Here is a 72089-nt window from a genome sequence, read left to right on the forward strand (position 1 = left end):
CATTACAATTTTAGTTCTTATATGCTGTTACTAGTAAGTATTTYTTAAAAAGATCTGTGTAATTGTCTGAACTTAATTTATTCTGTATTGATATCTCAATGCCTGAGGGCTGATGAAAGCTGAACAATCCTCTGCCTGCCCATTAGTAAATCTCTACAAGCATACACTAAAGAATTACTGCCTCATACAAGGCYACCAATGCCAGGGTAAGAAGTCTCCAGTCTACCTCCTAATAACCTACTGAGATGCATGGTAAATGGTAACTTAAAACTAGAACGGCTCACATAATCCAAAATGGTAAGAAAAAGTGTAGCTATATGAAACGATTTTACAGGTTATAAAAATGCGGCTTATAATAAATTACAGTTTATTAGCTCAAGGAGATAACAAAATGTGGACATGGTTTTTGCTGACTACAAGAGAAGTATAATTGAGCTTGCATGTCAAATCCTGATTTAACTGACTGCTTGGGCTCCTCACCTTTACTCCTAGATCCCTTTCATCTCAGACTGGAGGACAGGGAAAGRTTCCAGACTTTTGGAGGCCTATGTGGAACTTCTTGCCCTTTGGAGAGAGCAGAGTTGCCAAAGTGTACTTGAATTTAATGATAAACAAAATTTGTTCTTGGTCCAGATGAGTCTGTAGGATTAGAACTTAGCTCCRAGAAATATTTTTGCTCTGTCCCAGCAGTGCAAGCAGAAGCTGGTACAAAGAAACATCCATCTGTTAACTCTAAGATGATTCAGTGAGCTAGTTTTAAAAAAAGCAATAAGCATCTATGCAGACAGAATATATATAATTTTTCACTATGCACAGAACACAGCTTATAGATGATTTTTGTCTGTAACATACCAAATGCTTTCTTTCTCCTACTTGTTCTAAATTCAGACTTACAACTGGTGTTGAATTCTAGGCCCATTGGAGGCAGTGATAGAATTAATGCTGGTTTCAACAAGTTCAAAATTTTTCTATTTTAGAAAATCAAATAAACTGAAGCAGCAAAAAGGAATGTTATAACAAATGGCCTGTTACTGCATTTTCATGAATTTAAAAGTTTAAACAMGTTACAAAACTAATCTGAATTTATTTTCTGTTACTAAAGATAACATCTTTAAGTAGCTGTGAAAAGCTGCCAAGCTTCCTGTTATCAATACACAAATGAAATACCAGCAACCTACATCAGCTGGCAATGCTGAATAACACTGTTCATGATCTCTGCTCATTGTCTGAACACAAGCCTTACAAACTTAAGGGGCTGAGCAATTCTCAGGGGCTTTATCAGTCTACTGGGGAAAAAGGTGCAGGGCTGTTTAAGGCTCCTTCATGCTCTTGGCCAAGAAGAGAAAGAACATCAGAAGCRGATGATTCAGTTCAGACATCGACCTCTGCAGACTCCAGTAGGATTATATGAATCATGCCTACCAAGCCTGAGCTTTCCCTTCATGCTCAGATTACTCACACCGCCAACCCTAAGATTAGCATATAGCTAATTTCTTATGCATCAGACTTCATACTAATGACCTTGTAGAGAAGAAACCTTCACAACTTCTCAGTATCAGACTAAGCAGCTGCAGAATTTTCCCTGAAGTTCACCTCAGTAAACCAGCGACCCATTTGGATAAACTAGGAAGTTCAGCAGGAGCAAAAAAAATCAAGGCTGTTGTTTATATGACAGKAGCCATCAAATTTCTCAATAAAATAGTTAACACAATGAACATCCCCTAAGAAAACTYGGAAAACATGTTTGAAATCCTGGAGCTGCTCATAAGCTTTCACTTGCTCCAAAAGAAAGGTTGATGAAAGCCCAGTAATGGTTTAGGCACAGCAATCACAAAATGCCAGTAGTCATCTAGAATATAAGAAGGAATAAAGATGGAACCACGATGTGCCTTATTCTACAAAGGTGTTTGGCCAAGCTACACAGTAGTTCTTATACAAAGAAAAAGGCAGAGCCAATTTTTTTCGCAAGAATAGAACTAAGTCTGCTTTTATTTTATACATTGCTAACTACCTCAATCATTTCATGTCAGACTTCTAAATTATACAAATCTTTTTGCTATGGAGTTTAGCTATGCCATCTTCAGGTATTGTATATGGCTCCGGTATCAGAGCTAGGAAGAAGGTAGTGCTGGTGATCTAGCAGTTCTGAGCAGTGCTTACACAATGAAATTGCTGCACACCCTAGTGCAGCATTTCTGGGCACCTCCAYCTGTGCTACCTTAGCCACCCTGTTTTCCAATGAAGGTGTAGAATTCCTCTATTACTGAGGAATGTTTGCTTTGCACTCTAGGACCACACTGTCCACATAAGTGTGGCAAACCTGTTTGATGAGATACCTTCCATGCATTTTCAAGGATTTTGCAGAAGAAAGCTTAGACTCTTGTACATATAAGAAAAATCGAGAGCTGCAGCAATTACTTTTCTGTCTTCCTTATATGTTGATTTTCTCATCTTCTGCTCTAAATTATTGTTCTTATGGGTGCCAAGCCAAACCAACCCCAGGGCAGATGGTCTTACRTGCTTTGACAGTGTGCTTTGTCCTCCATAAAGTGCCATCTGCCTGCTCATCTTTTGTCAACYCAACTAAGCCTGTTATTCTGAAAGACAAAAGAGGACAACTTTGCACATCACTGATTCTGCCTCCAGCCTGACCAATCATAGTTTTTAGTAAGAAATTTACCATATTTCATTTATTAGTGACTGAGGAACTTCTTAAAGCTAATGACTGTCTTACCTTTCATTTATATGTAGATACAATCTACTAGCATAGACACAAGTACACAAGTGACACATTAAARCAGCTGTTTTCACAAATGATAAAGGTAAAGGAATAATGTAACAGAACTTAGTATACCTTTTAACTGCTAGGTAACTAACAGTTTATTTAAGTAGCTTGCTRTTTGCAGGGGGCATCTACACTAGTGGTATTCCTGCTTCTTCGAGCGTGGTCATGGCTTTGGGCAAAACAGTTCTAAGAGGCTTGGTACTCACACTTGGAAGCCTTACCTCTGGATTCAGCCTTCTGTCTGGAGACAGGAACAGATTATTCTCTCCAAGTGACTTGGAGGTTGCAAATAACGGGTTTATCCGATTAGTGTTAGCAGCACTGACACTGTGACTTTAAGCCCTCATKACAGCATAGAGTCATGGAAGCTGGAATTAGTTTTTGAAGGGACAAAAGCACCAGCTCATACCCGCAATGCCCATATAGAGGGCAGAGAGAGAATGGATGGAATGCTGAGAAGGAATTCTTGCACTTCCTTCTGTCAATCTCCTATTTCCAAAGCAAGAGATCCWGATCTTGCATTAACCCAGAGAGAAAGCGTATCTGAGTGACAGCAACGTGGAGAGTCCTGGATGTGAACTGCAGTATTTTATTGCAGGGCAAATAGCTATTAATAATATATAAATTACAAAYGAAGGCAGGTCACTTTTGATGTGAATGTGAAACCAGACATTCTAACAGCACCACTTTACATTACAACCCATCTTTCATCCCAAATCCCTGTCCTAGCCAAGTCCTCAAATCTCCCACTTGAGCATGCCTCCAGGCCAGGACAGCCCTGAATATTTCAAGGATTGATACCCCAATTTGAGTATTTGTTATACACACTCTTTGTGCTATTGAATGAAATAATACCATTMCAGCAATGGCAGAATTTGAGGATTGTCTCAAAGGCACCCTTTCCACCCAATGTTTCTGTAATCCACATTATGTTTTGGTATTGATTCCATAAAACAATGTTTTATTAGTCCAATTCTTAATTTTCCATAGCTGTATATAGTCAACAAGAATATATGGTTTTTACATTCTGGTTTCTACTTCAGACAATTAGTTGAACATTAATAATACCTTGCATTAATTAGAAAATCTTTCAAACTAGGGCCAGTTGTTTTAGATCATTTCCTACTGGGAAGAACCAGAATTATGAAGGAAACATGCTTGCACACTCAGACAAATGTTATGTTAGCAGAAAATACATTAAACACATCTGGGCCTTAAAAGACATGCAAGTACATAAAATTTACTGCTGAAATTATAGTGTTCATGGAAGCCTTTTTTATGATTACAATAATGTGACACACCCCTTAGACAGTATCACTATTACAGAGATCTTTTTGTCACAGCCCAGATTCTGTGCAGGTGTGTCACAGTAAAGCAAAGTAAATTATATTTTAATACCATATATACACAACAGATGAAACTGTGATAAAATGAACAATTACATTCCACTGTGTAGCACACTAGATTACATATTATAAACAAGCAATGAAAAAAAATATTGTAACACTTTAGGTATTAATGAACAAGTTTTTAATACAAAACATTTTAGAGAAGATCTTTATCTTCTCTTAACATTCAAGATACTAACTAGAACAAAACTGTGCCATTTGAAGTAGTTTGAAGTTCTATATAAAATACTGCTTTCATTCAAGATACTCTTCRAAAGATGCCATAATATCTCTCTGCAGATTCACATCAATTATCCAAGCTGTCTACAAGAAAGCAAACAAGTGTCTTTTCAGAGCAGTCAAACATTAATGAATACTATGAAGGTCAAATACTTAATGATTTAAGAAAAAAAACATATAAAGCATCTTCCCAMAAATGTATGTCTTCTCTGTCATGGCAAGCTTATGCATGTTGTTGAAACCCTCAGAAAAGAGCTGGAGGATGAAAGCTTCRGTCAAATTTATCTGAATCCAGCATGGTCTCACACTGCAGTACTTACATTCCATTGTACAACACCATGGATTTAAAAAAAATGTTTAATCTAAAAAAGGCAGCAATTAAAAACATTAATTACTTTAACCAATAAAACCAATTAGTTTTAAAAGGCTCAGGCTTGGTGTTTCACATCAGAACAGTACGACTAGCACTTTTGTTGAAATGAAACACATTAAATAGGATGGACAGCTTGCAAGACTTAAGGTTTGAAATTACTTGGAGGGCAGGGACTCCTCTTCAAAATTTTATTTTACCATACAATTATATTAAGCTTATGGGAGTAATAAGACCAAACAGATAGGTTTTCATATTWCATCACTTGAAGACATACTTTAAGTTTCCTATTTCATTTTCTGGATTAACTCTTCTGTTGTTTTCAATCATGCAGATCCTTCAAAATAAGGACATGACCTAATACTTGTTTAGTCTCTAGTAAAATGGAAAAAAAAAACAGGTAGCAAGAGTCAATAACTTACTGCTTCTTTCCTCCTGCGTTCTTGTTCCATTTTTCTAGCCAAGTTACGGTCCTGATCAAGAATATGTTGTTGAGCTTGGGGCAGTTTGCTCTCAGGTGTTTCTTTTTCAAGCTCACAGTCTGTCACTGCCATGGCATCCAATCCTGTGCTGTCATGGCCCCTTTAAAGACAGGACAAGATCAGTATAGGATAAAAGTCCTTTTTTTTTCCATAACAACCTGATAGAACTCTGCAAATCATTTAAATTACTGTCTAGCACTTAAACTGTGGCTCCCTTTCACATCCTTTCATAGTAATTTCCCTTCCGGASAGGGATGCTCCTCACCTTCACCTGACATGTGGCCATCACCTAATTCAAAACACTTGCTCCTGGATAAGCCACCCAGTACCATACAAGAAAAAAACAGAATAATACTTAAACATATCTGGTTACCAACCTTTGGTTTTCTTGTGGAAGATTTTGCAGCTCCCTCTCRGCTTGTACCAGAGGCCTTTTTAACTCCTGCTCTTGCCCACTYCTCTTTAATACTGCATCCCTGAACTGTTTGAAGCTCTCAGCAGATGCTTTTATTGGAGCTGGAAGCTTCATTGTTTTACACAGACTTGCCCAGGAATCTATAGTCCTAAATTCTGCATCCTGAAGTTATTAGAAAAAGGAAAACACAGAAGAGGAAAAAATGCTCTGCAACTACTGAYATCCCTTACCTGCTTAATTCTTACATTAACACAAGGTTGTTCGACTGTGTCTATTTGGAAATACCTACAACAAAAATCTCCTTCCTTTGGCAGGATATTAGTGCAAATGCAGCAATCTGAGCAGACTTTGATAKGCTTTCTTATCAATTTTGAGAGTCTTTGGCAATATGCCAACAATCATTAGCTTTTATAGCTATTCTTACTATTTAAGTCTACCTCTCCACTTTTTATTTCAGAAAACATGAATTCACAAGGCTGAGTTTATGTAGAGTGCATTGACAAGGTTTTAATACAGAGAACATCCATCCAATCTCTACAAAATCCTTACATAACAATACTTTCATGTTAGGCTTGTGGGTTTTGTTTGTTCCCCCGTGGCATTTCCTTCACAGCATAAAACAGAATAAAACCAGCATTCTTGAGAAATCCTGCTTCTAGTAGAAGCATGTACTTATGAAGGAAATAGGTACTTTTGGAATTGAATTCAATATGTTAGTTAATAGCTTTCTGAAAGCTAAGTGCCTAAAGAAAAATCCTAGAAACATTTTAGTTCAACAGCTGATACACAGAAAACTTCTTAGGTCCAGAGGTTGACATGATCTGTTAATAGTAATTTTTATTTAAAGTTTTCAAATAGCTGATTACAAGAATTTAGTAGATAAGAAAATGTCTCAATCCTTTMATTTTAGACAACTTACTGTATGCTAGGAAATATTTTGCTTAACTGCCAGAAATACCTTTAATCCTTAAAACACTTTGTCTTATTTCAGAACAGGTTTTCCAACAGCACTAATACTATATTCCTCACTACTCCTAATTTTATTACTGGATCAGCAGGGGAAAGCTCACTAATAACTTGGATATTAGAACTAGATAAAGGAATACGAGTTCCTTGTTTAAATATTAAAACCAGATGAAACAAGCCATGTTTTAGTATGACAATATGGGCAGGTATCTATATATAAACTTATCTTGTACACTTTACCTTCTGAAATGAAGAGAGTCCATAGAKATCTCATTTTATCTCAAAAATGAGATAAAGCTGTACAGATTATAACAATGCCCAAGGTCYATTGTACACTAAAGATTCTAATTAAAAAATAATAGATTTCAAAAGAAGATCCCAGGTCAGGGAGTTATTCATCCTAGTAAGTAGACTCAGCCTCTTCTCAAATAGAACTTGAGCAACACTTACTTTCCTTGGAAGAAGTTCAGACAATGGCTCTAGTATGTTTTTATCATTACATTTATCATCGGGTGTACTAAGACCTGATGGAAGAATAAAAAAAAAAAACAACCCTTTCGAATCATGTTGATTTTATGGACTAGTTTTTCTCTAATTTAAATGATAAAACTTTAGTCATTCAAGGAATTGACTTTAAAACTTACACTGCAGTTTATTATTTGGTTCAGAATGACAGAAATTCTCCCAAACATTTCCTAAGCTTAAGTTGAACTGGACCACTTCTCTCCACTTTTGGGCAGGGAAAACCAGTGTTAGCTCAACTATAGATGAGAAAATAACTCCTGGTTAATTCTAGGAGAGGTCCCCATAAATGCTCAAAATGTTTGGTCAGAAAGCCCCAACACAGCATTTTGCCTCTTACTTCCTCCTCTTCCCACCTAGCCCTCTTTCCTTTTGATTCCATCTCTAAGGGTACCTGAYTGATCATGCAAACTCATTCTCAGCTAAAGCACCCCTATTCACTTTTTTTTTTTTAAAAGAGCTAGTCCTCATATTTCCAAGAGTCTACAGCTGTACAAATACTCTATATTGTTACTTCTTTATTATTTGATGAGGAAAAAACCCCAAATAGTTTCAAACCAGAGACAAACAACACATTTTATCTCATTCAGCAGCAATCTTCTACTGTAGTTTGAGATGTTCCAGTATTTAAGTAAATGCTTAATAAGAAACTTCATGTAACATGTGGACTTCATTTTATTATGCAAAGGGTAAGTTTTTCAATGTCTGAATCCAGAATTTTGAAGCATCAAACCCTCATCCAGTTGGTCATAAAAGGGATTTTCAGAAAGTCCTCAGAACTTTATAAGTGAAAATGAATAAGTGAAGTATTAGCTGAAGCCATGAACCAGTTGGAGCTGCTGTCAGTCTAAGCAAAGGAGGGTAAGGCTTGGTGTGTTAAGACCCTAAACTGAAGAGAACATCATGGAGAATTAAATCTCCCATTTTARAATTGCTCTAATACACTGCAACTTATTAGCATTATCCTTTGGYAAAAATAAAAGAGTTCAGCAGTGAACAGGCTCTGCCTTCATCAAGTTTTCAGAAGCTTTTTCCCTCCCTATCAAARTGGTTTAGAGGGCAAGGAGCAAAGGAGACCAAAACAATTGTGACTGGTAACACTGGACACAGAGAGCATGGATGCTTAGTCAGTTCTTTACTTTGGAATATATAAGGTATAAAATGCAACTCTGGAAGCACCAGTGTTCTTGTAATAATTGCAAGTTTATTCCATAGTGAAAGTATCTTTGACATTGATTTACTGTCAGATCCTTGTCACCAAGAGCCAAAGATAATAACTCAAAACACACACACAAAGTGCCCTGGGAAAAGAGCTCCATGAAGCTTCAGCAGACGACATTTTAAAGGCCAGAAAAGCTCAACAGATTGAAGCACCAATTCTCAGACTTCATGGAAGACTGGGTTACTTATCCCTAGTACTAAATTCACAAAGTTAAATTCTTAAATCAAACAGTAATTTGCTTTACTTATTTTAACACAGAACAAGAACCAGCTATTTAATTTCACTTTTTTTTTAAAGCAGCAAATCAAAAAGAAAAAACAAGGGAAAACTGCACACCCACCATTATTCTGCAAACTGATTAACRTACAAGTATTTCACTATTATATTTCTTTAAACCAGGTTCATATACTTTTTTAACTTTGCACCCCTGATAATGGTTACAGTTTTTATTATGACATTACATACTTTGTTCTTGACTTATGGTTATTGAATCAGCAGTTCTCATGCTGGTCTTGTTTTGAAGTTTATTTGATTTGTCTAGATGTCTTGTTTGCTCAGCTTGTTTACTCCAGTTAGCACTGKGAACCTGGAAAATGGTATGAAGTATGGAGAGACACTAGACTTAAAAATATTCTCATAATATTTGTGCYTGGCACATGAGGATTCTTATTATAGAGCATCAGGATTAAAGGTTTAGAAGCTTAGAGCAGCAAATTCTTGCAGCTCTAGCTTCTGTTGACACCAGGGAAGAAATAGATTTCTTTCATATTATGGTAACTAAAGCAAGTTTRTACATCAAGACTTCAGATTTAGAATATGCACTGCTCAGCAATCCCAAGTGATGGAGTGGGTAGAGCTTGAGAAACTGATACGAGATCTTTAACCCTTTACATTGTACAGCAGAAGAAAGCTGTCTTAAAGCCAGTTGCTGCTTGATCCGCTCTAGGTTGTGGATCAGGGTACAGGGTAGCTGTGATCTTCAGTTCAGTGGTGTTTTTTCTCTGTGCAAGATTACSCTGTCTGGTAATCTGTATGAACTGAGGATAGTGCTGCACAAACTTGAGTCATAATTTGCACTACCTGCTACCTTGGACAATGGACACCAGTAGGAACAAGTGAGCTRCTCTTCATCCTTACTTGCAGGACACATTCTTGTGCTCATAGATTCAAGAGGTAGTTTCTATCCATTGCCAAAAAGAAAGTTATTACAGCCTGATTAAAGCAACTAAATTTTCAAGAACATTCAGAAAGATTATTAAACATTATAGGATGGAAGTGATTTTGCTGCAGTAACATCATTAACTTCCTTTGTTCCACAGAGGCCCTTCTAACAAGGATGCTCTCCAAAAACATATTAAGAGAGAAATCAACAGTGGCTAAATATTTTACCACCTCATCTAGACCCTGAAACCCCCAGTTCCCATAGCTTTAGGAAAAGKTATGAAAAGCAACACACTTTCCAGTATAGCCTCTAGAGCCTCAGTGTTGCTGAGTTTGTGAAACTAGTATTTGCAGAAAACCAAAACACATACTATAATCTGCCTCTTTTGTATAGCTGTTGGTTTATAGGGTGGACTTTTAACCTGTAAGTGTGCAAGGGTTACTTAAGTTCAAGCTGTATCCCTGAAAAGAAATAAAACAAGCTTTATAGCATGCTATAAACTTGATCAGCCAAACCTTCCTTTTGTGYTGCTGCCAATAGGCAATACCCTGTTAAAGAATCACTTTGTTAATGGTATTTAAGAAAACTTTTGTTGTAAATCTTAAATGGCCTTCATCATACCAAATTCAAGCCTGAAGTATTATATTACATCTTATTTAAAGGGTAAGAAGATGCTTTAAGGATGGTGTTAGAAATTAATTCATTGATGAAGAACAGCACATATTCACCTCTGGAGCAGCATTTCTGGAGTGGGAGACAGAAGACTGATTTGTCTTTGGAGTACTCTGAGGAGTTTGCTGGTCTGGAGCATTGTGCAGAGCAGGCACAGCTGAGATTATACCTGAGAAAGAAGTAGGGTATGAYTTTTCTCCTATCATGCAATATGCAGTCCTACATCTCAAAATTAGGTCACTGTTTAGATCGGTGGACTAACTCAGTATGAAGATATGCATTCTAGCCACATGATTTAAGAGACCTATTTTTAATTAGTTTTTAATTGATTTCTCAGTTAATGAGCTACCAGTTCRTGCTGTCTTCTACCAAAATCTCAGCAATGTCTGACATTATTAGACTTTTTGAAAGAAGGAAGGGAAAAGAATAGCTCCTTCAATCAAATGCCTAAGCAACTTCATGTATTTGAGGTGTCTAGACAACAACAAATTCAGAGGACCTATGGCACCAAGCCTTACATTCAGTTAATAAGCATTTCAGATATTAACTTGGGTAATGAGGATAGGTTTAAGCATCTAATTCCTGCCTTAAGGCATTCAACAATTCCTCTAACTCCAAGTTCATTAAAGTATCCTTTTCCATCTCATTGCAAGGAAGCATGAGCACCTCCTGTTYTAATACTACTCTACCCCAACACAAGTGCCCCAGGAATCTGAAATCCTTAGCCAATTCTCAGTGCTGCCATGCTTYAATTTGCATCATGCTCTTTGTAATCCATACTCTGCAAGAGCTTTTTCAGTTATTTACTTGATCACCTCCAAAACTCAAGATAAGCTTGTTGGGCAATACAAGGATCCTGACACCCCTTCGTTCCTCAGCAGTCAAATACATCCATAAAAGTATTACCTGAGAGAGCCGGGGCATTTTGTTCAGATRGATTAAGTGATCTACACTGAAGCATTTGAAGTACATTGGGAGGTTGCTGCTGCAGTTCAGATGATCCATGATTTTGCAAGCTACTAGTAAGAGAGGAGGGCTGTGCTTGCAGAACAGCATTGCAGGATGTCCTCTGTAAAAAAATGTGGCATTCTCTATAGAGAGCTTGGAATAGTTAATAAAGCCAATTTTTTTTAATAGCAATTTGATCCTCTTTTCCCACCACTACCCAATTCCACTGTTTTTCAGCTTCAGTACTCCTTGTATTGTTACACTAATCCATCATTTTCTAAGAGTGTAGATCACAAAAAGCCATGAGATAAAGTACACTCACTGTCTTTGTCTGACAAGTACAGAAAACCCCTGAGAACAAAATGTAATGTGTGGATTTCGAGTATGATGTTTGTTGTTACTCAGAAGATCAGTAAGGGGCTCTTATAACTGACCAAGCTGAAGCTCATTTCCTGGATCCTGTTTTCTCAAGTTTATTACTGTCATTCTGTCACTGCAGAGGTTGCAGTTCTCAAGAAAAAAAAAAAAAAAGGTGTTGCATAATTCCTTCCCTGAGTCTTTGCTCATGAAGATGCAGAAGGAACAGCTGAATAATAAATTTGCAGCCTAGTTTCCTGTACTTTAAGGGAAAACAAGTCTATTGCAAGAGGAATGAAGGTTTTGCTGTGATTTTGCTTTGAAATTCAAGGTCTCTGTCTCTGGTAGCTTCAAGGGAAATTGTTAAAGGCAGCTAAACTTGACAAGAAATGACACCCACTGTATAATACAGGAATAGAAAAATTAGATCTAAGAGGCATTAACAATTATTTCCAGATAAAACTGCTGTTGGTTCTAATAATGCCATACCAATATGTGATATTAAAGTATCCTGAAAATAAGTGGCATATTGTACAATTTATTTATTTTCAGGTGTAGAAGTGAGGTTAATTCTAGACTAAAAAAAAAAAAAAATAAGTGGGGCTTGCACTGTTTGTTATGTCAATTCTGTATTCCTAGATCGATTTGGAGAGTATTTGCCTTTTTGGGGGGTGGGTGGGGTTTGTGGAATATTCTGCCCTTCTTCATCAAACCCATAATCATCTCAATAATTATAGAAGTTAAAAGCCTCAGAAGTTCTCCCAGTACAYCTATTCTATACAGATGCATAAACTACTTTTAACAAACAGCTCATATGACATCTTCATATCAATCAGTCCTACAGAACAAATAGCATTCAAGGCATATTCATTATTTCCTGATAAAGTTGCATCATTTCTAGCACCATTGTATGYTAAAAAAATAACTATATTTCACAAGTTAATTGTGTAATAATGTTATCATTTGTTTAGGGCAAAAATATTACATCCGTTCCAGCCAGGTTTACCTTAGACTTTTCCACAGAAGCTGGACAGTTCTGCCTGGCTCCAGTCTGTTTTGAACAGGTTTCTGTAACCGTAAATACCGTGAGGTGGGCAGAAAGAGGGGGATGGAAAAAAACCAAATCAGTCATTCACATATGTTTCATTATTCACACATACAAGGTGTGAGTTGCAGTTGTACCTAGAGTCAAACCTCACAGTGAAAGGAACATTCTTTTCTTGAATACTTGGACTTGAGCTTGATGTGTTTAGAGCTCTTCACCCAGATATAAAAAGAGACCACAAAGACTCCTGCAGGATCAAGGTTTTCATTGCCATTGATTTACTGTGTTTGCTTCCCCACATTGCAGACGGTTGAGCATTCATCTCACCTTATACCTCATATGGAGATCTACACTGTAGACCTCCAGTTTGGCAGTTCTGTTCTRTCCTAGAAAACTAAAGAGAGTTCTGTGCACAGAGAAACATCATTCAATGTTCTGATGCTGTGGCTCTATAATATCCTTCAAACAAGCTTGAAACCACTTAAGTACCAGGGTGTATTTTGGCTCTACAGTTAATGCTGTAGGCATTTTGTTGCTCAGCTCATCCTACATGCTGCAGACCAGAAGATGAAAACAAAGTGAATCACATTTTCAGAAAGGAATCAAAGCTACAAGAGTAAGCGAAAGCCCAATAGTCAAGTGCCCAGGCTGSATACACAAACCTTTTACTAGCTTATTTTGGTCCCTAAAGATTTTCACTGATAAGTTGAATGAATATAGTGGGGTTTGGTTGTTTAATTCTTGGGCTTTGTTTTATTTTACCTTGAATCTCAGTATTAAGGCATTAATTTCATAGCATTGGGATTGAKCCTTCACAATGGAGCAAACCAAACCAAAGATAACTAAAATCCTTGCTAAGCAAGTARAACAGTAGATGCTAACAGAGATAAGGTATTTTACCTAAACAAATGCTAAAATAATCTCTAACCTGATTCAGAGTCACTGCTATCTGAGGAGCTAGAATCACTGCTAGTGCTGCTGCCAGAATCTGAAGAGGTGGTGCTGTCGCTCAGTCTGCTTGGCCCAGTACTTGACTCAGCATTGTTTTCAACTGCAGGAGAAAAAGAAAATTCAGAACAACCTGCAATATAGCATTCTTTATATACAAGACTAGGATCAACCTTGTTAGGCCTATTCTCCCATATAAGAATTCATCTTACTTCTTTGTCCACTGTCCATTTAGCATCTTTCCTCAAGAAAGGAGATGAGTGGGATTTGCCAGCAGCAAGCCAGTTGAATAAAATGTTCAAGGATAAGCTATGTCACACAATTTACTATTCTGATAGATATAATTTATAGATTAAAACTGAACTGTCTTAAAACACAATTCAAGCAGTTTTCTCCCRTAAGTTTTCCTGCTGTTAAGAGCCTTTTTCTGTACTTATTGCTGCTGCCAAACTTGTGTGCAGAACTCTTTATCTACAGCCAGCTCTTCTTTCCTTAGCCATGTGTACTCGCAAATTGCCAYTTTTTGCCACCTCCCCACCATCTGACTATTTTGCATCTGCAGGGTTGATTTAACTCAGCTTATAATGGTTTTGCAGTCAAACCTTTTTCAAAGTTTTTGCTCTGATGGAAGCTTTGAAAATGAGAAGTTACATGGATACCTGCTTCCCTGGACACAAGTCTGTTAAGTGCCAGATTTAGCTCTTGTAAACAAGCCAGATGCCAGTTGTAAAGAATTCCTAGTCAGCTTCTTYCCTCTCCTCACAACATGTACTTCATAATTGATTTCAGCTGCTTCTTTAAGCTTTTCTTTGTTGGGAATTTTCAAGTCTTGGGCTCTTTTTCCAGACAAGAAGACTTGACTGAGCTAATGCTGATAGAACTGCTTCTGTCATTTCAACTAACTGGTTTTACATATGAGCTAAGTAGATATCCAGTGGAGGGCAATAATAGCACTCACTATTGTAATGAGGAACAGYTTGACCTCTAATAGTAGCATTTAACTGCATTGATCCATTCTCAGCCCCTGATGAGAACCATCAGTAAGTGTGCAGCTCAAGTATGCACTGAATTTCTGGCTTTGATCTTGAAATGCATTATTGCCTGAAAAACCTGAATTGATTCCCCTAGGAGGCATCCTTAAGTCTAAGATAACACCTGCCACTGATACACAAGTTTTGTTAGCATGACAGCATTAGTGACATTGCCAGCTAACAAGGGTGACCAGAATTGGTTATTCTTGCATCTCCAAGCCACAGAAAGTGAACTGCAAATAGACTGTGTGACCCTCCACACTCCCCACCACGTTTTCATATGTTAGCATGAGGGAGTTGTTCAGTGTCCCTCAATTTCGGAAGCTGTTACCATCTTTAGCTGTAATAAAGTATTAGGTACAGGAACAAGGAAGCTGCTTTAGACAGGACAGGTAACTGGACAAATTTGCTGCTGTGACTCCAACTCACTCAGCATAGAAAGAATCTTAAGACTAGCAGTGGGAAGCTTAAGACCCCAGCTATTCTGAGGAGAAAGTCCCCAACTGCCTAACAGCACTGAAGCCCAAGGGAAGCCCACTTTCYATTACAAATGAGTAAAAGCCACATTACTCTTGAAGCTCTCCTTCTTTGTGTTTAGTTGACCATTGACATCCTGCAGTCTCTTCTCTAGCTCTTGTTTCCTCTCAGAATTAAGTTCTTCTTTTGACTTCGTTGGTTTTTTAGCTGCATATGAAACAAGTTAACATGAAAGCAAACCAGAAAGCAAATCTAGTGAGCTTTAAAAAAATAATTTATGATACATACCCTGCTTTCTTTGTTTCTTCCTCAAGCAGGTTGCTACATATTTCTCTAGTTCTCTGAGTGTTGAAGCATTTAAAGTTTCAAAGTCTATTTCTATCTCATCAGGGTTGGAGTTCCTCAGTGCAGGTTCTCTTGACTGTATTATATGGACTACTTTCCCAAGCTTATCTCCAGGGAGTTTATTTATGTCCAAACTCAACTGTCGTTTTTCATCATAATTCATAGGTTTGGCACCATCTTCATCTTCTGACTTATGTGCCAACAAGACCTGCTGCATGGTTTTCTTTGATTGACTGCAGAAAAAAGTATACTGCAGTAACAGCAGTTTAAAATAATTTGACACCCACACAAGTTCCCCACACTTACATGTTTAAAGACAGCTTTTTCTTGGATTTCTTCATGTATTTCAGATTTTTTTTCTTTTGAATCAAGCTTTTTATTTCAGCTTTTTCCTTGTTCTTTCTTTTCTCGCTTTTAGCCTTCCCTTTTTTCTTTTCTGGTCTTGATAAGCATGCTTTGGTCAAAGCCCACAACTGCTGGTGAAGAGCTTTAAGCTATCGAAAACAAAAACAAACCAAAAAAAAMCCCCTCAAAATGTTGATAACTGTGGGCATTATAGAAGGAACAATAAACTGGTCCTAAAAACCACAGGAAATTTGTGGCAGCTGAGTGGRTATTAATAGGATGTTTGCTTTTCAAATTAGATTTATTTTCCAAAGGTTTTACTGTATTGTAGCTTAGTCACAGATTCTCCTATTCATTTTATGCAGACATTTCTAACAGCATGTGGCTTCTAGCATTCTCTCAAGAAAACCACGCCCCACCCCCCCCAAAAAAATTCAAGGTTAAAATAATTCTAATTTTGCAAGGCAATAGTCACAATGGTTCAGTTAAATAATTACCCTTGGGGACATGAACTCTTGGATTTGCACAAAAAAAAAAAAAAAAAAATCACTCTAGGGGTTTCCAGTAACTTTTCTTTAATTTTAAGCATTTAAGATACACATATATGCTTATTAGGTTACATTTCTACAGCATTGCTGAATTAGGCAAGTGGGACTACAGTCATGCATCTTATTTTGCARTATAAAATGGCTAGTCAGGACACACTAAGAATTCAGGAGAAGTGCTTAACTTTGTTTAAACCTCAGGAAGCATAAGACAGTCAGATGATGACATTAGAAATCAGATACACTGCCATACCTCACTGCTGCAAAGGCTGACTTGAACACTTGGATTTGTCCTTCTGCCTACATTTATACATTGGTGATGCTAATCTAACAAGGCTGAAAACTGTCCCTCATTTGATTAGCAGAACAAATGCTAATTTGCCCCAGAGTTTATAAAAACAACAGCAATGGGTTAAAAAAGTTACATTCATGCAGAAGCAATGCCCAACCCACTGTTATTATGAAGCATRATTTTGCTTCACTGGCTTGCATGAGGTCCCTTCTCTCTCATACTGAGCTTTCTGAAGTAGAACTTAATGACTTGCTATTGTGTGGTTCAAAAGAGACTGAGGGTAGGAACAATGCTTTTCAACCATATGAAAGAAATGCCCCTGGCAGAAGACTATGCCACTAAGCTACATGTGAATATTTGGAGACTCATACCACAAGAAAACAGTTTTATTTTTTAAAAAGTTTGAGACTCCTCTAAAGAAGGGGTAGGCAAGAGTAGTAGAATACTAAAACCATGTAGTGTTTGTTGAGGCACTATTTGGCCGTGCTTCCAGATGGGAAAATAATTCTGTATTAGAAATACAAGTGACTAAGATATTTTAAAAACTGATCTTTTTTACTAAGCTGTGGAATAGACATTTGAAAGTGGCATTGTCAGAGAGATCTTTAGTCACACACATAAAGTACTAATGCTTACTTGCTCCTGAAGCTTTTCAAGGTGCACTTTTCTCTCCTCTTCAGAGTCTTCAGATGATTTTTCTTCAGATGTGTTATCATTACTGCTTTCACTAGAATAAGCTTCTGTCATTTCTCTCACAGGCTGTGGCAGATGATCACTTGCAACAGGTTCATCAGGAATTTTAGCRAAGTGCATTTCAAAAACATCCTGAAGAGTTAGGTTTGGGAACAGCATATTTTTCAGATTTCTAAAAGCATTATGAAGCTACTACTTGTAGAACTACACAGCATCACAATAGTTGCATTAGTAGATTCTACATCAGTGCGTGAGATGATCTATTCTTTTTCAAGTCTGACTTAAAAGGTAACTCACCTGAAGTTTCCTTGCCATAGCAACTATTTCATGATCTGGAGAATTATGTTTGTAGCAGCTCATGAACATTAATCTAACATCTGTAGCAAATTCTTGTATGTCACTATATTCAAAGTTATCCATTTTCTTCTRGAGAAAAAGAAAATTACAGCACATTTAGTAGAGAGCATCACCATGAACTATCAGAAAAAAAAAGGAACAAGAATTTAAACATATATATTCAGGTTCAGCTTCTATCAAGACAGTAAATATTATAAAAACCATTATGGAAATACCTGTYTCTCATTTCAACATTGTCTCTTTAACAAAGTAAAAGATTTTTTACCCTCTTTTAAATAGATGTAATTGCTGGAAGGACTTTGTACTACTAGTTTCAGCATTTGGTGAAGATGACAATGTTTGGGTGGTTTTATTTTGTTCTGAACTCAGCACATGTTTTTGATTCTAAGCATGGTATTTACACAAAGTTCATTCCATAATAGCTGGAGTCAAAGTARTGAACTAGAAATTGGGAAATAACCTTTATATTGTGCAAGTCAGCTTTCAAGATAATTCAGTAAACTATTAAAATTGAACATTCCCCAAAAAGCGGAGCTTAACTGRGCTAAATACCTGAACTTCATACAAATGCATTCAGTGTTCACAGAGCACTGTCCACATACCTCCATCTAGAATGGCTGCTTTCCACTAAAACATTGAAATGTATCCTATTAACAGCCAGTGAGAAGTTCTAGGGCATTTGACCAAGAATACTGAGATTGAGGGAAAAGCAGAAGTTGACAGAATTGCATGTTGTTTTATAGGACATTAACAACAGCRCTGTGTGTACAGACAGCTTGGAAGGGCTTCATGGAGAATATAATTCCCTTGCCACTTGTATTAGTTTGGTCAGCAGTTAGGTAGATTGGCCACTATGTGTTTAGTCACRATGAGACTTAGACTTACTTCAGTGACCTTGGCTAAGTTTTAGAGATATAAATGTATCTGCTTTCTAGGCCTGTTGTGTCTTTCAAAGGAGAAGCAGCTTTCATGACACCTTTCAGGTAACACATTTAAAACCTTGTAATTATACAAATAGTCTAAATTCCCCTGAAACATACTTACTTTAATGGTTCCTAGGTTGGTAGGACATTTGGCAATGGCTTGGTTCTCCCCAGTGTAGAAAGATGCCGTATCTACAGGTTTTARGAAAGGCCACGCATACGCTGCGTGTTTCTTTGAAAACATTTCTTTGAGTATTGCATTACAGTGTTTTAGTTTTTCTGACAACTGAATCTTTTTACTAATTCCASGTGGCTGTTGAGAATCTGAAAAGGATCTCTTCGAAAGCTTATTTGTTACCACACATTCATTTTCACCCCCACATGCTTTAATGGCTTTYCTTTCATTAAATATTGCTGAAGATTCACCACTTGCTGTGCCTATTGAAGTAGTAGGAGTTGTAGTGTCAGCCTTCCTTTTCACCCCTTTTTTTGCCTAAGAAAAGAAAAAAATATGCAGGCATCCAGAACAGTAAGAGAATGGTCAGTTTTGGATTATTCTTTTATGTGTGTATAGYCCAAAAAAGTCTCCAAACTTTTACAGCTATTGAAGTCAGAGCAGAATGCAGCAATCCCACAAACTTAGACTAAAAACCTACAAGGTATTACAAGATCAGCACTCCGAGCTCAGTCTTAGATGTAAAGGAAAGAAGGAGATGTACTGCAAGTCAGGCTGTGGTCAGATTTTAGCCATTTGTGAAGATTACAGAAAATTGGTAGGTTATGAAATCACCTTCAAGCTGACAGCCACAGGAAGGGGAAAAAACTACTGCAATTCATTTTAGACTTGGTTGAGGGCCTTATGTACAAGGCTTATCTCTGTTTTTCTTTAACTTGGGTAGTATTTGGTTTGGAAGCCATATAATGTGTGCTTTGTCATCAGTGTTCAGACTACATGAATAAAATGTAAATATACACTATAGGAGAGCCTGGCAAAAGTACCTATTCCTTATTGGAAGAGCAAAACCAAAACTTAGTTTATAAAGGAATTTTTTTTCAGATGTTTACATAAGATTCAGATTGAAGTAAACAAGAATTTGCTTTTGTGGGCCACAAACACCTTCCCGGCTACACACAAGGTTTAAGCAAACATGCTAATTTTTAGAGAGTCAAGTATTTGATTTACATAAAAAACATGAGAAGTTATTAAATATAACCTAGAAAAAGCTCTATTTTGGTATTAAAACCATTCTGCTCAAGGTGAAGCCTGCAGAAGCGTATTCAGTAATGCACTTCAAGAATTATTATCTTGAAATTAATTACGTTTCTTTGAGAGCAACATTTTTAAAACCACATTTATAAGAAAGGATGTGCCAAGCAATCATCCCAATTTCTGTTTGGTTTCTAGAATTAGTACTGGCCCAGTTATTCAGCAGAGAYGTAGAAGATTTAATAGAGATATTTTGCTAACTTCTATTACAATAGAAGTTTCAAAAAGATATGGCAATAAGCATGGCTCCTAAGGTTTTGTCATCAGTGCCTGAAGGAGCAATTTCAGCATCTTTCTTTCTGAAAGTTATTTGAGGAAACTTACTTTTTTAATAGAGACTGCAGCTGGCATTAAAGCAGCCAGCTGAGCTGCAGACAAAGGAGCCAACGTAACCTGCTGTCGCTCTTGAGTCATCACTGGAGGCTGCTCACTGCTTTCAGCTTGTAGCTCATTTGTTCTTTGTTCATTTGAAGTCCCAGGGTTGGGCTGGGGTGTTTCTGGTTATTTTAATACAGGACATTTTAAAAGTTAGGTCTTAAATGTTGCAGTTAATTTCTTTCATGGTCAAATTGACCAGTTCTTAACGTAACCATATACACGAATGGCATCAACAAGTGCAAACAAGAGCGTTTGTTACTTACAGCAGYATTGGTATCCTCTACTCAGCACCATTAGTGCTTCAGCTAGAACATCGTGCCAAGTTACACATTATTTGGCTTCAAGAAGGTGTGGATTAGCTTCAGACCAAAGATTAAAGAGGCATCATACTAAAGCCTGTACATTATAAAAATGTTCTTGCCAAGGAAAGAAAYAAGTTGTTTTCTACAAACACATAAAGACCAAGCAGCGAAGGGTGCACACTGCATCATGAAGGCTTATGTTTCCTAAGCATAGTTAATACCAGTATATATTGCTTGGCAATACTACAGGTCTCTACCACGGAGATCTGTGAACAGTTTAGACCAATGCTTTTCTATATTTGGTTTGGCTGGTCAGATTACTCATGTCTTTTTCAGCTGTTACTCTGTTTAGCTCCCACAGATATTCACCCCTATTAGTTGATATAACGCAATGCTGAGCAGTGTGACTCTGAATTGGAAGTCAGTTCCCTTTTCTAAAAAAAACAAACAAAAAATCTTTAAATAATAATTAAAAAATCTTCTAAAGACTTATAGCAGTATTGTTATTTGTCTGATTGTTCTGGAAAGAGTAGAGAACACTCAAACTATTCCAAGGTTGAGTTGTGACAGAGAGGATTCCCCGTTTCCGGTTTTGYTTGCATAATATATAACAAATTCAGCATATAATACAGGCCTTACCTTCTGTCTTCTTTCCTTTTCTCTTCCCTTTATTGAGATTCACTAGTCTTTCTTCTGGTGGCATATGGGCTATTTTCTGCATAAACACTTTTTCTARTTCTTCAGCCATAAACACAATGTCATCACCTGGCTGCAAAATATGATCAGTAACATGCATAAAGCAGAGGCTGCAGTAATGGGAGCTATCTCATACAACAACCAGACTAAAGAATCCTCCCCCAACAAAGTGAAAAAAAAACACCAGTAACAGAAGTGTCTAGAAATCATTGCCATCCTCACCCCTGCAACTCACTTTAAAGCAAATTACTTTGCCATTGAAACATCCTCCTTTACATCTGCTTACTTCTACAGCAAAGGCCARTGGGGGCAGATCTGCAACTCCTTCATTTACTCCTGTATTCTGAAGARGCTGTTGTAGCTCAAAGATACTAGGACACAGCCAACAAATAGCCAAGCATAGGGAGATGCTAACACTTCATTAGGTTCAACTTGTTGAAGAAACAGAGCATGGCTCAGGTTTGCTAGCCTTAAGCTTGTGCAGCAGTTACATGGTGCTTCTTATTCATGAGCTCTGTGGCTGAACCCCAGAGATTTTGGATGTGGTGTCCTTGTGCAGAAAAGACTCTGCACTCAGTTGTTGGAGCAGCAAGCTAGACTTCACTTACATGTCCTCAGTCAATCCTAGCAAAAAAGCTTCCCCACATTTCAGAGAAAATAATTTCAAAAAAATTATGAAAATGTTGACTAACRTACTGCATGTTCTAATAACCATGCGCTTGTTTTAGACTTGTTTGTATCATTCAACAGAATCAGTTACTGGTAAGAGTGGATGGTTCACATACCTTGTTATACATGTAGCAGTTCCAAAACATAGTTTTAAAGTCTTCAATGCATTCTGCAGCTTTTGTGTAGTAATTGTGTTCCAGACGCTTTTTTATGGTACCTAAGTCCATAGGTTTCTTTATGATAGTATAATAATCCTGTGATATTGAAAGAATAAATCACCAAACAGGTATCTTAAAATTAGGACACAAAAATTCTGACTCAGTTATGAAAACTAAATTTCAAAAGAGGAGAATTGCTTTGTGTTAGAAGCACTGTTTTATTTAAAGGAAAACATTCCCCTACAGTCATACRTACCAAAAAAGTAAGTGTTCAAGAACTCTTCACCTTATATTTCCTCCTTCTTCCATGTAACAATACCATTTAAAGTCCCAAAGAATATTTATTTTAATAGGCTCCAGAGCTGCATTGGCAGTTGTACTTATGACAAGTGTATGCACTTCTCATTTGTTATCTCAAAGCCATTTGCACCAAGTAGCACTCCAGTTTGCAGAACAGAGGAAAAAGAAGCCAAAGGCAAACTTCAACAAAGTCTCAGTCRCTAACAAAAAGAAGCTGCCAAATTTTCACAATTACTGTCCAAATACTTTATCTTTGGCTACATTGGCTCTCCTCTTAGTGTTGGTCTAGTGAACATTGCAGCTGGAATGAGAACTATTATCATTATTTTAATAGCGTGGCTAAAACCTTGTGAGTGAGATCATGAGGCTGTTTCCCTGATGATTTAAGAAATTGGAATGGAAACATCCCCAYTAAGTTCACATATGCATTTTGCACAAAGTTACTACTACTTCTAGAGTGTTCTAAAGCTATCCTAACAATCTGTGTTGGTGAAATAGAAAAGCTGAATACATCAGAGTGTAGGCTATTTAATGTACCGAAACAAAAAAAGCAATTAATAATTAAGTATTGTCCATTCTGCACCTTCTAACATTTGGAGGAGAAATGCAAGAGAGGCAAATACTTTCATTGTCCTTGCCATGGAGCCAGACATTTGCTTGTTACTCTGCAATGGCTGAACACATACTCTTAGAAGTCAAGTGGCTGCCTTAGAAATCCAGAGAGGCAGAACGGGCCTAAGGCCAGCTGCAAATGTTGCCACAACTSTGATGGAATACCCCTTAATATTAACCTTAACTGACAGCTCTGTGCAAGAAGGAAAAAGGGTAAGAAAAGACACAAAAAGATAGTCACTTTGACTGTGCTTTTGTACAAACTGACCAAATGAGTTTGTCACAAGAAACAGCCATGGATAAAAGCTTTTGTCTGCTATGAAACAGAAATAGTGAKTTTGTAGAATTAGTCTTGAAAATTTGAAAGAAATATCAATACTTAAGCTGGTGGAGGTGGAAAAAAGAAAATAATCAAAAGAAATGTATCACAGTTTTATTTAACACCTTTCTATTTATCTACCAAGAGCAGTATCTTCCAAGTAATTTAAAATACCATTGTGCCAATAACCTATGTTTTCATTTGATTGAAAAAACATCTAAAACTGGAGTCTAAAAAACCGGAATTAAAATTATGTGTCACAAGACATTATAGTCATGTACTTTGTTACAATTGAGTTGTAACATAAAAAAACCACACACACAGCAGTACAGAACAAGAATTTAAGCATTATATCTTCTATTTWGTGGAAAAATGTTCCATGGTATGATGAGAACCATATCTTTTTTTATTTCCCTATTTTAGCAGGGACATTTATTTCCTCTAGAAACTTCAGAGCAAAATGATTTGAAATTAGCAAGTGCTACAGGTGTAATGATTTCTCTGCAACAAGATGGATCAAAATTTGCCTGCTTACTGCAGGGTCAATCAGATCTGCTTTTCCATCAAAGTATATGACATTAAGGCTGTTTAATATTAAAAATCAAAAACTCAAAGGCAAAAGAAAATACTTACCATATGCAAAACGTAAATATGTTTAAACCAGAAGACAAGACAGAACACCAACATACAGAAACTCTAAAAGGCATGTTTAAGCATTATTTTTATCATCCCTTAAAAATACGGATTTACTAGTCTCAGATCAGAAAACAAATGGGCAGAAATGGARCATTTCTCTAGAAAGAAAATAATTTTCTTGGAGACTTGGATTAATAACAGCAGTTCAATAACAAAAATAGTCTTCCATAATCTGTTGCATCAGAAAAAAACCTGTTTAGCATTAATTCATAAGTCCTGTAAATAATTTATATATTAATACTCCAATTCCAAAATAGTTCTTACAGGAAGATTCAGTGCTGCTGCATCTACAGGTTGGTGAAACGGCCAGGAAAAGTTGTGTCTCCACATGGCTCTCATGACCACCCTCTGTAAGTACTGAAGCTGGTTTGTTTGACATCCACTTCTTTTGTTATTTATGTATTCTGGTGGAGGAGGGTTAATAATATTGGCACTGTGTTGGCTTTGAACAGACATCTTTAGCGAGTTTGTATATCCACTTGTTCAAAGATCATTACACATTTAACCTGAAGGGAACAAAACAGAAGCATTCAGAGAGGATATCYAGATTTGATGCTGTTTCCATGTTCACTTCTGTTTGCAGAATGTCAATACTGTAACTACAGGCATACCTTGGTGTTTTAAGCAAGATACTTTTTTAAAGTGCATATTTGGATATACTGTATCTGTAGAGTCTAGGAATACATCCTACCTTTCTCCTAAAAAGGTCCAATAGCCTCCTTTCCTGAACAGAAGCACCATAAGTCATTATACTTCCCCTTAAAATACTGAAGTCCCAGCTACTTCCTTACACAGAAGCTAACAGTGATAAACTGTTTGGTCTCAGGTGCTGAGGCACTAAAAATAGAGCACAAAATGTGTTGCATTTTTGTGTTTATCAATCTTGCTGCAATTTATTTCCTCTCAGGGAAAGTATGATAGCAGCCTATCTGCTCTCTTTGACCACTCATTTGGTACTTTCTGTTAGAGATAACCATAACAAGCTCCAAAAGAGCCACCTGGAGTACTGGCATTGTCCTTCTGGTCAGTGCAGAGCCCCCCCTGGACCCTGGCACAAACCAGGGGCAAGCTCACCAGACACCTGCTGTTGATGCAGTAGCACAGTTCAGCACCTGTATTGTTCTCCCTCTGTGCAAGCAACATCTTTTGTTTTCTAGCGTTTTCTGCACGCATTTAGAGTTCATGTGCATTGGAAAATAACATCTGCCTGACATGAAGAATAGATGCAAATGTACTTTTTATTGCTAGGTGYACCTTTTCAGATTCTGCCTTTCTTTTATTCAGATGGAGACACACGAGCAGGTGGTAGCATCTGGMACAAGAAAGGACTAGAACTTGAAAAACAAAAAAAGTTTTATACTGAACTTAGAATAGGGAGGCCAAGTAAATTCCAACTATCGTGTTGTCTTGTGGGRGAGGAAAGGATGGACAAGAGCATGAGAATGAAGGGAATAACAGCTGCAGAAGCTGGAATTTCTTCATTCTTTCCAACACTACAGATATCCAAACATTTTATAACAACACTCACAAAAAACCAAGTAGCATCCTCCATTCTCTCCACCCCAATATGTTTCATGCTTCAAAGAGCWTGCACTCCCATCCCCAAACAGCACATAGCTTCATCCAGCCCCAAGAGCAGCTGCTTTGAAAACATTTCTCCTGCCGAATGACATTTCTTRCACCAGCAAAAGCTCAGAAAGGAAATTAAAACAAACCAAAAAAGATGAAAGGCTTAAGTTAAACTCTATACATCTTACACCTTAACTACTAAGAGTCAATATTATTTACATCACCACCCACATTAGCTAAATGCTAATCTTTTCACAGTGCATCTATCTTAAAAGGCAAAAAAATCCAGACACATACAGGATCTGCCTTTTCTATAACTGGCCAGCATTAGAAGAAAAGTTCTGAGGYAGTTTTAAGTGCCTCGCAACACAGCCAAGTCCATCATACTCTATTTTCAACTATTAGGACATACTATCATTTTTTCCTGCTTCTTTCTGCCAAAAACCCCACACTAGATGATATCAAGTGCAAGCTGTTCACCTTCCCCATCTGAAACTCTGAGACTAGAAATTGAAGACAGGAAGCAAAAGAGTATGGTTTGAACTTAACAAAAAAGTCTTATAGCAACAAGCAGATGAATAACAACATTTGAAACTTCAACAAGAGCATAATATAATGTCTAATTTCTTGAACATTAGTAGAGCCTAGAAAAAAAAGCTCAGACTTGGCATCAAGAGTGCCAAGGAAACCAAGAGACAGCAGTTTTGTGTACAAAACACTATCTTGGGCCTAGATGCTAGAACCTTAATTTATTCTGTGGAAACTAACTTCCATGCTAACAAGAGAGCTAACACYGCACCTTCTAAAGACAGACAAAAGTCTGTGTTTTTGTCAATCCCTCTCTCACTACCTCCCCCTCCATCTCCCCTTCTCCCTAGTCACATGAGACTCTTCCCTATCTTAAAATAAGACTTCTGTTTACATACTGAAGCAAAAGCATGATCAGATTCCAACCAGTTAAGTTGTTTGATATTTTTCAAAYCACTCCTTCCCAGCCCCATGTGTCCTTGAGCTGCTGAATCAGGTCCCAAAGGTCAAGTAGTCTTAAAAAGAGAAGCCTTGAGTGTTTCCTTAAGACCCAGTTTGAAGTTTTCAGCTAACCTGATAGAGATGTCTTTTTAGTTTAAGAGGAAAAGGCAAATAGCTTACATGAATTGCATTGCTAGAGAAGTCAAGGCTTTTGGCAAGATATCACATCTTGTGAAAATCAAATTTCTTTCYCTTTTTTTGTAAGAAGAGATTACTTGCTATAAATGATCACTCTCTAAAAGCATGCATTAAAATGCCTGCTGAAAAGATAACTATTTCCTCTTATTTTAGCTCCTTATTACAGSTACCAACATAAAACCTGTATATATCATATACTGGTCAAGAATAGCACTTTGAGAAAATATTGACATACAACACACAGAACAAAGCCTGACAGTCTACCAGACTCTATGCACTAAGAACATTTCATTCTTCAAACCTTTTTAAACAAATTTTGTTTAGGTGACTACCAATAATCACACCGAAGATTCATAAATAATAKTCGAACCTCCCTTGGGTCAATATATTAAGATTACACAGAGCAGAACACACCCTTCCTACTGCAGGTAGCACAATCTCTTCTTTCAAAAGGATAACTATTCCCTTAAGGACCCCAGTAAATAGCATTTTTGTATTTTTAGGACCTGTCCTGGGATACAAAAAGCAAACCTTACTTTTAAATTCAATCCACATAAACATTAGGTGTTGAGAAACCACTGACTGACACCTCTTACCATAACCAACCACTCTAGAGCAATTAAAAACTAAACTTCCACCCTCACAGCAGATAATTTGTCTTTTTTACCTTAATTTTAGGGAAAGCCACTACTCACTCCCTCCCCACCCAAAAGATGAAGGAGGAGGAGAGCTTTATAGGGCAGACAGAGGAGTCTTTATAAGCTACTCACACCCTCATTTTATTCTCTAGCAATAACTCAGTYACACACCTGCAACCCTAACTAAAACCTGCCCTATCAGTGGTTCTCATTGGGAAATTGTCRACATAAAACAGGAACAGCTGCTAAGGGCTAAAACACACCAGATGGTTATTTATGCCAGACCTGCTCTCTTGTTAGTCGATGGGATAGGGTAGATGGATGCCCGATGGGGAATTGATATACTTAGATAAATTTTGGTTAAATTTTCTTAACTTCTAATTCTTAAGTTTTACATGACAAGAATGYTTATATGTTATCAATTATCCTGCATTATACTGGGTTATGGTGTAARAAGAATATGTAAATAGTATGTCTGGTTAAGAGCTCTACAGTATTCATATCTTCCTTCACTTCAAAGATCCATTTGTAAAATAAAACCCAAATCTATTTAGGAAATGCATAGTCATATAAAAATGAGGACTAGGTTGTTTCCTAATAAATTTAATTTTTTTGTCATTAAAAATTACAAAAACTTGGATTCTAGCCAGCTTATCTTGAATTTTGGCTATTGACTAAGCTTTTATTTCTCTTAGGATCCCTAAAAAGCTTCCTCCCCAGCATACTTTAGTACAAAGTACTATTTGTACAAAGTCAGATTTGTATTTAATTTGTGGTTTCATTCATATGTATGCCCTCACTTGGGATCAAAACCTGCTTGGATTTTTATCATGAAAGAATTAATTGGCATGCTTATTTAATTTCCTGTATGTTTTTTCACCAAGATGTCCTAGTAATTGAACCAGCTTTACTTGGATGACTTTGTTTTTCTGGCAAAAGTACGAAGTACTTGTATAGGATCTAAAATATCTAAGTAGCTCCATCAGTATTATTAYGTAAGCAACCCAATCTATTACGTCCCAAGATTTGCTGAACTGAGTGCTCTCCTCACTAGAAGACTTCCTGAGGAATATGAAGTTGTGCTACTATTGATGGGATTGGSCAGTGAGATAGGGAAGGGCATGAGCAAAGATCCCAGCAGTGGCCAAAGAGAAGCTGTTGTCTACTGAACATACTTGTTGGCTCTCTTATTATGCTTTCTGCCTTTAGCTTCTAGATTACTCCTCYTCTGAATCTGCTCTTGTCCTGTAAAAATTTAAGTCAGTTGCATTTTTCAGACTGTGCTGTGAATGGGRAAACACTATGTTTGAAAACTATACTGGTTTGGTTTTGAAATACTTTGAAAACCAACTTTAATGAAATCACTGCTTTTTTTTTTTTTTTTGTAACTGATGTTAGAATAAGCTGAAAAAGAATATACTACAATAATTTTTTATTAATTTAAATATTGTGTGGGAAAACCCAGCTTGGGAACATTGCAGTTCTTGCTGGCTCTGAAGTAACAGCCCTCGCTACACGTTCTGATTCTGGCTGGCTATGACCTGTCGGCAGGCAGCTGCCAACGGTACTTTTGGCAGTTCTTCCAAAGGTGTTAATTGGGTAGAGAGAAGGGCAATAAAMGAGGGGGAAGAGGTGGTCACCTTTATGCTTTTGTTCTCAACCAGTATATGCTATTTTCAAAACAGTCCTAGGGCCATCCACTTACGTGACAGATTAGAATGATATTCCTGACATGCTTCAGCAAATGGATTTTTACAAGTCTGATAGGATGGCTGAGATGGAGTGGTATTTCAGTGCAGRCTTTTGACAGGTGACAATTTTCTTTTCCTGCACTGGGCTAGTCTGTATCTTTCTGAAGTTATCTCATTCTATAAAGATTTTTAATCACTTCTGTCTGGGAGACTGTAAGACAATGTCCAAGCTACCAGCCCAAGACTCTATAAATATGGTGAATATCATGGAAACAGATTACATTGGTACGTTAAATTACTCATTTGTTTAGAATGTTAAAGCAAGTCTCACTGATCATTCTGAAATGTCTACAAAGGTAGGAAGTCTGTTATGAGCAGGATCTGATCTACTGAGCAAATGCATTTGAAGGTCCTGTGACTAGAAGGTAAATTTTTAAACACCTGCTAGGAAGATGTGAAAAATGAAGTATCTATTTCTTGTCATCTTTAAATAAAAAATGGTATCTTTCTGCAGGGCATGTTTATCCCTTGCTATAAATCATGTTAGCTGAGGTTTGCAAGTTTGATACATTGTGGTGAAAATTTCTATTCCTGATACCATTTATTCCTGAATCATGATAAACTCTTTCTGATTACAAATATCTATGTAAAAATTGGCCTAAAGAATGCCAAGTCTCAGCTGTCAACACATGCTGATCCATTCTGTAATTGGCAATTAAAAACCAATATTGTAAAAATGAAATTTGGGCACTTAGTTTGAGCTAACAAGGAAGAATTTGTTGGGGATTTTAAAACTCTGACTGGAAGGATCTCACTGACCTTAATCTTCTTTTGTCAGCAGCAAAAAGTCTTATATCCCTTATAAAATGTTTAGGCTATGTCCTAAGAGTAGTAGGATTTTCATATCTGTTGTACTTTTTCAAAAATGCTTGGGTACCTCTCTGGAGACAATGCACTGGCAAGGGTGCTGCAGTCATTCCCATGGCCATTCTTTGCACTGAGCCCACCTAGGTCTGTTCCCAATAGGATTTCATGGCATGGGAGCTGAGTATATGACTAATGTTACTTCCTCTCATTAGTTTAAAAATAACCCTCGAGGTGCTGCTGCATTTAAACAATATTGCCTCTGTGTTTGCAGAGCAGTTGCCTTTATTCAATGTTCTGTTCCAGAATTGAATGGACTGTATTCTGCTAATCAGATTTTAGCAAAAAATAGGGACAAGTGAGGCAAGATAATTTATAAATAGGATTCCAAACACTGCCAAAGGATTTTTTTATCCTTTCCCTTGCTCTSCATTTGCCTTTTAGCCCTTTCTAGTTTTAATCATGCATGGTGAGCACTATCCTAGGTAGTTGGGTAATTTGATACCTATGTTAATAATTCACATTGATATATCCTTACTTTGTGGTTTTGGCTTTTGCTTTGAGACTGCTGCATCACCCTCATAACACATGAAATACAAACAAAGTTGAAACCTTGTGATTGAAGGCTTTGATTTACTTTAATTTCTAAAAGTTGAATGGTATTTCCAAAAAGTATTCACTTAGAGCATGTTAAAATTAACAAGAGCATTTAAAGCACAGCTTCATCTAGTGAATGCTAGGTGGCAGGACCCATAACTGWGCAAGTAAAAATACTTTAAAAGATACTGGAAACAGTGTAACTGAGGCTCCTCACAAATGTGATTACAGGAGTCATCTTTGTATCAAAGAAGACAGAGAAATTGAGGTTAATGACCACTGCCTTATAGGGCAAATATGGATCTTGGATAGTACCCTGAATTTGGAATAACTCTACTAACTTCAACAGAATTACCTTAGGTCTTCATCAGGTTAAATATTAGCAATGTGTCATTTACTTACGCTGTTTGTTTAACTCGCTCTATCCTTTTCCTGGGTATTTATAATTTCATTCATCTGTGACTCTGTGGCAGAATGCCCATGAAAGTTGTACAGGCACRTACAGGAAATGACAGTGAAAAGAATTCATGCATCCCGGAAAGCTGCACTATTCCTGCCTGCTTTCTCACCCATTAGATTGTTCTCACACCTAGACAAATCTCACACTTCATTCACTCAGCCTTCTGCTGGTATCCAACCAAGATTATTGCAGAATGATGCCTGACTGGGGACATATTACATCATCACCTGATGGAGCTGGCAACTACCTATTTCTCTCTCTGAAAATGAATTTCTAAACTCTTTCATTACCACTGAGTCAATTATTTCTGACATTCAGCCAGTGAGATGTTCCCTGCACCCCTGCTGTGGCTCTGCTGGCCTCCACCAGTCTGTGAATAAGCAGCCTCCTCTTCCTTTCTCTCCCTTCTGGCACTTCTGCTTCTCACCCCAAACAAACGTGTCTTTCTACCTGCTCTGCTCCTGCCCAGCCTCGTTGTTCATTGGATTGGTAAGAGATATCTGCTTACTCCTTAGATCTAGGGTTTTTATTTTCCCATAGTTCCTTATTAATTACCTCCTCAAAATAATTTCACTCTGGTCAGGCCTTCATTTTTGAAGGCCAGCTTGTTTCTGTGCTTTCAGAGATCCGGCCTGGATGTGAGGGCTGCTGTGCTTTGAAAGGGAGGTATCCTGTGAAAACATCCATTCCTCTGTAAACTGAGGAGTAAAAGAAGCCCTCAGTTGCTAGGCTTCTCTATGTAGGCCTCCAATGCATTATTCTGAGTTCAAGTATATGTCAGTTCTTTGTCCCATCCCATGACCTTTGGCCATCTTAGAGAGGGAATGGGAAAAAAATTACAAACTCCTGTGATGTGGGAAAGGGAACTCTTTTCATTGTGTGTAAAATTATCAGGTTTAAATTCTCAGCATGCTTTTTACAATCAAAAATTTAAACAGCTTGCCAAGGGAAAATGACTGGCTTGTTCAGTATATTTTTGTATGCCGCAGGATGTTGATACTCAATATCAGCACTAAATTTATGGTTATTACAACTAACTACAGGTGTGGTGCAAAGAATAGAAACAAAACAATTTACTAAGTCTGAATTTCACCTTTTTATTTTCCTTCATGTAATGCCCTTTATAAATATGTCAGGAAAGAAGCTGTTCTTTTCTAGGAAGTCTTCTACTGTTTCCCTAAAGCAATAGTACATTATAAAATCCTATGTGTTTAGCCATAAATTAGGGAACTAAKTTCTGTAATGCAGTTATGGTGTGGCCATGCTGCTGTCATATGATTGAAACCACAGAYTGTGAGGAGCACTTCCATGTATATCGAAGGGTTTGGGTGCTTCCCATGCTGTCAATTTATTCCTTGTGCTGTATGAGAAACTGAGGATGGAAAAGATGCATCCAAGCCTTATCTGCTTACTGATTTGAATTTGTTGAAGTAGTGTTCTTACAGTTCCTTGAGTCCCTCAGAAAACAATCTTTTTCTGAGCATAATTTGAACTTTTAAATCCTCTTCAGTGGTGGCTTTGTGCAAGCTGAGGTGGTTCTGTATTACASCTGGCTAGGAGAATGTACATGTTATTAATTACTGTGTCTCAGCTGAAACCTAAGAACRTTTTGAACAGCTTTAATACAGTTGAAAGCTATTATTTGTTCATACCCTTCATGATCTAAGCTAACCYAAAGCAGATCTGATTAAAATGAATTTCAGCATAGTCATTTGCGTGAATAAAATTGGCTCAAAGTTATGCTTGAAATGCAAAACTTAAGGTAATGATTGAGTAGTTACATCCCCTAGCTGTGTGCCTGATTTCTCTGTTAGAAAATATACCCTTGCAGCAGAATTGCATAAATTTATACTTTTATGAGCTCTCATCCTTTCAAATCCTAGATCATTCACCAGGTATCAATTGGACATCCTTAAAAAATATTTTGCTGTGTTTCCAGGCTGTATCCAGTGCCCTACACTGTTGCAGTCTTCTGCCAGTAGATGTCAGCTCAGAACTGGTGAAAGTTTATTCTGCTTGTTTCAAGGTAATTAGAATCAGTGATTCTGTTACTTTGGTCTAACTGTTAATAGCAGATTGCTTGTTCAGACCACCAGAAAGCATGATGTCACTATTCAGACATTGAACATATKACCAGTGTGACATTTGCATACTTGGTGATATATGTAAAGAGAGAATTCAGAATGAATTCACTGTGATTGAAAAAAATAAAACCAGGTAGTCAGTTAATAAAATTCAAGGAAAAATTTTTCAAGATTAGATTCTGATTCCAAGTTGACTCTGATTGTAAATTAAGCTAAGTGTTTCTAGTGACCTTGCTCCTTACCATGTGTCATTACTTTTAGGTTTTTTTGGGGGTGGGAAGTTCCTCACTAYTGCCATGGGTCAACAAATGGAACTKCTTTAACATCCAGACAGTCAGGAACCATGCACTGGCTGTAAATGTTTGACAATGGCAAGTGGGTGATTTTGTTGAACTGCATGAAGGTTGATGCTGGTGACAAAAATTCATTTGAGTACCAGTGTTCTCAGGGCCCTCAATAAGATTGAGCTAACAAACCCTGCACAGTAGACTCTTCATATTGGGCATTTTCAGGAGCCTGCTTGTTTAGGGAGCTGATATGGGCAACCAGAAAGTCCCATTGTTCCTGGGCCTGGCTCAAGAGTGGTGGGGAATTAAGATATACCCTGCACACCTACCTTCAAGTGGCATAGGAAGTTAGTTTCTGGGGGAAGCTATAATGGCTTGAACACTTTCAATAAATTTTTAATTAGATTTAACTATACAACCATCAGTTAATTTGTTACAAGCTTTATGTGTTTGTAAGTTTAGGGAGATTTTTATGTCTTAAGTGACCATATGTTTTACAAGCTTAATATGGCTTTAGGTTTTAGATGATTGTGAGATTTTGCAAGTTTTTTAAAGCTTAGTAATTCATTCCTTGGTTCTTCTCTGTGTGCAGAACCGGTATAGCAATGTATTTTAAAACCAAACCAGAACATTAACTATTTAATTAAAGCCCAACCATTTTAACCCYACCAGGTACTTGTTCACATACAGAGAAAATAACTCAAGTGAAATGTGAATTGAAAAGAATCTGTACATTTATGTGCTCAGAACAGCTAAAATAGCTATAATGAAATTATGTGAGCTCCTAATAATTAGATTAGTGATGGTCAGTCCCATTGGTAATGGATGTCTGAAGAGCTCTGCATTCCCAGACTTGAGCAGTTCTTTTAACTGCTTGTTGGAAGTGGCTGGAAGCTGTGCATATGGCTGCTGGTGCTTCAGAACAATGGCACCGGTACTGAAGCTGATAGAAAAGCCATTATGAAACTGTGTGTGCAAGTTCTTGGCCCCAGACTGGTGACTGATTTCAGAAGCATAGAGGTCCTGGTCCCAAGCCTCTATCCTTCTGCAAGGAACTTGCCCTGATGTTTCTGCCTGTGCATTCTGCACCTATTTCTGTGGAACACTCATCCAAAGCCTGCTTGACTTTTCTCCATTGCTAAAGAAGCCCCACTCTGTGCAAGTCAGCAGCAGCTCTTGCTATTAGCATGTACAGGACAGTTTAATAATGTTAGAACTTGGCCTGGGAGTTCCCCTGTTACCAGTAGTGGTTCTAACTATGTTTCAGGCCAGAGAAGTCCTGGAGAGTACAAYAGTTGCTAAAGTACCATAATGGAAAAAAGAACTAATATTTGAGGCCAATGGGAATATTCCACCTCACTGTGCCAAGGAGCCTGTGAAGGGAGCAGCGTATCAACAAATGGAGAGGCTTAGTAAGTGACCAGCCCAGTCCTCAGGAGTTTGCCCAGTCCAGAAATCTGATAGCCTGTCATTGCTCTCACTTTAATAGGTCATGCTGGCCAGCATTATTTCTTAGGGAGAAGGAAGGATAATGCAATGCTGCCCTGGGATGCAGACAGTTGCTATCAGAAAAAGGGCTTCTCCTACTTTATCCTCTTATCTCAGCTATGCTCTGCAAATAAATGAGGAAGGATAAACAGTGAATTTGCAGCTCTGTTCTTGCAATATTAACAGTCCTTGTGGGAAATGTTTATCACTGGATCAGTGTGGTATATGTGACTGTTCCAGGGGTTGAGGTGTTGTGATAGTTAAAGCTACAATCTGTAGAACTGTAGAAAGGGAAGGAGGAACCTCACATGGGAAGAAGAGAGAGAGTTCTTTGCTGCATTCCACTGTTGCAGCTACAACTCTCCCAACTTCTGCATGTTCTTGGCCACTGCCTGAAGCTGAACAATTCCTGTCGGGGCTTTGAACTTTGAAGGTGGCAAAGAAGAACAGAATGCTCAGGTTGAGAATGCAGCCTGAGTAATTCTGACCCAGTTTCAAGGGCTGAAATGCCTGTAGCTGGAATGGGCAGGGGAGTGTATGGAGGCATGTTTTTGGGAGTGAGAGGTGGCTAGATTCAGAACTATGGTACGCAGAACATATAATGAGACAGAAGAGAAGGGTTTTTTGGCACAACCTTCCACTTACTGATGCAAAACTGAGGGATTTTGCAATAATATAATAATATTTTAATAAATGTGGAGGACTTACCCCTCCAGCATGAAATGGCACTGTATATATTTGTGTTTCTTCATGTGAGGGTCAAAATATGTTAAAAGAATMTTTTAAAACAAACAAAAAAAAAGTTGAGGCTTTTTTGGGGGAGAAAAAGCTGAGGGCAAGTTTTAGATGGGAAAGCTTTTTTTTTTTTTTTGAGATAAATGGCTGGCTAGAGTCAGTTTTAGCTTTAACAAGGGTAACACAACTTGTGTAAGACTGCCAGCAGAGCCTGTTTATCTAACTTTTGTTTATTATTATCTATTTCTGAATTTCTAAATCTCTGTTTCAACATATTTAGGATTCCCATTTCATTTTCGCAAGATGCTATATTTTGCATTATGCATTTGGCTGTGTTACATATGCAAGGGTTACAGGAAAGGCATTATATGTACATTAGGGCTGTACCTTTATATTTATCTACATGCCAAGATTAATCCAAGATGCAGTAATGTTTTGCCCTAGAGCAATTGTACCAATGAACCTTAACCCTGATCTTAAGAGACTTACTCTCTGCTCCWGTGACAGTTTGTTTATTCTTCACTTCAGGGCCTCTTTTGAGCTAAAACAGCCATTAAGAGCAAATTGTTCTGGACAGCTTTTCTGCCTCCGAGTAACAAAAACTGCAACTTATTTTCATTTCTTCCTATACCTTTTCTAGGTGATTCCTACAAACATAAACAACAGTGCAACAGTGGAATCCAGCGTGGTATCCATCCACCACTGGAATGTTCTAAATGCAGAGAAATTACTCGACTCATTAACAGTGTGACCTTTCAGAATTCTCTATTCATAAAAATTGCATGCAAGAGAAAAATCCCACTGTACTTTGTGTACATATTATTGTGAATATAATGTGTGCAATGTCCATGCTGAAGGAAAAAATGCATCCAGGTACTTTGTGTATTTTCAGCTGTTCCTGTAGGCTCTTGAGCTGTGTGAGTGCCAGATGAAATTACAGCTGTATTGTAAAAGAATGTTATGTGTTAAGAGTTTAGTCCTAAAATAAAGCTGAACCCCTATAATTCTGTGTAAGGTGTAAGTGCTCTGTATTTATTCAAGTATTTGATTAATCCAATTAATCAACTTAATTAAAATCAATAATCTAACAAAGTAACTGAGAATATATGCCTATATATAGCAGAAAATAGTTTTTTACTTCATTATAAACAACTGTGTTATCTGTGAAAGGGTAGAAAACAAATGAAAAGGATTGTTTGCCTGTAGTACACTGGAAATATCAAGGGAAAACTGGAGCTTTTGTTAAAGTTAATAAGAGCTGGATCAAACCTAGGATTTCTTACAGCTCTCATGAGGCACCACAGCTCTTGACTTGACTAATCAAGAATTAAAAATTAATCATTATGAACTATATCTTTCTCTTCACTAAAAAAGAAATAACTCCCAGGTAGATTTAACAYGGTAAAACTTGCTTTATGAAACCTTTTTTAATTAATCTGATACCTTACMTTATTTCAGGTCCTGCTGTTTTGTTTCTTCTTATAGGAGGACTACTGAAATGGAAACAGAGGTCAGTTTAGTGATATAAAACTTATTTTAGAATTATATCTAAAATGAAAAGAAATTAATCACTTTCTATCAAGTTAAACTCTCAGGCTGGCAGTGCAAATAGGTTTATAGCAGGATAATAAATTAATTACTGCCCTTTGAAAGCTTATTTTGTTGATTTGAAGTTGCAACATAATTGTTGGAAAATTCTTGGAAAGAACATGGAAKTTTTTTTGTTTTTTGCATTTTCAAGAGATTTTTTTATAGCTRCCACAGAAGAGAGACAKCAGTTACTTCTGTAGCATGGCAAAYACTTTTCTGTTTGCATAATCCTAATATAACTGARACATTTCACTGCTTAGAATGAAAAAAATACACATGTACAGATCCATAGGTATAATGGTTACGTGATTACTGACTTTTTTTAACAGAAGTATTTTTATTGCTAACAGCCACTGAGGTTTCTATTTTGTCCCCTCTTTATTACAGATTATGATCTGGGAAAATATGAACAAGTGCAAAATCTGATTTACTGCTTCATACCGCATCTTATGAATTTTAAAACTGCATAATTGCAAACTACTGTAATAATTTTGAATGAATTTATGTATAGGTTCTTGACTAGCTAGATTGAGGTGCTGAAGTAGAGCCTTACAGGACACTTAAAATATTCTATTATATTTTATTCTATTCTTTGTCCTAAACCTATTACTGGTGTAGGACATAAATTTTGAGAAGTGTGAAGTGTTGATGGATGCAATGAACAGAGCTGGGATTGAACTTTGTTACAGCTGCAACAGTTGGTGAATACAAGGGTTATGGCAGMTTATTTTGCAGAATAAACACCTACTCACTGGCTATGCTACCAAAAAAAAAATTAAATTCTGGGAACAATCTCAGACTGGTTTTTCTATGCAAAATCTGCTTATGTTCAGATATTGTCCTGTGGTGGGGTTCTGAGGACAAAAGTACAATTCACCACCTGAAGCAATCTTGTCTTGTCTGTATGATTTTACACAGAACATGTAAATTTCTCAGGTGGTGCTCAGTTAGCTGTAGCTTTCTGCAAAATTATGYAGGAATATAAATAATTCTGATAGTTCATGAAATATGAATAAAGGCCTATTCAATACTTTCTTTTTTTGTAGCTCTTGGGAAGCCTAAATTGAATTGTGTTGCTGAAGTTCTTTTGAATATATATTCTGTAAAATTTTTCATGTGCCATTTATTTTCCCATTAATGTGTAATAGCTTTCAATTCTTTCAGTGCTCCTTTCTGATGAGAAATTTCGGCAAATACCAGTCCTCATTTGTACAAGGTTTCCAACAAGGCTATTGGACATGTCCTAAAATGATTAATCTCAGTACTAGAAACATTTCACTTTTCTCCATTGCTACTTCTTGTTAATATAGAGAGAAACTGTCTTCTGTTATTGCTGAGCAAAATGTTTTGCCTCTAAGTAAAATTATAGAGATGTTATTTGTCTGTTTGACATCTATGAATGCAGAAAGCCCAGTGCTGCTGCTTGCAAGGCATCCTCAATTCCCTGTGTGCCCTCACGCAAGGGGCTTTCCCTGCATCTCATCATTGTGCACTGTGAATGTAACAGGAACATAAAAGACAGATAGATGTTCCTAAGGCTCCTGGTGCTGCAGTGTATTTCTTTCTCGTCCAAAATTACAGCAGGCTACATCAAGATTCATTTGGTCAAAAGAAATGACAAAAACAAAGAAAAGCTTTCWATTGGAGAGAGGTGAAAAACTTCAAATGAGACATTTATATACCTTAGATAAATAAGATGTGCCATGACTCATCTGATATTTTGAAAAGTAATGGCAAATGTTGCAAAATTAGAGAAGGAATGGCTGTTCTCTTTATCTTGCAAAACATRGTAAATAAGATAGTCATGAAATGGAAATGTTTTGCCTGCAAAATTTAAAGTTTTTCATGCAGTGCATATTCTCCTTGGGGAAATCATAATTTCAGCGTATGGTTTGATATCTAGAGTTTATTGGGATTTAGAAAAAGAGTTGGCCGTGAAAAACAAAACAAAACTAAAACCCAAGCTTACTCAGAACTAAGTTTACTTTACTGTGAAGTAAAGAATTAAGTATTTTAGAAAAGAAATAAACACTTCTGCTACTGACTTATGGGGTCGGGAAGAATCGGTACCTGCAGCAGTTATGACCTAACTACCTCTTGCAAAATACCTTGGAGTTTTATGAAGCAGCTGTGGTCACTGGCAAAGCTGTGCACCAGTTGCACCATGGGCCTGACCCAGCACAACAATGCACTCTGATGGCAGTAATTCCCCATAATGTAAAATGAGGTCCTTGCAGTGCCCTGACACCTATTAGCTTCAGTAGGAATCTGCATGTGTTTCCTAGGTCATAGGATGTAAGGAAAGTCCAGCTCAACCTCCTACATTGCACTAACTTGTAGGAGCACCAAGAGTGAGAAGCTGCTACTTCAGTGTTGGGGCTGTGAGTGTAGCTGGAGTCCATCAGGTACCAGCACTGCTGGTTGCCATGCAGCTGCTGAGGAGCCAGAGTTCCCACTCTCCTGCCAGGAAGCCTTTGTCCCTCTGTAGGGCCAGGGCACTGCCAGGTACACTTCTGGCTGCTCAGGACTGTGAAAGGGAGTATTGGGCCATCTTCTGCTGACCTCCAACAGAGGSGTCTATGAGACTTCAGGGGTGCTTTTTTTTCCTGATTTGCTCCCCTTTCAGTAAACCTGGGTGCCCAACACAGTTGATGCTTCTGCATGCACTTTAGTGTCTTTTTGCTGGTAAAAAAAATGCTGATACAAATCCTTATGAAAATCTAATTGATGCAGTCAAATTGTCTCTGATCCTGGAGTGCATGCGATGACACACACTGTAAACAATTTATTTTCATGCATAAAGGAAATACATCAGCTCCAGTGTGCCCCTGATTTACATCAAAGACACATTGTTTAGTTTTATCTGATAATTAAGAACCAGCATGAAAATCAACAGCTATTTTTTAATTTATACAAATAATTTCTATGAAACTGCTACTTTCAATGAGACTTGAATGGAAYTGAAACCTTGGAAGTGCTTTCCAGTAGTGAGGTAATTCAGCATTCTAACATTTACTGCTGAAATATGATTAATCGTATGCTACATTTCACTGTRAAAACTGGATACACTAAAACTCTCCTCAATATATATGAGCTACCCAACTTGGATGCTTTTTCATTCTCATTTTGGCAGCAAATTTCATACATTCTAAGTGAAAWCTCTCATTTTATTCTCATTACTGTTCCATTCTGAATTCAAATCTCTCTCCTATAATGCTGGGTGTGGTTTAACTTGCTTTATCACTGCATTTCCAATWGTTTCATGGTGATTTAAAATCTAAATGCTAAAGACATCCTATCTCTAAAGTAATGGCAAAATTGTAAGAAAACTTGAGCATAATACTTCTAAATTAGGCTCTTTTACCCTCTTTGCACCTCCCTGCCCCAAGGGCTGAAGTTGGCTGAGCCACAACTTGTTCAGTCGAGAAGTTTATTTACAGTCTTATGCAAGGGGCTTTCATTCTGCATATGTTACAAATAATAGCTTTGGACAAATAGGAAGATCCTAGAACATTACTGTGACATCTGTAAGTGATTATTGGAAGTTACATTGAAGGTTGAAGGATTTCTCCAACTCCCCTCCTCTTCTCCCAGATCTCTGCTGGAAAAAAAAGCCTTCTCTGTTTTGAACTAGTTTGAACAAACTGGTTCTGATACTGCTTCTAGTAGGTAGGTTGATAATCCTTATGGTAGAAGCCAAATCTTGCTTCTATSTATCACAATGGCTTAGCTACATGACAATTACTGTGATAACAAATAAAAAACCTAGCTTTGGTAGCGCATACTGTCTGGTGAACCTGTGCCTAAATGCTAGAATCACAGGCTCTTTAATCTGAAGTGGCCTGATTTGAGCACTTGTGTCAATGTGAGAATTTTTCTAATAAGCAGAACTATCAGAACCAAGGTCTTGGCTGAGTTATGCAGTATCCCACAAGGAAGAGAAGGCAGCACCCTACAACACAGTACACATTTTTTTTTTCTTTGCTTATTCTGGCCTGAGTCTTTGTTTGAGTCTTGGTCTTGGACTAGTATTTATTTGCTAGTACCACTAGGAGATCTGAACTCATGCAAATTGAAATAGTGAAGGGTTCCAACTTGCATCTCTCCAGGAGATGATCTCATCACAACTCTTGGCAACAAAACTTACACACTCAAGCAATTTCACTAACTCTGAGGGGAACAGCTTATTAATTGATTGGTACATACATCAGTAATGGTTGAACTGGGGCTTCATGAAGATATGCATTATGGATAAAGTTCCCTAAGAACTTCACTGGTGCAGATGGGTAAGACGATACCCTAAATCAAAGCATCACAATATCCTATTTGCTCTTCTGGAATGAAGAACAAACATTAGGTAATACTAAAAGTAGTAATGTAAAACTACTTTTTAAAAGTTGGGTTTGTTAGTTTTTCATTTGTTTTTTTTTTTTTAAACAAGAAGAAGAGAGAGCACTGTAATTAGATATAATAATGAAAATGTCTTGTAAAATTTTTCAGATTAGCTGTCAAGCTAATGTAAGCTCTTTTGTCAAATCCAAAAAGATTAAATTAATTTTTTTTTGGTTTATCTTTATATCTTTATAAAGATATTAAAGTATAATCTGACCAGATTTAGTGTATGCAGAAAACATGTAGTAGCTAATTGTGAAAGATTTGCAGACAATTTGTATGTGCAATTGCTTCTCTTTTCATACATACTAACTTTCAAATCAAAGTGACAGTACATTTCTACAGTATGTAGTTGATTAAAACATAATAAAAACTATAAATAATTTTGCAATAATGATTTTCAGAATAATGCTTATTCTTTTGAACATGTACAAARACTGTTAAAAAGCAGAAAAAGGGCAAACAAAAAATCTGCTCACCTCTACATAGCTAATTTAACAGTGAGCTTGTGTAACACTTTCCATTCTTGTGTGCMTTAAGTCCCACGTGCAGTATCTGTATTTGTTGGCAGATGGAAAATGGGAGCAGAGGGAAGTGTTCCTCATTTAAACAGATCTGCTTTCTTTTTTAAAAAATAATAACCAAGAAATAAGCTATCCTTTTAGTGTGCTTGGCTATATGTACTTCGCTGCTTAAAATGACCCTGAGTGTATTAATAGTATAGCACGGGATTCAGATATTATCATTTGTGGTGGGTGTGGGAGTGAAGGCCTCATAGCTGGGTTTGGGAATATATACCATGGGAAATCTTTTATGAAATAACTGTTACTTCACGCCGTGTGGTCCATTCCAAATGCTAACCATTTACTTGTCAGATATTTTTCATGAGCTTTGCAGATAAGACAGCTCTGTGGGGATTGATTTAGCTGTGTTCAGAAAACTAAGCTCTCACCAGAGATGGGGAAACCACCCCACCTTTCTTTCAATTTAGTGTAGAATATTAACGAGGGGAGTGTTAGTCTCTGGAGCTTCATCCCATCCTTCAACACATCAGATTCATATTAGCAATATTTATTATCTAGAAGGGTGACTCACTGTCAGCTGTTTTCATTTTTGCTTATAGTACCCTGGAGCAAAATGTATACGTAAGTAACAATTTACATTTTCATTTCTGTATTTTATTGCAGTGGAGCTGGTCACAATACCATAGTAACAGTTGCTTTGCAGTTCCACTTTTGACAGCATTTGATTCTTTGCCATAGCGGACGTGGTTAAAAGGCTTGCTTGTGGTAAGAACTGGTAAATCTGCAACTCTGAACAATTAAGTGCTATTATTTTGTTGAAAGACTTTAAAAGAAAACATTTGTCTTTATTYRAATAAAGACAAATATTTACAAAATATGTAAATAGAAATATTCAGTACATTATTTTGCTTCAGGACTTGCTTCATACATAATGTGTATGTATGTTAWATTCAACAGCATGTGCAATGTGTAAAGACTATTTTACAACTTCTACAGCTGTTCACCACATGTGGGGCTGCATGGGGAAAGCAAATATGAGCTATGAATGGTCCCCAGCTTATGCCCCTCTGAGAGATGTATATGGTTACAGTAAAAAATGTACATAGAGCATTGTTAATAAAATGCTAATAGTTACTCAAGTCTAAGTTTTGAGTAGTACAAAAAGCCTGCATTTCAAAAACTACTCATAGAACAAGAGAATTCAACTAAACTGCTGAATAGGTTGGTTTGGACTCTTTTTTACTCACAGCAATTCAACAAATACACCAAGTAAACATGGGCCTTAGTATTACTACTTAGGATAGGATTTACTCTCAAACATTAATGCGTGTCTTGTAATTCGAAAAGACAGCAGCCCAGTTGTATGTTTTATCTGTCCTTTGCTAAYGTGACCTAATCAGATGCTAACTGCCTTTCTGCTGGATGAATGGTTTCATTTGTTGCTGTTGCCCTTTTTAACATAAAAGGTAAAATAAATACGTTGCATCTGAGAAATCACTCTTGGTTTTGGTACTGGTATAGTTTTCTCAAACTATGGTAAATAAGGCTGTTTTATCATTAATGTATGTGGGATTTATTATGCAGTTGTTAAGAAACTACCTTTGTAATCCTTTCTGCACTTAGGAGAATTTTTAACTTTTTGTGTTTCCARCACTGAACCTTTGAACGAAGGAACTTGGTGGTTTTCCCTTCAGAGATCTCAACTCCATCCCATACAATGAAATAGAACTGTGGTTGAGTATTTTTACCTTGAAAAAGTAAAACCATTTAAGAAATAAAGGTCAGCACAAGACAGTATCTCCTCTGGTATATTTGCCTCACACGTACAAGTGTGGATATGTAAGGTTCCAAGTGTAATGGACAGTCAGTTGTGGGTTTTTTTGAGAGGAGAAAGAGGACTGGGGAGAAGGATTCTACAATCCCTTCATGGACAGTCAGTGAAGTTCTCCCTAGTAGAGGGTCAGTACAAATCCTGGATACAACATGGAGTCAAAATAGGAATGAAGAAGGGCCAGAGCAGTACATGAAAACTATTTCTCTGCATTGGCATGGATTTCAACACTTAGAAGCAAAGACCTAAAAATGTTTTGTGAACTTGCATTCCCTTTGAGGGTGAATATCTTAGAATAGTATCAGGGGCATGTATTTGGCAAGTAGCAAGTGCTAGTGCTGTCACTGTCCTGCAGTATCTTATCTGTAAGTTGCTCTTGCCCTTGTGTGTCGCTGAAGAGAAATTAGAGTAAAATTGTGTCCTGTGAGGTATTTGGGACATGCCTATTTCAGCATTTTAGGCTGAATCAGGAGTAGGTTTTGGAAATTAACCTCCTGGTCATTCCCACATGTGGGGCTTTGGTTTTCAAGGTGGTTTACAGTGTTAGAGTACACAAATGGGATTACATCCTGAGTAAAATTAAACTGTGACCCAGGACCTAACATGCTGCAGCAACTAATGCACATGTAGTCCATACAGGAGTTGGTTTGAAATAACTTCCTGTAAGCTGTGTTCTATCTAGTGTAGATATCAGACCATCACATGGTTTTGTTCTGTAGACCACTTCCTATTGTACCTGGCTAGTTGTTAATGGAGGGATACCCACAGCCTGATCATTAACAGGTCTTGCTTTAAAGAAAAAGGATTATGGGAATCTATTCTTGTATCTCCGATTCCTTCTGGAATTCATTACTGTTCATTAACAAAGTGGTTGGTCTATTTCATGAGAGAAACAGGATGAGACAGATGGAGGCCAGCCAATGTTGTTTAGCATGAGGCCTTTGTCACCCTCGTAGTGATAGTTTTGTGGTTTGCACATTAGGAACAGTTTTCAATGTAGTTAACTATTCTGCTTCTGTTGCTTCTTGATATCTAAATATTTTGACGTCTAAATATTTAGCTATCTAAGTAATCTGAAAAAAAAATGTGTTCTTTATCTGTGAGATAACAAAGAGCTCTCTGGTTTATAGATTCTCTGTGTACTTGTATAGAACAGTATATTTTCTAGGGCAGGCAAAGTTTTCTTTCCATGTTCTAAAAAGAGCACATGGTGTAGAAATGGTTTGTAGGTTTTTTCTTCCCCCCACAAAAAGCAATTGAATTAAATAAAGTAWCAAAAAGAAAATGCAAGTATATAGTGTGTCTTTCTTCAGACTTTTGGTCTCTTATGCCCTATAGAAGCTGAAAACTCTTAGGTACATTTTGGCTAGTTCATAACACATGAGTTTTTCAGTATGAGTTTTGAAACCRCCTGCAGATCTATATTGCTGTGATGGACACCTACCATGCTATCCTGTTAATACCGAAAAAAAAATTCAAATTGAACTCTCAGTCCTCAAGATAAAACTAATCCTTCAGGCAACAGCAAAATTTGAAAGGCCTGAATACCAAATTTATGGGACACAGATATTTATAATCTCTGCTAAAGGCATAACTTGCCTTTGGTTGTTTCTTTTTGTCTGTGGTTTTCAGCAGCATTGAGTGTGCAATTTTGTTGCCTGTCTGCTAAACTACAGATGGTTCAACAGACATGGCAAACATGTAAGTGGCAAGTGTAAGCAACCTGGTTTGTGCAAAAAGTTATTGGCCCTGTGATACAGCAGGGCCTGGACTGTCCCAGCTTGAAGAAATTCCCACTTGATAACACTGGGGGCACTGGCTCTGATGTACTTAGTTTGCTGATATCCTTCAGCTCATTATCACCTTCATATTTGACATTGCCTGTGGAAGTAATAATCCAGAAATACATAAAATTCTTGTTAAGTTGTGCAGGGCAGGGAATGGTGGTGGCTTACAAGAAGCAGCTGTGAAAATTACTAGGGCTTGTGTTTGGGCCCATGGCAAGGAATATTAATAAAAATACAGCTAGCTGAATATACTCTGGACTGCTTATGAACCGCTATTTCACCTTTTTTATCTTCAGATATGTGCTGTGTTTAGTGGTGTTGGTCAGCTGCTTTCAACTTATTTGTGTGGATTTCTAGGTTGAAAGACTGTCTTTCTCCACAAGCCCTGTGCTCACTAGTGTAATCAAGAGACCCAARAATTGGAAAGAGCAATCTCTTCCTCAAGGTTTGGCAAAGGAGCAGATGGAATGTTGGGTTGTTTTTCCTCCTGTCTCATTACTCAAGATCTCTCCTGATCTTTTGTGCATATTTGAAAAGAAACTTGCATTTGGCTTTTTTAATGTGTAAAGAGCAACAAAGACTGGATTTTGATAGCAATTCACAWGCATCTACACTAAATAATTGATACTTTATGAATCAGTGTATGACATGAAAGCCTTCCCGTTGCAAATTATGTGTCAGATTAAAGTGTAAACCCTTCATATATTATATGTATGCACTTGCCTTACATGCCCATCCAGACTCAATGAAGGACAGTTAAGACTGGYAGGTCACGTTCCCTGCATGTGCTATTGTAATTCCAAGGATGATGAAAAATCACATGGGAAACCAAACAAATATCCAACGTAGGGCATTAATTAGTAGCAGTCTAAAGCAAAAGAAGGAATGCAATGTATTTCAGATCRTTGGAGGGATGAAACTGAGATCCAATACTTGCAAAAAGACTCTTAATTCTTACACAAACAAAGACAAAATAATGTTTTCTGAAATAGTTAATGCTGCCCTKTATATGTGAAGGAAAAGCATAAAATTAAGCACTTTTACAAATTTGTTTTGCAGTAATATTGGTAATTTCCACTGCAAAAGAAAAATAAAAGTGTGTTCTCCAGGAGCAGTGCTAAACCCAAACACAAAGCAGCAGTGCAGAATCCTTCTTTGAACTTTTGCAGTTTAAACAAGAAATAATTTGGAGCATGAGCAATRCATTACTTGGTAATTCCCAGTTCCCAAAATTTTGCCATAGGCTGGTGTTTAAGTTCATGTAGCTAACAGATTGAAATGGGTGACTTTTTCTTGTGGGAAGTAGGTTTGGAAATACACCGTATACTGAAGAGAAGCTCATTTTATGGCTTTGCTTTAAAATGTGGTTACCTAATTTGGGCTTCAAAAATATCACTCTGTATTGCCTTATAAACATCTCAGGACCTCCTCATCCTCAAACCACTTTGCAGACTGGTTATAAAACAGTAGATTTATTTAATACAATAAGGACTTGTAACTTCTGGGTTTTTTTGGTTTGGTGTTTTTTCTCGGGTTCTATARGTTTGTTTGTTTACTTGACATGAAATGTCATTAATATGTATAGCTACATTCTGAATATCTAGTCAATCTATCCATTATGTGACAGAAATATCGCTAAAACAGTCTTATTTCAAGCATTTTTACTGTGCTGGATGAAATTTACTTKATGAAAAATAATGACTATCAGCTTGATTTTTGGCACTGCTTCATCTTTGAGGCAGGCTGCACTTAAATCTCCTTCCATTTCTTTATCACAATCCATTTTATCATGTCCTTGCAATTAAATCAGATTGGGAAGGGAAGAAAAAAAACACATCAACTAAAGATCAAAAGGGCTAAAAGAAAATGTCCAAGACAAATAATTCAAACAGTGTGTCAAGCTTCAATGCACAGTTACACTGTCTTGCATGCCTTTCATTCACTTACTTTTGCTAGTTGAAGTTGTTAGCTCTCTGTGCAGCAGCTTTGTCTTGATGTTTTTCAGTTAAACACTTGGCACCCTGTGGAATTATATAGATAGAAAATAATAAAGTAATTAGGAAATTTTAGACATGAAAGGATTTTAGTCTGTGATACTTTCATCTTGGCTACAAAGAATTTCATTYATAATATCATCTTGAAACCACAAGCATGCAATATGAAGTTCCAAACAGAATACAGCAGTTTGGGACCCAATCCTGCAAACCACACATGTAGTTTTAGCCATATGTATAGTTCCATATTTTAAATATTACAGGGTGAATATCAGTTATTTAATATGTGGGCTTGAATCTGAAAGTATATGCTATTCAATAACTTTTATGTGACTAAGCTCTAGGTGTGTTATGATTGAACATAAAGAGAATTGTCTGAAACCGAACAATTTAAAGTAATCATTGACTTTTGCCTGTTTGATTAGGTTCTGGATTGAGCTTTAAACAGACAACATGCAATATGAGGAATGGGATCCAGCCAGAAGGAAGTGATTGAGCAGTGAAGGTATGCCAGTTTCACATTTTTCTTGTTTGATCTTTTGTTGATTTTTCCCTTCTCTCATATAATCTCTCTTTCTTTCCTCCCTCTTCTGCTCTGTTGTGTTTGCATTTGGTAAGTTGAGGGCCTATAAACACCTTATCAGAAAAATGTTGGAAGGAGGGTAAGGGGCATATCAGAGTCAGTAGGAGTGCTGGGCATAGAGGAGCCTATGTAGCACAGGCAGGGGAGAACAGGAGGCACAAAGGAGATRGTTAGTCATGCTGGAGGGTTTTCATCTTTTTGCTCTGTAAAATCTGAAATCTGTAAGAATGTGTTATTTGAATAGGACTTGTAGCCTCAGGTTTGAGTTTAAAACCCATGGTATCTTCCAGAATTGCACTATAAATGACTTGTCCATGTTTGGAATTACTCCAGATTTGCTGCTGCACTTGAAATTCACTCCCTGCCTGAATCCAAAGTAACTTTCAAGTGTAGACAAGCCTAACAGTTCAACACTAACATTTACTTACCTTTAGTAAAAGTTTTAGGTGTTCAAGGAATGCAGGATCATTTAATAAGGAATGTAGAATTTTACCTCATTAGTCTGTATTAATGAGTTATTTCCTAAGAAGCTTTTAATGGCTTAATTATATTAACTAAACAGTCATATTAAAGGTTGTTGGGTAGAATCATATGACTAAAACAATGGAGGTTGCAGCATAACAACACATATCTAGTCAGCAACCTACGGTTTGCTGGTTAATGTTTTTAGACCTTTCCTTTCCTTGCTTTCAAAAGCACAATAAATCAGCTTAAACCACAAAGCTAATTTWAAATAATAACATTTTACCTCAGAAAGAGACAAAATGGATGTCCTGGGCAATGACTGCACTCATCAGAACATACTCGTTGTGCTTGATCCCAGTTCTAAACCCATCTAATGTACAAAATATCCCTGCAGGATGCCTATTCATCCATTTGGTTTTTGAAATATAGTGAATGAGTGTGTTTACTCTTTTTTGGACTTTCAAAACTACTGTTCTTTAACATTTCAAGAGCATGGCTGCTTTTCCAGATCCATTGTTACAGAACCTATATTGGCTTAATGTAGAACATGATCCATAAATTTAAAAGCAAACAGGAACAGTTCCTCAGACAGTGTGGTCCTTCCTCAATTTCCATTTTTTTTTCTAGTACTTTATTCGTTGGGACAATCTTTTAGCCCTGAAAAGATCCTAGACACTGTATGAAGTAAGAGAGTTTTGTGAGCATTAGTCCTTACTAATGTCTGAAAAGAATTTATGTGAACTTAAAATACTTTATGACAAGAAAACATTTCCATACAAAGTTGCTCATTTGTGGAATTCTGTGTTTTCAATTAGAATCTCCAAGTGAATTTGGGAATAAACATTTTGTAGAGCTATAGTACCCTTCATTTCTTTTGGAGGGTGAAGTATGTTTAAATAGTACTATAAATAGGTAAGTGATCATCAGATGCCTACATCCTGCAGCAACTATTTAAAGTGCCCTTGTACTCGTGGCAGTGGATTCATCATAGGAGTATGTTAATGCACAGGCAATATATTCAGTGCCACATCAATGAGAGAATGCAGTCCCCAGCTCCACATTTAGTGCCAAGGCCCTAGCCTAACGTCACTACAGAAAGCAGAGAGGATTCTGTGTTTCTTAAAACTGGAGATTACCCATGCAACGATGGGTTTAGTGCTAAAGTTTTGAGAACAAGTGAAGCCTAATTGTCTTTTCCTACCCAAACTGTTCTATGATTCTATGACTATATAGGATGGTATAAATAAATTTATAACCCCTGTCCCAGGGAAGGATTAGTTAGTTCAGGCTGGATGCCATTTTAACAGATTGATACTGCTCCTGGCTTGGGTGACCTGAACTCAGCTGGTTCCTCAGTGCAGGTTAGAGCTTTATGACCATAGCATGAAATTGGTAATTGAAGCTGGTCTAGAATTYTTTTTCAGAGTAGTAAATGGGTAGTTATTTTCTACAGGTGTATCCCTACTGAATTTAGTGGGAAAGAAAGAAAAAAAAAGAAATTAAAGCTGTCACGTGAGGTTAATAGTTTCAACAGCACGTATTTTTAAAGATTTTACATTTACTTAGACTTAATTCTGTAGCACCATGAAAACTTCTAAACCTCCTGCAAAAACTGTCATAGCTTTCATAGATCTTAGTGAGGATAATACATTACATTGCTGGATTGGGCCAATGCCTGCTAAGTGAAATAATCCTGCCCTGGACTGAAGTTAACCATTAGATCAGCAAATACTTAGAAAATAAGTAAAAGTGTAAATTATGTATGTAATTGTGTTTTTCAGCTGCAAAGATTGAACACTACAGTAAAGATTACAGGAATTTTCCATGGTTGTAAGAGGAAATTAGGTGTTTTTTGTTTATTCTGCCATGAAATGTAAAAACTAAAAAATTCCAAAGCCAACTGTATATCATTATGTTCCTGGGTGAGCCAACCCATGTGCCTAATTGTATTTCAATGCGGCAATTTGTCATGGCTTCCGTCTTTGAACTTCATGTACATCAACTGAGTTACTTATTAGATTATAACAAAAAATCAGTGTTCTTTGTGTCTTAAAAGGTCTTAAACTAGACACCAGGACAAGTGGTGTAAATCCTAGACTATGGTCAAGAATGCTGGGTAGTGAACAGAATTGGATCCACGGACAAGAATCAGTTCTTACCAAAATCACTGAAAATGATGAAAATAACTTGGGTAGAGTTAGATCTATATACAAAGAATTTTATTGTTCAAAGACTTGTGCATACGCCTTTGATGTCAGACACTTGAACAGCTCTCATGGCTGCTTATTTGAGTGAACCTTTGAGTAATTTAATCTTTGCAGGATTGGCACCTAAATGAGTAATTAAAATTAAAATAATTGGTTTGCTTAAGTTTCAATCCCATTTTTAATCAGCGGTGTGGAATTCTAGCTAGCAGAAATATCGTAGACACACAATATGCCTTGAAATACATATATTGCTGCAGAGTATTAGTTTTCTTCTTTGTTGAAGGGATTTTCCCCACCTCCACATCCCTCTTGCAAAGGATGTGCATATAGGAATGATAAGAGGAGGTATGTCACGCTCCAACATGCACAGCTTTTCAAACACTAAAAATAAATTAAAAAATCTGTAAGCAAGCTTAAGCTGCCGACAAGCAGTCTGAACTTGTATTTGACTTGCTTCTGCAGGTTTTTCTCCAGGTTTTGTAAGCGTGTTTGCTGAACTATTTAATGTAGACTAAATACTTTTTATTTGATTTTTACTTTGATTTACTTGCTAGAGCTGTCATATGCAGATGTGTAGAAGTTTCAAGGACTAGTCTTTGGGGGACCCAGCCACTGACTGATGTGTGGCACATGCAGCAAKACTGTGAGTAAGGCTCGTCTAAACAGGTACATGTCAAAGTTAAGTTTAAGTGGCAGCAGATAATTCTAGGTTGCACACTGGCAYTTCAAGAGTGGCTAAATTGTGTCTGAACTCTCCTAACACACCTCTCGGGTAGATGCAGGAACTTGGCATTTGTGACTGAGGGCAAAGGGCCTGAAGTCAAACAGTATTATTAACAATCAACTCACCCCTAATCCCYCCAATAAGAAAGCCAATTAAACTAGTAGAATTTTGCTGAAACATCCTGAAACTCCTCTCTRCTTCTCTGTATCTTCACATGGTCTCCACGCCTATACAAGATCAATTGCTTATTTGGATAGTAATAGGACTAGGGCTCAATTTTGCGATGGGAGTTTTACTGTTTGCCAAGTTTTAAGTACTGCTCTCATTACCATGATCTTTAGAGAACATACAGGTTGTGAGAGCAGCACATATCTGACCTTGCAGTCTTGAAGGACTGTGCCAGAAACTAACTCTCTGTTCATCCTGCTGAAGGATAAAGTTATGGTTTAACTGGGCTAAGGGTGGAAAGGCCTCATTTGCAGGGTAGCTCCCTTAATGAGTCTGCTCCACAACTTGGTAGTCTTGAAGTTGGGGGTTTGACAAGCTTAAATGCATCTCCTGCACTGAACAGTACTTTCTGTTATTTTTTTACATAATGAACCTCGATTGACCAGGATTCGTTTGTTCTGCTGTAAACGACGTCAACTCAGTAGTGTTGGCCAAAATTCGTTCTGATGAGGGCTTTTGGCTGCCCTTGGCTGGGATGGCAGCGCTGAGGGGGCGGCCGGGCCTCGCTCTTCCCCAGCTATCGCTGCGAGCTGGGCCCGCTCGGGGGCTGCAGGGACGTACCTCGGTGCACAGGGCAGAGCACCGCCACACCGCCGCTCACACAGGGCCCGGTGCCGCGAGCAGCCCAGGCTCCGTTACGGAGGCGGTGCCCGGCGGCCTCAAACGGTTTCGAGGCCGGTAACTTAAAGCCGTTGCCGGCCCCGGCTGCCGTGATCGGCCGCTGTGCYCCTCACCCAGACTGCGCGGGGCTTTTCGAACCGCTGGCTGCCAGCACGTCGGCCCCGTGTGCGACCCGTCACGGCTCCCGGCGGGGCGGGCGGGGCTCAGGTGTGGGGCACAACGGGACGGGCCGTGAGGGGCGGGCGCCGCGGCGCGCGCTGCTGCACGCGGGCGAGAGGGCGGGGTTGGCGGGCGCGGCCGTAACGGCGCCGTCTCCGCCCCGCGCCCAATGGCGGCACCGCCCGCGGCCCTCCCGCCCCTCCCCGCCCCATGCGCCGCGGGGTTACTGCCGGGCCGGGGGCCGGGCGGGCGCACACGCGCCTCCTCCGCCTCCGCCTCTTCGCCGCCTCCTCCGCGCACCGCGGGCCGGGCGGCAGTGGCCGGCGGTGGGCGGCCTTGGAGAGCGCTGCGCTCCCGTCCCGTCCCGGCCGGCGCTGCCCATGGCGTAGCCGCGCTGCTGCGCGCCTGCCCCGCGGGACGCGGCGTGGACAGACCTGCCCCGCCAGGTAGGTGCGGCCCCCGCCCCGAGAGCGGCGTTTCGGGCCGAGAGCCCCGCAGGGATGCGCCGTCCCCTGGGGCGGGCACGGGGTGTGCGCTTCTCGGGGTGTCACCGTGCGCGGGCTCAGCGGGAGGGTCCGGGGGTTCCGCCGGGGGCGGTCGGTGTCCGCCCGTGTGCCGAGGGGAGCCCCGGAAGCGGCTCGCCCCTCCGGACCCTGCGAGCTGCGGGCTCCCTGTGGGAAATGAGGGGACAGCCGAGAGGTGGGGCGGCTGGCGAGGGGGAGCTACAGGTGTCCCAGCGACAGTCACGCTGTCCGGCTGGTTTGTACGTGCTGGGCGAGTTAGGGGCACCGAGCGAAACCCTTTGCAGATGCTCGCACGGCTCTGCGTTTGTGTGTGTGTGTGTGTGTGTGTGTGTGTGTGTGTGTGTGTGTGTGTGTCTTCGTACCCTTCATGAGGCCGCATTAGGACCCAGCAGTGTACGAACGGAGTGTGACTTCAGTGTGAGAATAATATAAAGTCCAGTATAATGTCCCTTCATTGTCATTTCACTGAGGAGTTGTTGGCATGTGGGTGTTGCTGTTGCGTGTTTTGCAGGGGTTGCACTGGAGTCAATTCACTGCAGGCTTCTGAGTGCAACTCTAGTAATAACAAGAATGTGCCTTCAAAGTTTTATGTAAATTAAGTAACTTTTCAAATACGAGCTTCCCCCAGTTTGAGGTGCGCTTGTAATTCCAAAGTTACTGTCATTGGTTTCAAACAATAGCACAGGAGGTGGAAGAGGTTACCACCTCTTCTCCTTTTCAAAAGAAAGGACTTATTTCAGACGTAATGTGYGTGTGCAGTTTGCCTTTCCACTTGCTGTGGATGCAACTAAATGTAAATCTACTTATCTCAGTTCTAAGTTACAGTTTTAAGCTGTAGCTGTTAAAATTAATTTGCTGTCATTTATTATTTTCTTCTCAAATGTATGATCATCAGCACAGTTCATTTTTTACAGAGACTTTCTGATGGCATTTGTAACTTACTAGAGAGATACTTGTACAAACAAGTGCCATGATTTTGATCTAAGAAAAAGTTTTAATCGATCTAAGTTTTTGTCTATGTTTTGTTTGATGAGGTCGAACGGGCTAACACTGACCCCCATGAGGGAGAAAACCCCAAGTRAGAGAGCTGCCTGCTCAGTAATTGTGGTGTCAGTTAAGTTTATCTCATGGTGACCCAGAGAACTCATACTGTTGTAGGCTCATACGTGGAAGACTTTACATGTGTAAATGAAATGTCTTGCCAAGACAAAATCTATTTGTTTAATGCTACTTATAAAGATTACTTTATTTCCCTTACAGTCCCTGCTTTTTTCCATGAATGCCAGGTACAGCATGAGTTGGTAGATGGGTTTTAATTAGCACTGCACAGGTGTACTGTCATAGCATTCCCAGCAAGAGTGTTGGTAAAATGTTAATGAAAGATGCTTATTTGTTTGAAGAGCTCCAGTTTAGCCCATGGAAGCTTACAGGGCTTGAATTGCAGCTGAAGAGGAGCTGCTCTTCGAACGCAGACCTGGGCCAACACCRACTGCTGCAGCTGGTGCTCGGCTGGGGGAGGAAGGGAGGGACGCGTGTTGGAGAGGGGGCAGAACATTGGCTTCCTTCAGTGAAGAGTCCTTTACTCTGAAACTTGCTTCCCCCAATTGTTTGCTGCAGTCCAACCTTTTCAAGTTTAAAGTGACACTTCAGATTTTTCTCTTCTGACATGCTTTCTGTCCCTGGGGAGACCTTGTTTGGTTGTTGATTTTGATGCATATTTTCTGTGTCCAGTGCCTCATCTAGTGAAAGTGTGTAAGTGATATCCACCAAGGATGTGAATTMTTTTAAAGAGTAACCTTCAGTTTTTGTTCCTGGCATGCAAAACATCTTTTCATACCTCAGCATCTTGATGCCTACCTCAGGAACAGTGTTTTGAAGTCAATTGCTAAACCAGCAGGGGGAACACAAAACTTTCTGTCTATAGTCTCTCTTCCTACTACAGTTGTGGTTTATTAAAACTTCAGGCCTATACTTTTGATGGTATTTCTTTAGAAGATGAATGCCAATTTACTTGGAACACCCACATACATTGGAATAAACACGTTATTTTAAAATTCTTGTTTATAAATTTTCTCTGGCAGGCATGTCTTCCACACTTCTAAATGGAATTTTTGTCATATTAGACATTACTGATTTGCAAAAGCTTAGCAGGTTTATTTGAGTTAAATTTCTCTTTGAAGAGTTTGAAGTGAGTTAAACTCAAGAAATGATATTTTGAATAATCCTTCAAAGTTACAGATAATGAACTAGACAAAATATTTTCACAGTGGAGGTCTTATAGCTCTATATAGCTCACTATATCACATTTAGGAGTGTATAAAGATACCTTGAGAGCTCAAGTTGAGTTGCAAAGCAGTTGTATTCTCACAAGAAACTATTTCTAGTATTTAGGGTTTCCATAAGAGAAAATATTTTTAGATATTCTCTAAGGTTTTAAGAAGTCATTACTAGCTTATTACTGCAGAGGTCAGCTGATGGTTACAGCATAGATCAATAATGGGTTTCCATTTTGATTCATATTGGCATAATGATTAAATCTTTTGTCCCAGGAACACCAAATTTAAAGRCTGTTGCCAAAGAAGGTTATGTGCATCAATCCATAATGTTTTCTGGTCTGTGAAGTCTGGTGCAGCCAAATGGCAAATACTGAAGGTGTGGATGAACACACAGATGGCTCAATGCGAAGTGAAGAATGGGAATTGCAACACGTCAGCTCTTCCCCGTAGGAGCTGGGGAGTGGGCTTGTATCTGCAGTGAATTGGAGAATCTTGCTGCCTCTGCTTGGGGTTAAGCCATCTTTCACTGATGCTGGGATAAGAGCATGCCAAGGAGAATTTGCTACAGAGTAGCCAGTTTGCTGTTTGTGGGTGATAACARTTGTGTATTCCAGCAGCATTAGTTGTTAGACTAAGTAGGGACAAAACAGAGTTCAACTGAAATGAATAGTCCTGGGTCAGGTTTAAAGGAAGATCTGTAAGCTCTGTTTCTGGAATGGCACTGTCTGCGTATAGAGGTATATCTATATAAATATGTATAAAGTCATGCATATTTCAGTGGCCATTCATTGTTCTCTAAGAACATTCTGTGATGTTGCCTGTTACTGAAGGTACAACAATGTGTGTTAAATTTCTGTAGTTTTCACAGAAAATCCCAAAACTTTCTCCAGGTGGTCGTTTGAGCTCCTGARGTGTGTAATTTGCAAAGCCAAAGTGAAATTTCTGTTTTAATGTGATTCAAAAATAGCAGTAAACCATTGCCTAATTTGTCTTAAAGTTCTTTTCTTTAATACTTCCAATAATATTCTGTTAAYATTTAAGACATGAATTACTGAGTCTTGAGCCATTTATGTGAATCTCAGAAAACACACTCTGGGATACAAATATCTTTGCAATCACATTGCTTTTGATCTAATTCCACAAAATATTTCTGTATTATTAATAGGCATTACTTCTATAGCAGTAATATTTGTGGTGATTAACAGTGGTATGCTCTTTTCTAGCCACTTCATGAATAGAAGCATGTTTTGCCATAAAAATGTACTAACAAAAAGTAGTGCAATTGAAATTGCTTTATCCATAACTGTGGATTCGCATTTTTATGTGCTGGCAGTCATCCAATAGAGCAGCATTTCTTGTGCTATTGCAGCAACAATTAACTCTGTGGTAGCTGAAATGAAAGAGGTTTATRTATCTCTGAAAATCACTGGAAGAGGGGCTTTAAAGCTGCCACTCTAGTTTATATTCCTTTTTTTTTATTTCAAGCATCACAAAATACATATATTTTTAAGACAAACTTGCTTTATGACCTTGATTATCTAACTTTGTCAAGTTCAGCATGGAACATTTAATATATTGCATTTTAAGTGTAATGAATGTTGACTTGTATTGCTTACAAATAATTATGTCTTGGAAAGTATGCTAGTTTCTGATATATCTATAATGAAATGAATGGGGTTTCAGAGAAAAATGTTAAAAGAATAATTTCATCTTAATCCTRTGAATAGTACTTTAAAATTAGCTAYATCTACTTACAATTAACAAATTTAAATGCATTATATTTAGCACTTCTCTGTTATAGTTTGTCTAATTTCAGTACCCTAGTTGGCCAATTTCAGATTCTTTTCTTCTTTCCTGTTGTGAGATTTTGAGACTCAGCTGGAAAGGGCCCCTCTTTAAAATAATTCCAGTTGTGACCTTGCACGAGACCTGTTTAGATTGCAGAACAGCTTATCTAGAGGTCTTGGGTCTGAAACAGGTTAATTATAGAGCTACTGTGTAGAGGTTGTTTTTCTGCACAGAAGACAGTAGGGGCTGTGATACATAAGGTGTTGTKAGTGATTCCAAAGAATAATGGCAATTCACTTATTCTCTGATGCTCCTTTGTAAGCAAAGRCATTTTCTGTTGGAAATCAGTGAGTTATATTGTGTGAGTCAGGGACAATAAAAAAATCCCAGAGTATGCAGTGAGCTTACTGTGTAGTATAAATCTGCTGAATTCATATATTTATTTGCCAAGAAGGTGGAGGTGGGTTGAAGACTGATATGTCCTCTTTTGTTTTACATTTAACAAGTAATTTGTTAGAYTCTGGCTGCATTTGACACAGTGTGATTAAGCACTATGGTAGTGTTTTATCACACATATGATACATTGTTTTTGACAATGATTTGAGTGAAACAAAATTCTGTTTTACTTTACAAAGCAGCTGTTGCTGTGTTTGAAAAGCTGGGCCTTTTCTTGTAGTAAAACTACCGCATTAATGAACCAAGTCACTCCTCCAGCATGTACGGCTTGTGTTCTGTGACAGATTAGTTCCTCCCTCCAGCATTTAAAATGACCAGTGTTTCTGAGTACTTATAGATCTGGTGATTTTGTTCACTCCGGTGATGAGGTGTAGCAATTTCCTTCTGGCTAGCAAGATGCCCAAATTATTTATACGAATATAGGAATTTATTGTGGTCTAACCTCTCCCCATACCTGTGCCCAAAGATTTTTACASTAGTCATTTATGCATTTAAAAGGATTAGAGGAAATTCTGAATGGTAAATGTTTTGTGCAAGTGTATCTCCATTCTGAGCGGAACATGCTAGTGATTCATACCTTGATTGAAAGAAGTCCCCAGTGATGTACTTATTTATAATAATTTTWATGAAAAAAGTTTTGCTCCAGCATGAACATGTTTTTCTGTTCAACAAATTGAATTACACCAGTTATTTGACAGACAGTTAGGGAAAAGGTAGATTACCCCTACACAAAGGGAAACTCCTTTTGACTCATTCCTCTAACTGTGTGTCACTTTAAGGACTTGTGGATTTGTGTGGGAGAAGTTTCCAATCTGTAAGATGCACAGCTGAAAGTTTAGTGGCTAACAGTTAACTTTTGGTAAATGTGTTTATCTTGCATTCTTGTTTAGCAATCTGAAGRGATAATCTATTAATCTGCCTGCTTGTTGGAGTTTGCCTTATTCTAGTGACTAAAAGGCAAGCTTCATTTGTTGTTCTCTTTTGTTGGCTTTTTCTCCAAAATGTGGGTTTGATAACGCATGCAGTTAACTTTAAATAAAATACCTAGTAGTTAATATTTCAACTTGTTAATTTACACCTTGTAGTATCTAATGGTCCGTGGCAGTGAGGAGGGCTGGTTTGTATCACCTCATCCAATTTCCCCGTAATAGGAAGCACTGATTTTCAATCCTCTTCACTTATTTACTGACTACCTCTTTTGATTGTTTTTCCCTTCCCAAAGAGTGATGCATCCTTAAACAGTGAATTTATGGTTCATGATATAGTCTTGCTTTTCATCATTACTCTTTGTGGGTTTCTCACAGTTAACCCAGACAGTTTCAGGTTTTTATAGGTCATGGTTTCAAAACTACTTCTCTAACTGTGTAGAGGTAACTCACCAGAYGCTGATTTAGTTTTTTTCCCAGGTAGGAAGGTTGCCAGTAGATGCAGTCCTAAGGTTTTGCAGTTCAGTCTTGAAAAAAGTAACASCATCAAGCATTCATTGACAGCAATTTGCTGAAGTCTTTTGCCCTTAGTGGARGAAGTCTTGCTGAATTGTTGGTAACTTTCCATCCCACTGTGGCTTCAATTTCACTGAGCTATGCCTTCCCTAGCATTATATCTGTCTTGATAGGTACATTAGAGCTGTTATCTGTTTAGTTTAGGTGTGCAATTAGAAACTCAGCCAAGTAAAACTTAAGATAAATTAAATTTGTGTGAAGTTGTTGGCTGCTACTGTGTTTATGAAGAATAAGATAGTCCAGTGCCAGGAAGCCTATTCTGTTTCCAATTAGAAACAAKAAAAAAGTAAGTAATTAGTCCAAAGAAATTTAGCTATGAGAAGAAAAGGTTGTAGAGATGTTTTTTTCTTTCATTTTATGATGGTCTTGCTCAGCCTGAAGATTCCTATTTTTGGTGTGTTTGGTTTTGGTTTAGGGTAAACCTTTCAAAAGCAGCAAGTCCCATTTCAAAAACATGAGCTTGTTTCCTGTTAGCGGTGGTGAGATATTACTGATTAACTGGGACCCTTAGTTATATTTAAATGTACCTTTGAGATTTCTTGGGTTGCCATGTGTTTATGTATGTGTTTCTAGTAATCTCTGATTTTTTCCTCCTTCTGCTTCCTCAATGTGTATCAGGAAGATGGCATAGAATTGTGCCCTGGTAAGATTGGTGAGATTTTTCATCTATCTTCTGACTAGAAGTTGGAAGCAGAATGCCTAAAGTAGAGTTGTCTTTCTAAGCAGGTGTTATGGGGAYGCTGCTGTGGCCAAGCTGAGATGCTGTCATGACTTTCTTTGCTTGTGAAAGAATAGAATGCCTGTGAGTCGCACAGAAAATACATGGCTGAAGCTGGTACCAGATTGCAGATTGCCTGAGCCGTTATAGTGTAAAGGCTGTTCAGCATCCCAGCGTCTCTTTTTTCCACTCCCTTTAGAGATGTCCGACGTGGAAGTGATGAGGGCTCTATGATAAAGTAAAAAAAATCCCATTTTGTACTCGGATTAGGTATAGGGTGTTGGTCTTGCTGCAGTGCCATCTGTGCTTCCTCCTGTAGAGGTTCAGTAATCTCTAGGAATTTCTGCTGTTGTCAAAAAGCAATCTGTTCTGGTCTACTCCTTTTGGAAGTCGTGTGTATTCCTTCCACTAAAAGACGCCCAAATGCACTTCCTTCCCTTCCACCTATTGAAACCCTCCTACATCCTGATCCTGTAGGAGACTATTCTCTTGTTTACATTTGGTAAGCAAAACCTTGCCCCTCAGCCTAGGAAGATTGAGCTGCATACCTCCCTGTGTTTGGGGGAAGGGAAGTCCTGACAACATACAACAAAATGATTTTTGTCCTGTTTTTGTAAACTGTCTCTTACTTCTATACTGTGCAATGCTTCTTCAGCTGAAACTTCCAGTGCTTGGTGTAGTTTAAACTCACAGTAATAAAATCGGGTGATTTTAAAAAAAAGTTAAGAAAGTTGTGAAACTGAAGGGAAAGTGGTTACGAAATGATACTGAAAATAGACACCCTCATCCAAACCGGAGCTCCATTCCAACTGTGGGCAAAACATGTAGCAGGTAACAAAATCCACCTCAGTATACCATTACTAAAWAGGTGGGATGGTTTCACATTTTTAATGGACTTACTTGTGTGTATTTTTGTTCCTGTAATTTGGCAAGCTACTCTGTAATACATTAATAAGAAAATAAATAAACAAAATACTAAACCAAAAATCACRTGGAATAGAGGGGCACAATTGCTAAATGGCATAAAATGTCTTCCTTTGGCACTTTTCCAGTTCCCATAGCCTTTAACTGTGACTTGTTGAAATGTCCCATTACAARCACACCAGCATGTGAACTGCAGGACATCAGAGTTACTTTTTCCCTGGGCTTTTGATATGTCAGGATTTGTAGTTTTATTAATATTAATATATTTCCTGAAAATGAAGCCCTTTTGTTGTTTCTAAACCAGAATCTGCCCCTTAAAGTTTATGAATAAGTTACTATTTTGAGTTCTGAATGGTGGGACTTTGTGTATATGCCTTGYACATAGGCATTTAGAAATACATACAAATTTTCAATTCCACATGAATGTTTGCTAATCCTATTAATGAGCTTTCCAACCTGTATGTGTCCAAATGAAGCAGAATTGGCATGATAAATGTCAGCTAATAAAAAAGAAATCTTCAAAAATGCATATTTAATAGGAGTGSGGTTATAAATAAACTCTTTCAAAATCTGTTCTATTTCTAAGTTTATAGAGCTGCTCATATGGTTAACTATTTGTGGWTTGGGKTTTTTTTTACTTGAGATTGGGTGTATTTCATTACAAATAATCACCTTTTTTACTTACACATGGAATGTGTGTACTCATTCCATTTGCAGAGGGAAGCAACGTGGACAAATGGGAGAAAAACTGGTKAAATAAGTGAAATGGTTGCCATGCGTAAAACAAGCAAACAAAAAGTGAAAAAGCCTTGGCTGTGAAGGCTGCCTTGGATGGCCTAGAAACTTGGGTTCACGTTGCTATGGCAAAATAACACAAAGGGACAGATCCTGCTGGCTTTGCTCAAGTATCCCCATTCACTTTGTTGGGACTTGTGATATGACTTAGAGGAGCAGGGGTTTTGGCTTGCTTTGGTAGAGAAGTGTTTGTTAGCAGTGTTGTAGAGAGCTGTGCAACCTCTGGCATGGAAAGASGAGGGAATTACCAGAGTCCACGTTGATAAGGAGGAGAGGAAGTGGAAGTTATTCTTCAGGCACTAAAGGAAAAGTTTAGACAAGGAGAAGGATAGAGTTAATGGGAGGGAAGAACTTGTATGGGAAAGGTAGGTGCTGATTAATGAAACAGATGGTGGCTGTTGGGGAAAGGGCTTAAGGGGACAGAAATAAAAAGGGTAAATAAAATACCAAGATCCAAATTCAGGGAGAAATGTGAMAAATTCCTATGCTAGAAAAACCTTTACCAGGAAACAAACACCCCAGAATCTGTAGCTCTGGCCACTGGACCGGGCAGAGAAGCTTTGAAGAAGTAAGCAAAAATAAATTTACTAAAGGAAGTGTGTAAAAGTTGAAGCTTAGGAGACTGCTGATTTCAAGAAGACTGGTACATAATAGATGCTTGGCTAGAGGTACAGAATCAAGCTGAGTAGAAAAGGGTTCAGATGTTCTGAARACTGAGCTTAATCCTTGGGTGTACACTTGTTCATTTTCATTTATAGTTCTCCAAGCACTTTAGAGCAGAGTCCCATCCCCTTTCTGGAGASCATTAGGCCAGCATGGGGGTGGATAAATTTTTGCTGGTGGCTGAAYTGTGCAGAATGTGATTTCTCAGTAACAAGCCATCCATAGGCCATAGAGCTTTGTGGTCTGGGAGTGCCTGTCAGTAACRACTGGAAAATCCTTAGGGGAGGTTTTATATTAAGAGTAAGCATCATGCTTCTAACCCATGTATTCTTCTATCTTATARTATTAAAGGTGACTTTTTAGTTCAAAGGATAGCTTTAAAAAATCCAAAGAATGGGATTCTGAGGAAGAAGAGTAGCAGATTTTTACAAAGAAACAATTTTTTTGGGGGTGAAAACAGTAGTGCASTCAAGTGATTTGTGTTTTTTCTGCTGCTGGCTCTAACAAATGTAGATTGCTTTAAATACCACTGAGTTAGGGAGCATTTGTTGTCCTCTAGCTTAGCATAGCAATGAGATCTGTCTTTCCAGTCAGCACACTTTGGTGTTTCAAAAGCACCATGCTTTTTACTGGGTTCTAGCTAAGCTTTATGCATCAAAATTCTCATGGGCATCAGAGGCTCCTAGTTGAAACCAAATTAAAACCTCATGCTTTTTCTTCTCCTTGTTCTTACGTACTTCAAAATGTGTTTTCTCCCCTTCCATTCCTTGTATCTTCTTTCAAACCTAATAAAATCCAGTAGTAGTAAGATTATTCCTGATATTCTCGGAAGCACTCATTCCTGATTAGATCTACAAATACGTATTTCTCAGTGAAACAGGGTCTTTGTGCTTTTTATACCCTCACAGCACATTTCACCGAAAATGACCCTGTAGTCTTCAATGGTTTTGATTGCTGATGCCCTCTTTTGCCAGCCTTTCTTGCAGCTCGATGTAGTTTAAAGCATTGGCATGAAAACATGTTTAGTAAACCCAAAGCTCTCATGTCTTCTTCTCTTTCTCTTCTGCACTGGGATTTTTTGGTTATACTTTTAATGTGCCCTTTTGTGACCTCATTTACAAAAATAACCACCCAGATATGCCCCAAAGGAAAAGATGATTCTCTTGGAAATTTCTTTTGAATCTCAAGTTGACTAGCAGTTGTGTTTACTACTTGGATAAATAGTTTAACTTCCTTATCCCTTTGCACAGCTTTCTTTTTTTATTTCAAAAGAGTGGCTTCCTATTTTGTGGTTCTACTTTTCCTAGTCTGCAGTTTTCACTTTTTTCAGTTACAGCAGGTTTCACACTGAAGCAAAATCCAGCAGATTTTGCACCACAGCTTAATTTTCTTGGGGTTTTTTTGTTTGTTTGTTTGTTTTGTTGTTGTTGTTTGTTTGTTTCTATTTGATTTTGTCATATGGTCACTTAATAGCAGCTTTGTAGCTGACTCCTGCCACACATGAGAATGATCAGATTTTGCAAAATATTGACAAATTGCCTGCTTAGTAGGTTTTGTCTTAGATGAGTTATTAGTAGTATTGTTTGTCTTTTGACTTGAATTGCAGCTATGGAGTTGACTGTTTAGATATCATTCATCCTAAATTCATGAAACTCACTGTCAGTTTGTCATGTTGTTTGATGTTTGCCCTCCTTTTTAAGTTTGTGAACGTGCATCTTCAAGCAAGTGAGCTCGCTCTTCAGAAAGTTCTTCTGCATTTTCATTTAAGTCTTCATTATTTGCCTTTCATGAACTGGCAGAATCAGGGTAGATGTTTAGGGCTTTTCAATCATATACTGCCTGCTCTGAGTTATACCATGGAAATGTTATTGGTCAGTGGCTTGTGGTAGAAGTCAAATTACTCCTACAGATGGAAATGTGTATGYGTTCTCTCTGCCTTTTAAATAAACATTTTCAAAAAGACTTGAATCAAAGTTGAATTGAAACTTGACATTTTAACATTAGATGCTCCTCAGGTCAGAATGGAATTCTAAACAGTATTGTTTTCTCTCCACTTCTTTCCCTGTGCTCTCTGTTTTTATACAACTTGGTGCCTTAAGAAAAGGTCACTGGAGAATGAGAGGTTTGTGCTGATGGGAGAGTGATCTAAGTCGTGTCTTGTGTTTTCATATTTGTGTATGTCCTGTAGTTGCACTTTTTCTGGTTTTTCATGTTTGTTGTGGGTGAAATGGTTGTACATCAGTAACTTGGATTTCAAAATGGTTTTTCATTGCCTGTTTCCACATATGACATCTTGAGAATATTWTGATGATCTTCTGTAGATAACACTGACTAGAGACCTCATTATTTGCTCTATATGATCATTTTTCTTCATGGAACCATTTAAAAATTGAATTAGCAACTAAATACTATCACTGAGTACCATTAGTTTTCTTTTCATCTAGAGAAGTAGCAGCAAATTATTGCAGTTTATATTTGACTTCCCAAATGATGCTCAATATCTGTCATGTCTTGCCATTTTGCCAAATGTGCATCTTATGTGGGACACTGAGCTTGAGAATGAACTACGTGAAACCCCGTGTTTTGTGACAGACAGTCAGCTCCTTGCTTGCCCTGTACACTGCTGTCCTGCAGGAGTGTGTTTGGGTGCTCCCAGCAGCCTGCAGAGCTGCTCCTGGGCTTTCCTCCCACCTCCCAGGTGGGATCTGGGGCACTGCCAAGACCACTTGGAGATTCCAGGAGCTCGGTGCTGAGTGAAGGATCTTTTGGAGGCTGGAGTTCTGGTCTTGGGCACCGACAGCCCTTCCACATGTGTTGGTGCAGCTCCCTGCACACAGAGCAGTGCCGTCCCTGCCAAATAACCCGAGGAGAAATGCTGCTGAGGGGTTTCTCGTGTTTTCCTTGTAGCCCAAGGTGTGCTGGTCTTGAAGTGCTGGTCGAAGTGCAGATTTTTTGTTGAGCAGACATTTGCTGATGCACAGTATGGCACAGGCTGTGCAACAGAATCTCACCTTTTGTCCTTGTACTTTTTTTTCATTTTAATGTCAGCAAGAACCTTTTAAATGGTATTCATGTTGCCTTGGTTTAGATTTTTTTTTTGTCCTGACTCAGCATATTGCTATCACTTAGTCCCATKATGTGGGTTTGTAATTGCTTGCTTTGCTTTATGGTGAGCCTTGGTGGTTGCTGAGGCACCATCTGTCATCTGCTTCTGAAAGCTGGTAATGAAGTAAAGTAGATAAKATTTTTTATTTGACTGAACACAGTACCAGCATTCTGGTTCTTTACCTTCTTGGTCTGTAATCTTTTTCTAGACATCTAGATGACTAAGAATAGGTATAAAAGAAGGTGGAACGGGATACTCTGGATTTGGTTAAGCATTTCCTCTCCAAAATCTGCAGCATGCATTCTGAGGTCAGAATTTTCAGTGTTTGCAAAGCTTGCAGGCATCAGCTGTATCATCATTTATTAGTATAGCACACTAAAGTTGTTTAACTGACCTGGTATATCATGTCTTGAAATCTCTTAGAATAAATATTCTGAACAGCTTTATATTTAGTGTCAAGTGGCATTGAAAACTTTTCACAGTTTGTCATACTGAGAAACGATGAGTTAAATTTATCGAGTTGCCCGTAAACCAGCAGAGCACATGTGAAACGTTTCTCCATGCTATAATAAAGCTAGCAGCAGATAACTAAGCAAACAAATGTTTATATGCCCCAGAGAAAGTCTGATTACTTAAAATAAACATGTCTGAGGATGTGAGTACCGTTGGCAGCAGGACTTTGGTAAGAACTGACAGAAAAGACTCCAAGGTCTCKCTTCCAAGTAGGCCATAACTTGCAYAATGTATAATATGAGGGAGCAACATCTGCAAAGCAGTACTGAAATGCGGGGGGAAGAGTACCAGCCTATTGGTACCTCGGGTATTTGGCAATATAAAATACACTCCTCTAGTAGTCCTTTAAGAAAGAATTCTGTTTCACTTCTTACAAGAGAGATAATTTAAAATATCTAGTAACATTTCTGTAAGTTGTATTTGTATTAATATTTATTTTTACTTCTTTCTGTAGGCAATTGAARCTCCAGAAGATTTGATTTCAAAGCTCACCACAAATTTCAAAGAAAGCAAATCTACATGAAGTGCTACAGAGGACATTGATTTGAGAAGATACAGCATTAAAAAATGTTGTCAAGTTGTGTGACTTCAGTGTTTGCTTTGATGGTTTTTTGCTTTGCAGCTGCAGGTAAGTGGTATTATGCAAATCATGCATTCAGTGCAACTGGTTGTGCCTATTTAGAATTGTTGATCAAAAATACTTTTTCATGCTAGAAAAATGTAGGTCAGCTGAAGTTTATGTTTATGTCTAGGTTTTCTATAAAGCTATTGTGATCATAATTACATCGAATGTGATGTGAGAAACAATGCAGTTCCTACAAGGATGTTTTCTTGCACCTGTGTTCACCCTTAAAATTATTTAAGAACTGAAGTAGTAATGTAAATTATTTAGGTTATTAACTTATTTTTAAAAATTCCATGGTGGACATGTATAATAAAGGAAAGGATTGATATAGAAGCCCTTGGGAGTGGAAGCAGGGTAGCTCAACCAGCATGATGAACTATTGGCTCTGGATAACAAGAGGCTGGATTTATTTCCCCAGGTGCAGGGCTGTGCTGGTGGATCACTCTACAAAGCTGGGCTGAAAGGGTCTGCCAGCTCAGGTCCATGCTGTCTTCAAGACCTGTAATCTGGAATTCAGTCCTGATTATTTGACTTTATAAAAAGATATGTCTGATAAAATCCCAGAGAAGTTCATAATAGGTCACTGAGTCTGTCCATCCTTCCTGCCCAGTTGGGATAAACCTCACCTCAGTCATTAGATAGTTGTCTAATCTGTTTTTTAGTTAACCATCAGTGTTGATGACAAAAACCTTTTAATAACAATTTTCAGTGTTACTGTCAGAGTTTTTGTAGGTTAGGAACGGGCATTGCCATTTAAGGGGCTTGTTCCTGTCCCACATTTTGGCCTARCTGGGGATTTTTAAAACAGTATGTTGCAATAACTTATGACAGAGAAAGGAAAGATCTGTGGAGTTCAAGTACCTAGTTTATACTGCAGTTTTTTCAAGCACTGAAGTGATCCTACTCAGTATGTTTGTTTGTCTGAGTTCTTTCTGGGGTTGCAAAGGGAAGCCTCTTATGTGTCCAGCTTGTATACAGCGTGAGTCTTTGGAGAAGAGGCCAAGTTGGATATATGGTCAGTCAAAATGAGACAGTGGGAGAAGTGGACAGTGAACAGATGTCTTGCTTAAATCTGAGATGTCCTCACTGTGGAAAAGATGACCAGCTCTGGAAGAGACAGGGCTGAGCAATTAAGTGTGTTACAATTTGGCTTCATTTCATCTTCAGCATGGAAAATTGTGTTGTTTCAAGCCTTCAGGCCTTGTGGGACTTTCTCTGGGTTTGACCTCTTTGCAGGCACCTATCCAACATTAGTAAGTTTGATTGTTTAATGGTACGTGATGCTAAYATTTTGCAATAGCTCCATTGCAGACAAACTTTCAGCAACACAGGGTGTGTCTGAGTGTGTCTGCGGCTGGAGCTGARGACATGAATGCTGGTCTTGGCTGAGAAGAGCCATTACTTGGAGCAAATCCCAATCATTCTAGATGTGTAAAAATCCACTTTAAAAGGAAGTGCCAGTGTAGAAAATAAAAGCRTTTTTAATTGATCACAACTATAACTCTGTTTTGCTGCTGAGGAGAATGCTTGCCTAACAAGTGACCTTCCCTCTTAACACCAGCTTTAATGAAAACCCACAGATTTAAAAGGGTTACCAAACAGTGCTATTAGAAAGCTGTTCAGTGTTCAGAAACCTTAACATGTCTGTCTTGAAATTTATTGTGGTTTATTTGGTTTTACTCCCCAGTTTTGTGTTTTCCTCTGGCAGATATTCTTGAAACAAAGTCTTAAAAAGCTTTGGATTCGATCAGATGCTTATTCRTAAGTAGAGTCACAGAATTATTTTGGCTGGAAAGGGCCTCTGGAAGTCTAGTCCAGCACCCTGCTTGGAGGAGGACTAGTTGGAAATTCTTTCTTGGAGACTGATTCTTCCCTCTAGCTGCATGGGAAGAAGTTAGCTGAAGGGAGTAGGAAGGGTCCACAGTTTGTTAGGGGAAGGTGAGGAAGCACTGTTTTTGTGGTTTCTGGCTGTACCTGCCTGTGTATTTTGGTTTTCTTCCATGCTTTTTAATTTTTTCAATAAATTGTTAATGAGAACAACTAGTCAATGTCCTTTACAGAGTATAATGAGTACACTAAGATAAGGGCAAGAACTGAAGGACTGTGATGAAGAGGAAAGAGAGATCTCAGGCAGATAAAATTAAAACTGAGGAAGGACAGCTCTCTGAAGGTTATTTCGATAGAGGTTTTGTAGCTTGAGATCTCAAATCCTGTTAATGCAGGGAGTTTGTGTCTCTAGGTGAAGAACAGATGGGGACAAGAAATGCATTTCAGTCGTGTGAAAAAGCTGTGGCAGAGGCCCCTGAGCTCTGGTCAGGGTGGTGGCCAGGATACTGCAGGCTTGGCTCTTAATTGCCAGTGTACAGAACCCGTGCTTTTTAGTCTTGAACCACTAATGTACTAGTATAAATAAAACTAGAAGTCCAAATAAAGTTAAGAAGTATAAATAAAATCCCTGCGTGCTTGTGGTGGAGCCTGGGGGAGGCAGGGGGCAGCATGCCACCTCCCTAGGGTATTGATTTTTGTACATTGAGCCTTTTTCCAGTTTGTTCATWTTTGAAGACGTGAGGCTGCTGCAATACAACACACCTTTCTTTTGTTTGCCAGGCCTACACTGAAACCACTGCTACTGGTCTAGGGGTGGTTTTTTGCTRACTTTACAGTATCTTCATCATTCTTGTATTTTCAGGTATAAGTGAGTTTCCAGACAGAATCTAGGCTTTGTTTAGTTTCTTTAATTCTATTCTTGCCTAAGGTACTAATGTGTAAAATATATTAAAAAAAAAAAAAAACCAAAACCCTGGAGTCACTTGACATGATGCATGGAGATGGATAGTCAAAGCTGAGTCATAGACCTACATGTCTTTCTTGCTAATAGCTTGAAGAGTGTACCTCACTAAATGCATTGAAAATGGTCTGTATAAATATTCAAAGAATATTTGTCTGTTTTCCTWCCTCCTCATACTGACTGGATATATGTAGCTAAATGCTTATCTGAATCAGATTTGCTTTTGTCTTGTATATGGATTTCTTTTAAGCTTGTTTTTATATAGCTTCAAGTGGACAGAAAAAGACTGTAAAGAAAACCTTGATTACTCTGAGATTTTTCTACTTCCTGGAAAGTCTAAGACAGGACAGAGAGAGCTGCTGGCAAGCTATCTGACTGAGTGAAGGAATTAAGTTTTTGAAGTGGGATTAAATTAAGGTCTGGCAACCTGCAGTAGGAACTCCACACAAACACYCTGAACTGCACACAGTTATCCAGGCCTTGGATAACCTCTTAAGTTAGTCTGTCTTTGTGATCTTGGAGCAAAAATATTCTGTCCTAATGTGGCTTAAATCAAAGGCTGGAACATATTTATTTTACTTGCTGGCAAATTTGTGCAGTTGGGTGCATGATGCATGTCTTAATAAAATGTCTTAGAGGACAAGTGAAAYGCAAACCTATGCTAAACCCTGAGGGCCAAACCTTCAACACCATAGGTCCTTCTGTGAAGGAGTGGAAACAATTTTTAACCTGAACTTCTATTTTTCTTTTTTTTTTTCCTTTCTTGCATTGCTATTCAGCTGGAAAGAATACAGAGGGGTGATATAACCTATGTATCTACACTGGAGAAAGGTTCTCATTCCAGCCTTCTAGGGTAGATCCTTTGATGGTTCAAATCATTCCTGCTGCTGAGAAAGCAGCACAGCTGTGACATCAACCAGAATTTGCTCATGGAGCCACTTTCCTTCAACCCCCTCTGATATTTGGCATTGCCTGTGCTTGCCTTGTAGACACCTCTCTCCTTAAGACAGAGTTTCATGGTTGTGGTCAGGCAGATGATGACCTTGTAAGAATTTGATATATTGAAGAATTTAAATATTTTCTGTTATACTGAGGTTACTGGTTTATCTGCTCATGGTAGTTTTTATGGTCATGKCTTTATGGTTTTCTTCCAATAGCTCTTAACTCCCTGGTTCTCCACTGTATTGTAATCCTAGCCTTTTTTTTTTCTTTTTACTTACTTGTTCTTAAAAGGARTCTTTTGTTGTTCAGAGTGTGGGCTTCATTTTCAATAAGACTGTTCACTTGCAAGCTCTTGTATCTTTTGGATTTGTGCCCCCCAGATATGGTGGTGATGGGTGCCATGTTCATAAGTGTAACAACAGGAAGAAACAGGCCTTGTCATGACATCTATTTTTTTTTTTTTTTTAAAGATGAACTTCCCCTGACCTTGAACACTGTGTTTCCAAAAGCAATATAGGATTCTTCAAAGCATAATAGAAAAACCTTCCACTGGAAGGTGAAGGACAATATCTAAAAAAAATAGAAATTAATACTGGGAGTTACTGTCRCAGATTTCCTTCTATTTTAAATACTGTTTGCTGGCTATTTCCCMGATGTAATTAGATTGTAATTTTTGTTTTTTCCCCCCAAAGTAACTGTTGCCAGAGGTGTGGAGATTTTATTTGTTGAAATTGTGTTTAGAGAACCAAGGGACAGAGGTTGGATCCTGAGTTCTTTGGACTGAAATAAAGCACAAGCTGSCTGCAACTGGTGAATGGATAAGGATTTTACACTTTTACCTCCCTTTGCCTTCACTTCTTTCTCACAATCAGCCGACTTCAGGCTCCCTTGTAAAAGCACTTATTCCTATCCCTTTGTGGTCTGGGCATTCAGAGTTTTGAGCATGCAGCACTCAGAACATTTGAAGATATGCAATCCCAGAGAACTGGAGGTGCAGAGGGCTGGTTCTTGTGCTGTGCCATGTTAGAAAGGCTGCACACCCTCCTGCAAGGGCTGCAAGGGAACGATTGTGCTCTTCGTGGGAGGCTAATGTGCTCTGTTCTGAGAAATACTGTTGAGAAACCAGTGACTGACTATTGAAGGTGGAAATTGTTCTAATTTCTTTAATTCTTTCAGCACCCTGATGATGATTTGAAGCATCWTAATATCAAATGTTTATCTGATAGGGAACCAAATGGTTAATCCCTAACTTAATGTCAGTGAGCTTTGTGAGACAACTTTGAGAGGCCAAAATATACATTAAAAAAGATAGTTAATCTTCATTTTTTTCAAACAGTAATACCTTTCAAGCAGTAAATTGTTTTAAATGAGCACTTTAAATAGAAAGACTGATTAAAACTGGGAAGCTAGACTAAATCCGTGTGTCCCCTAACTTAAATTTCTTCAGCATTCTTCTGCTGTATGGTGTTCTATTCCTTTGTAAATTACATTTTTAATCTGSTTGTCTGTCTGTTTCTCAGCAACTGAATTGATTCAAATCCCATGCCATTTCTGTGTGCTTTACACATAAATAGTGTTTTTTTATCTTCCAAACCCACACAAAAATTCCAAAGAATTTAGAGAGTCAGGATACAGAGAAGGGTTATGTATTTTCAAAGAGGTAATTGTATCACAGACTTGGAATGGCTTGAACTGAGCAGACTTCACTTTTCCTGTATCAGCAATGCTTTCAAGCTTAAAACAGTTGAATTTCAGCAGAATTCTGCACAATTCTGCACCCATGTGGAGCAGTAGGATGTGGGATTGGGGATCCTGATTCAGCAGAACAGCTGAGTATATATTGAAGTGTTTGCTGAA

At 38.1% G+C, this 72089-nt stretch overlaps 2 protein-coding genes across 2 annotated transcripts in view; one reads left to right on the top strand and one right to left on the bottom strand.

The window, feature by feature from the left end:
• Positions 1-4376: 4376 nt before the first annotated feature.
• On the bottom strand, positions 4377-24383 carry BRDT (bromodomain testis associated). The gene is given in 20 exon segments (XM_057373816.1): positions 4377-4497; positions 5206-5365; positions 5643-5842; positions 7097-7170; positions 8856-8993; positions 10277-10393; positions 11131-11296; positions 11298-11315; positions 12536-12597; positions 13503-13625; positions 15124-15237; positions 15319-15608; positions 15682-15869; positions 17194-17382; positions 17548-17676; positions 18652-19023; positions 20122-20294; positions 21117-21246; positions 21959-22096; positions 24192-24383. Coding segments are annotated over 20 exon segments (3042 nt in total). The 3' UTR covers positions 4377-4428.
• Positions 24384-52881: 28498 nt separating this feature from the next.
• Positions 52882-72089, top strand: part of TGFBR3 (transforming growth factor beta receptor 3) — a 106793-nt gene continuing 87585 nt past the window's right edge. Inside the window, exons 1-2 of the mRNA XM_057374106.1 lie at positions 52882-53058; positions 66332-66505. Coding sequence (XP_057230089.1) covers positions 66445-66505 — 61 coding nt within the window. The 5' untranslated portion in view covers positions 52882-53058; positions 66332-66444. The remainder of the gene's footprint in view (positions 53059-66331; positions 66506-72089) is intronic.

The sequence above is a fragment of the Malurus melanocephalus genome, unplaced genomic scaffold, assembly GCF_030028575.1.
Source record: "Malurus melanocephalus ecotype Western Australia unplaced genomic scaffold, MMel_1.1 scaffold_8, whole genome shotgun sequence".
NCBI classification, from domain to species: Eukaryota; Metazoa; Chordata; class Aves; order Passeriformes; family Maluridae; genus Malurus; species Malurus melanocephalus.